Source organism: Silurus aristotelis (assembly GCF_946808225.1).
Source record: "Silurus aristotelis genome assembly, chromosome: 5".
NCBI classification, from domain to species: domain Eukaryota; kingdom Metazoa; phylum Chordata; class Actinopteri; order Siluriformes; family Siluridae; genus Silurus; species Silurus aristotelis.
In genome coordinates, this window is record NC_139578.1 from 33276899 (window position 1) to 33339543 (window position 62645).

A 62645-nucleotide genomic window follows, 5' to 3' on the forward strand; every position below is an offset into this window, starting at 1 on the left:
GTGTGATTATAAGTGTTGATTTAGAGGTGCAGTTGCACTGTAACGGAAATAGTTAACAGTAAGAGTGTTTAAGTATTTTCATTTGAGTGTATATTCATTGCTGGGTAGTTGTGTTTTACCATATTTGAACTGTTTATGTTGTGTATTCAGTAAGTGTATTGGACAGTAATTTATTTTGTTATAATTCCTATTGACTATTGTTATTCATACCTATATATTATTATACATATGTCAACTTAATTACTTAAATATAAATATCTATATATTTTATAATTCATATCTCAATATATTCTACATAGCAAAAAAAGAAATAAATACAAAACTGTTTTTTTGTATGACTGTTTCTCTGTGTATTTTAGAGTTTAGGTATCAGAGTATTCTAATTTCTATAGTTGTGAGACCCCAAGTTATTGAACCCGTCGCCCCACCCTAAAGAGCTTAGACTGGATGCAACTAAGTAGGACAGGGGGCGCTACATTATCAATACGTTACATGTGCTACCCGTGCTGATAAAGTTTTAGAAAGATGTTATGGCCCGATTCCGGGAGCGTACAAATCTCTGCCACTACCACCTCTTGGCTCATCTGATCATAATGTAATCATGTTGTCTTCGGTGTATGTTCCTATTGTTAAACAAATGAAGAAAGAAGTACGATTTGTACAGGAATGGTCACCTTCTAATATTTAAGTTTTAAAGGGTTGTTTCGAATGCACAGATTGAACTATGTTTTTGAACACATGTTCTGATCTTAATGAACAGGTGCTTACCGTTTCTAATTATATTACTTTTTGTGTTGATTCTGTCATACCTACAAAAAAGATCACTTTGTATCCCAACAATAAACCTTGGGTTACAAAGGAGTTAAAAAGCTTACTGAATATGAAGAGGAGCGTATTTCTCTCAGGAAATAATGAGGAGAAGAAGCAGATAAACAGGGAAGATAAAAGGGCAATACAAATTGCTAGAAATAATTATAAAAATAAGATTGAGGGTGTGTTTCTGCGAGGCAATCTTAAAGCTGCATGGAAAGGAATAAAGAGTATGGCTGAAGTCAGTATAAGGGTATCAAATCAACAAACTCCTACAGAGAATTATGAGGCTAATTTTCTTTTATCTAATAGTTACAATGATTTCTTCTCTCATTTTGATACATCTGTTTCTGGTGAGGAGATGGCACTTTTTATAGAAAATAGTAGTAAGATGGCACTTTTTAAAGATGATATTAGTTCTTCTAATATTTTAAATTGAATCCATCTGATATATTGAAACAGTTAAAGGCTATACCGCTTAATAAGGCCCCAGGCCCGGATGGTATTTGTGGTAGAACACTGAGTCACTGTGCGGAACAGCTTAGTGGAGTTCTCCACTTACTTTTTTAATCTTCTATAGACCTGGGGCTGGTTCCTGATTTGTGGAAAACATCAATCATTGTACCTATACCTAAAAAAGCAAAGCCGGAAGCGCTAAAAGATTATCGTCCAATCGCTTTGACTTCTTTAGTCATAAAAGCTTTTGAAAAAGAGATCAAAAAGAAGTTGTTGACAGTTGTTGGACCACTCTTAGATCCATTGCAGTTTGCATATCGCGCTGGGAGAGGTGTAGATGATGCAAAACTGTTTCTATTGAATGCTCTTAGTCAACATCTAGAAAATAGTGGAGCCTTTGCGCGCCTTTTGTTTGTGGACTTTTTGTCTGCATTAAATTTTTGCAACCTATGATTTTGGGACAGAAACTTATTAGTCAGTTTAATCTCAATTATGGTTTAGTTTTATGGATTATTAACTTTTTAACAGATAAAAAACAAAGGGTAAGAGTCAAAACAAATATTTCTATAGGTTCACCACAAGGCTGTGTACTTTCTCCTGTTCTATTCATATTGTATACAAATGACTGCCAAAGTTCATATAATAACAGTTATCTGGTCAGATATGCAGACGATACTGTGCTTTTATCTTTGTTGTCAAATGCAGATCAGGAATATGGTCCGGTTTTGGACAATTTTATGGTATGGTGTAATCGGATGAAATTGGATTTTTCAAAGTGTGTCAAAGACGAAAGAGATGATTATTAATTTTAGTAAGAAAACACTTGCACCTCAAAGAGTAATTATTAATAACACTCAGGTCGATGTAGTGGATGAATACAAGTATTTAGGAACAATTATTGATAACAGGTTGAAGTTTGAACAAAATACAAATGCAGTTAGTAAAAAGTCACATCAAAGATTATTTGTGCTGAGGAAGTTAAATTCTTTTAATGTACAGAGACGTATTCTTATGACCTTTTTATAGCTCTTTTGTGGAAAGTATCTTGTCTTTTTCTTTTATTTGTTGTTTTCTTTATTGTCTGTAAAGAATAGGAATCGCTTGCAAGGTATGGTAAATCTGTGCTCAAAAATTGTAGGTGTTCCTTTGCGAAGTCTCACATGTTATTATGAACAGCAAATGATGAGAATGGCACATAAAATTATTGGTGACTGTACACACCCTTTGAATGACTATTTTGAGTGGATGCCCCTTGGGCGACGTTTAGAATCAATTAAATGTTCCACAAACCAGTACAAATTTACTTTTGTGCCTGAAGCAATACGGTTATGTAACAAATCCAGTTGAATTAGATTTATTATTATTATTATTATTATAACTATTATTTTATTTAATTATTATTATTATTATTATTATTATTTATTTATTTATTTATTTATTTATTTATTTATTTATTATTTATTTTAAATAAAGATAAATAAAGCTTTGAACTTATTTGCTTTGAGGATGTTGATGGAGAAGTATAGAGAAGATCAGAAGGAGTTGCATTGTGTGTTTGTGGATTTAGAGAAAGCGTACGACAGGGTGGAGAGAGAGGAGTTGTGGTATTGTATGAGGAAGTCAGGTGTGTCAGAGAAGTATGTGAGGGTGGTGCAGGACATGTATGAGGACAGTGTAACAGCAGTGAAGTGTGCAGTAGGTACGACAGACTGGTTCAGGGTGAGGGTTGGACTACAAAAAGGATTGGCCCTGAGCCCTTTCCTGTTTGCAGTGGTGATGGACAGGTTGACGGACGAGGTCAGACAGGAGTCTCCCTGGACTATGATGTTTGCAGATGATATTGTGATTTGTGGTGAGAGTAGAGAGCAGGTTGAGAAGAGCCTGGAGAGGTGGAGATATGTGCTGGAGAGAAGGGGAATGAAAGTCAGTAGGAGTAAGACAGAGTACATGTGTGTGAATGAGAGGGAGGGCAGTGGAGTGGTGTGGTTGCAGGGAGAAGAGGTGGAGAAGGTGGAGGAGTTCAGGTACCTGGGGTCAACAGTGCAAAGTAATGGAGTGTGTGTTAGAGAAGTGAAGAAAAGAGTGCAGGCAGGGTGGAGTGGGTGGAGAAGAGTGACAGGAGTGATTTGTGATAGTAGGGTATCTGCAAGAATGAAAGGGAAAGTTTATAGGACTGTGGTGAGACCTTGTATGGACTAGAGACAGTGGCATTGAGTAGAAGACAGGAGCTGGAGGTAGCAGAGCTAAAGATGTTGAGGTTTTCATTGGGAGTGACGAGGATGGACAAGATTAAAAATGAGTTTATTAGAGGGACAGCGCATGTAGGATGTTCTGGTGACAAGGTGAGGCAGGCGAGATTGAGATAGTTTGGACATGTGCAGAGGAGGGACTTGGGTATATCAGTAGAAGAATGCTGAGAATGAAACCACCAGGTAAGAGGAAAAAAGGAAGGCCAAGGAGGAGGTTCATGGATGTGGTGAGGGAAGACATGCAGGTAGTTGGTGAGAAAGAGGCAGATGTAGAGGACAGGGTGGTATGGAGACGGATGATTCGCTGTGGTGACCCCTAATGGGAGCAGCCGAAAGAAGAAGAAGAAGACACACATTATTTCAAAGCATGAACACTTGGGCGCGTTCCCAAAGTGTTTTGACGCAGCGTCTCGTTCCCTCAGGGAACTAAGTTTACATACGTAACCTAGAGACGTTCTTACTGATTGCTCCTCGTCTTCCAGTGATGTTCTTCCATTTTTAAAGTGCACATGCCACTCAAAACACCTCAAACGACTCATTGCAGCATTGCGATAAACTTGCTGAATCATGTCCATGTTTTCTCTTTGTTCTTACTTGCAGTCCCTTATGAAATTGCAGATGTGGTAATGCCCATGGTTAAAATAGCACCAGGATCACAGCTCCCAATGTACATAGGACAGTGTTTTTTGACACACTGACTAGGTGTGGGGGATTATAATCCTACAGTGGAAAAGGATGAAACTAATGTTGTGCAGTGGTAAAGAATTGAGAGGTCAGTAGAGCAGCAATGAAGGATTGAAGGGATCAGTGGGGCAATGGTAGAGGATGACCAAACCACCAAACTACCAAACCATGTAGCGAATTCAAATACTCTCCAATGTACATGTAAGGATGTTTCTCAGGCAGTCTCCCCAGGAAGTAAAACTTCTTCTATGTTGTATCAGATGGTTGTTTTGTGTCATGGACAGGAAGGATCCTTGACAATATGGTCATCCTGCAATCTTCTAGCTGCTAGCTCTTTGTACCTTGCAGCTTGCAGATTTATAGCAGTGTGTGATTCATATCATTGGTGTTGCTGACGTTTAGGTTATTAGACTGTTGATGTTTTATATTAATGATGTATAATTCAAAAAATAGAATGTAGAAATGATTTACATGAGTTACACTCAGTGTTGTTTTAACACCATTAGATTCAAATTTGTCTTATTTTTTATTTGCGCATGAGATTAAAAACAGCCATCGGAAAGTTTTTTTAGATCTTTATCGGTTTTGGTGATAACCACAATCAGCTTCTAGCTGAAGAAGTGATGGTGGGGTGGGGGATGTTTGTTCTTTCTTACTCAGAGGAAATGTTTTCTTATCTTCAAAATACTCTCCTACCCCCCACCACACCACACACTCTCTCTCCTCTTCTGATTGGCTATAACCCCAGCGTGGAGATCATATCTACGTTATTATTGTATATTTAAGTGATAACACATTTTAACGATCATCATCTTCATCAGCAGCAGCCATGTTCTGCCGTTCTCTTCTGCTGGTTCTTCTGGGGCTCTCCTGCCTTCAGTCCTTCACCATGGCACTGAGTAAGATTTATTTGTGTATTTTAAATATAGTGATTAACCTTTTATCATAACTAAATTATAATTATGTGTGTTTGTGTGTTCACTGTAAACCGGGAGTCTGATTTATATTAGTGTTCATATTTATTACTTTCTGGAAAAATGAAAACTATCACATTTTAAACCCAAGCATGAATTCAGATGTTCAGTGAAAATCAGTGGGTTTCCAACAAAGTGCTGAGATGGACTATATAAACACTCTCTATTTCCTTTTTTTTTTTTTGCTGAATAATTTTTACAAAAAAAAAAATAAAAAATCTATGATAACATTTCATACAAAATTTAAATAAAAATACAGAAGTAACCATTATTACATATTATCATAGTTTGACGTTTTATTCATAGAATTTTGTATTATACAGTCATATAATAAAAAAATATATAGATCAATAATTAATATTGAAATAATTGTAATATTTTGTGTATATTGAGCCGGAGATATATATTCATATATATATATATATATATATATATATATATATATATATATATATATATATATATATATATATATATATATATAGTAGAACCTTGCATAAGGAGCATAATTTATTCCAGACTCTTACTCGTAATGTAAAACAAATTTTACCCGTATAAATTAATGTAAAATACAATAATGCGTTACATGGCAAAAAAAATAAAAATAATATAACTCATATATAACATTATATGTACATATTATATGTAACATTTATTTAAAGAAAATAACAAATAAATTGCTATGGAGCAGAAAACATCATCTTTTCTTCTATCATGGAACGAACCAACCTGGAACATCGTCGAGAATACGAAACCATTGTGTAGATATTCTTGTCACTCCCTTTCAAGCATCTATCTCCCAAATCTTGCACTTGTTCTTGAGGATAGTGCAAATCGTTGATGTAGATCGATTGTATGTGCGTGCTAGATCAGCCACGCTCACGCTCATGCCCTCATGTTCTCGCTTTTCAATGAATTAACATTTCACTTCTACGGTTATTTTTATTCTCTTATGGTTGTCTTCTTGTGGCTTTTTCTTCTTGGACATTTTTGAAAGTGTTATTAAACTTTGCACAAATAATTTGTACAAGTTTGGAAAAAAGTGTGATCACAAGCAACACTGAAATGCTAGCGGAATAAACACATAATAAACACAGACTGATGTAGCACGGGCTCGGAACGTCCCGGTGCACAAGCAAGTGACATGAAGAGGGGACGTCCCCTTTTCATTATGCGAAATGTCACTTATTAAGGGAGCCATTTTATTACGATTTATTTTGCATGACATGTGAATTACTTGTTAAGAGAGGTGCTCGTTAAACGGGGTTCCATTGTAAATATATATATATACTGCAATACAGTACACACAGTACTGTGCAAAAGTCAATTACATTGTTTTTGCAATGGATACAGGAAAACTGAATAAAGAATTACAAAAGAAAGAAATCTGGAAAAAAAAGACACGCCTGATGTAGATAATTAATAAAGGCCTCATGACTTAAATATAACTTCAGTCTTTATTCTGAAATAAATGAGTAGATAATGAAATATTTTTGACAGATCCAAAAGGAGCAGAATTGTGCTGTTTTGAGTTTCATAAAACCCCGGTGCCTCCAGCGAACATCCTCAAAGTTGAAGAAACGAGATTCGACTGCACACTTCCTGGAGTCATGTACGATTTCAACCTGCTGCTTTTTTAAAGACACTTTAAATCAGTTGATTCACAGATCACAGCTCTGATCTTTATCTTCTTTCCCCTACAGTCTTACAACAAAAAAAGGATTGCGGATTTGTGCGGACCCTGAGGTGGACTGGGTGAAGCAGTTTAAAGCAAATTGATGTCTTGCCTAACAGGAAAAGCTTTTTTATATATCAGACCTGCACCTGTAACTGCACTGATTATTCATATTTTCTATGCAAATTAAAGTACATTTATAGCTCACAGACTCCTGGTTTGTTTCTCTGAATAATGTCTTTTTAGAAAACTAATAATAGAAAGCTAAAAAGTGTTTGTTTTTTTTCTTTTTACAATGGAATGATCTAAATGTAATGATCATGGAAAAACAGGAAAATATCTAGAAAGAGTGTGGATGTGTTCAGTATCAGGAATCAGAGGAGATGGTGGTGGAATGTATATTAATACATGGATTTAGTATCACACAGAGAGAAGAAGCATCAGAGAAACAGGAACTGAAGCATTTCTAACTATTTTTCTAAACATTAGAAGAAATTTGAAAGAAATATTTTTCACATCTTTGCCCACAATCAGGTCCAGTAGATGTTGGGAAAACACCTTAAAACTGTGACATCATCTACCCACAATGTAGACATCTGTGATCTATCCAAATGATCTAATCATCTCGACATGTACTCTAAATACACTAAGTATCTGAGGTGGTTAAATGTTTACAGTCTGATAAAAGTTTAAGTAAAACTGGTTCTCTGAGTAGCTCAGTGTCGGCTACCAGGTCCTGACTGGATGTCAACTTCATATCTAACAGTTGATACGTCGCAGTCTAGGGTTGGGGCGTACAGCATGATTGAAGGCACGGGGTGGTATACACGTATATGAGGTAGATGAAAGTGTATTTGTTAAAAGTGTGATGGGGGAATGGAAACACAAACACTGTGGTGTCATAAAAGGGAAGGTATATTGTACAGTAAAACCCCGTTGGACGAGCATAATTTCTTCTTGAAAATTGCTCGTAGGTTCATTTGCTTGTACATTTGAACTGATTGTCCCTATAAGAATGAATGTAAAAGAGATTTTATCAGTTCTGAGACCTCATTCAATCGCTTATTTCTGCACTTAAAAAGTATTTGTAGTCTATTTTAACAAACAAATACACCGCAAATTACCGTAATGTAAACAAAAATGAACACTTACTCATGTGCTAGTGGTTGATTGCGAGTGTGAGCCGCGCATCACGCTCGTAACCTTCTTGGTTTCCATGGTAATTCTATTTACTTTCGTTTTTTACAGCACCATCACTGAATAAAACAACAAATATGTACATATATTTACAGATATAATACAGTGAGGTAAATATGGTCAAAAACGGGACAAGGCAAACTCAGAGTCAGAACGGGCGTAGGTCAGCAACAGGAAATCACAAAATCTTGGGACAGAATAACAATCAAAGAGAGTGTTGGCTAAGCGAGCTCCTGAATCCCAGCTTTCCTTCAACTTTATAAGTCGCCTCCTGCTGATGTAATCAGAAGGAATGCAGAACTGGAGTCTCGGGGTGGCACCTGCACACAACTACACACCGCATACACATACCTCAAATTTCTCATATAATGTTCATGTGTAAATCCTGAGTTAAGTAACACTGAAACTTTTGAATTTACATTCATTATTGACAGAAGTTTACAGAATAAAGGACAATTTGAGTAGATCTTTGATCTGAAGTAGTCAAATAAATGGCAATGAAAGAGGATGGAAGGATCAGTGGATCAGGAAGGATAGATCCATGTCTGCAGGAGAGCTCTGTAAATTTGGTCGATTTGAAGGTGCCATTGCTGAACAGCAAAACGCTGGGGGCCGCTTGGGGTACTTTTTAAACAATAAATTACTAAACTAAAAATTACTGACCCATAAACTTAATTCAAACCCTCACCATGTGTCTTTACTAATTTCTAATAAGAAAAAAATGAAAAAACAGCAAAGACAGAGCTTTTAACAGTCATGGAGATGATAGGCTCTTCCACTGTGAAGACTGTCACTTCATCTAAGGGGCATATCCGTACACCCAAATTTTTGTCACTGGTAATGATCCTCGACATGAATGACAGCTCGTCCATGCCACACTAATAGAGTTCTTGGCAAACATTATTCTGCATCTGGATCAGCAGTCTGGTGATGGACTTTCGTATGACACTGATAATAGCAGCAATGTTGTTTTCTGATGATCATCATGCAAAAGTTGTTGAATGGTTTTGACATTGTTGGGGTTTGAGCTTGTTGAAGTTCCCTTTCAGGAACTCGAGATGCGTCGAAACGATTCTGGAACACGCCCGAGTGTTGATCTTGTGTGTTGCTTGCTTGAGAGCGGAGCATGCGAAGTTGGTTCTCGAGGGGGCCGAATGTGTTCACTGTGCTCGCATGTCTTTTCGTTCGCTCCCGCTGGGCACTCGTCGAGGAGGGTGCTCTGCGATAAGAAAGCCGAGGAGCTTTCGGAGGTTGTAACGCATGCTGTTGCCAAGCTCGATATAACTTGGCCGGCTCATGAGCAGATAGTGCTTTTATCTATTAAATAAGATGACCGCTTTCTGACACTCGTGTCACAACCTCCATGTCGGGGTCTTCCCTTTTTTCCCAACCTGCACACCGAGGTGTCCAAGTCATGGGTTAAACCTTATTGCATTTTCCAACACTGCAGCAAGACACTTCAGCACCTGGTTGTGCCGCCAGGTGTAACCCCCTTGTGAGGCTAGTCTTGCATCCCACTAAGATGTGCTTCAGTGTTGCTAGACTTGGGCATAGAGGGCACGTGGGTTCCTCAGCATACCATTGGCTTAGGTTTGCGGGAGAAGGCAGGACATCATAGGCAGCCCGGATGGTAAAGCTTGCCCTGAATGTCTCCATTTCCCACAGCTCTTTCCAGGAGATCTTCCTCTTCTCCACTCCTTCCCATGCCATCCACTGCCCTTGCTTTGCCTGTGCCACTGCCTGGGCGCACCTTCTTGCTTCCTCCTCCCGCCATACCTCCTGGACCACCATCTTGCGTCTCTGAGATGGAGAGGACTTGCTCCACACTGGTGTGCTGGCCCCAAGTCCAAGACCACTCCTCCCCTCCTGCACTCTGCCCACGATGTCCTTGTGTCTGAGTGCTGCCTTTGCCTGCTCAGTTGCAGCCATCAGGGTCCACTTCCTTCCGGTGACCAAGATGGGGGCCGCTTGGGCTACAAATGGATCCCTCGAATCCAGTAGCATTATCTCCAGTCTGACTTTGGCACACTTGTACTCCTCTACCAGACTGGAAATGGGCAGGTGTAGTATCCCTTTGCCATAAAGTCCAATACTGCCGAGGCACCTGGGAAGGCCAAGCCACTTCCTTACGTATGAGCCGACCAGTCTCTCCAGCTTTTACACCTTTGAGAGTGAGACTTCGTAATGGGTTAGTGGCCATAGGAGATGTGGAAGTAGTTCATACCGCATGCACCAGAGCTTTAGCTTGCCAGGAAGCAGGGTTCTGTCGATGTTCTCCAGGCCACTGGCTACCTCCTTCCTAAGCTGCTCTACTTGCTCTTTGTCTTTAAGGGAGGCATCATACCACCGACCTAGACTCTTCACTGGCTTCTCTGAGACAGTTGGGATGGGTTCCTTGCCGATGTGGAACCGGTGGTCTGACAGCTTTCCCTTGATGATGGAAATGCTTCTGGATTTGCTCGGCTTGATCTTCATGCGAGCCCGCTCGATGTTGCCCTGGAGCTTTCTCAGTAGCCGTACAGTGCAAACCTTGGTTGTGGTGAGAGTTGTGAGGTCATCCATGTAAGCTCTGACTGGCGGCAGCCTCAGCCCAGGTCTTATTTGCTGTCCGCCAACTGTCTATCTAGAGGCCCGAATGATGACCTCCATTGCCAGGGTGAGGGCCAGTGGGGAGATCTATCTCCTAAATCTTGCACTTGTTCTTGAGGATTGTGAAAAATGGGTTGATGTAGATCGATTGTATGTGTGTGCTAGATCAGCCACGCTCACGCTCATGCCCTCGTTCTTGCTTTTTTAATGATTTTACGTTTCACTTCTATAGTTATTTTTATTCTCTTATGGCTGTCTTCCAGTGGCTTTTTCTTTGGGGAAAGCGTTATTAAATTTAGCACAAAAAAAAAGTTTGGAATAATGTGTGATGACAAGCGACACTGACATGCTAGCAGAATAAGTGCTAAACACAGACTGATGTAGCACGGCCTCGGAACGTCCAAGTGCACAAGCGAGTGATGTGAAGAGAGGGGTCAAATTAAAGTACATTTATAGCTCACAGCCTCTTGGTTTGCTTCTCTGAATAATGTATTTTTATAAAACTAATAAAAGAAGGCTACAAAGTTTTATTCTTTCTACATTGGAATGATCTAAATGTAATTTTGTGTTCTTATATTTTTACATTTTTATATTTTTTATTGATTGTGTTGTTTTTACTGGAAAGTGCCTTGTGCTCCTTTCGGTTGCTGTAAGGCGCTATACAAATAAAGCTTGATTGATTGATTGATTGATTGATAATGATTATGGATAAATAGGAAAAATATCTAGAAAGAGTTTGGATGTGATCAGTATCAGGAACCAGAGGAGATGGTGGTGAAACGTATATTAATACATGGTTTTAGTATCACACTTTCAGGAATCCCCCTGCCTTCACACTGTGATCACACTGTCAGGAATCCCCCCCCTTCAGCAGCTGTCAAGCTCGGTGTCAGGAATCCCCACAACAAGGAGCTTCTCTCCTTTGCACTAACAACACACACCTGACTTTCATCTACACGCTAATCTCACTGCCTATAAGAACACTTACTGCACACACACTCGCAGTCCTTTATTACACGTTCATGTATGTTCATATCGGGGATAGGTTGTGTGTGCTTGTATGTTCCTGCGTGTTCATGCCGGTGTGCAAGTGCTCACGTCTTACTGTATCCTTGCGTATGCCTTCCCGCTCCACACACCGTTCAACTCGGACACTCGCTCTCTCACTGCGCCTGGACCGCGCCGCTTTCCAGGCGCGCCGTGGATTTAACTTTCCCGCCTCGCGTTCCGACTCGGGCTTTGTGGACCGCGTCTCATTTCAGACCCACCGTGGATGTTACTTTTCCCGGACTCTGTTATTTGGATTATTTCGCAGACTCTGAACTGTTGTGGGCCGCGCTGTGAGCGCACCACCGGATTAAGCCCTTTTGCAGCAGGTATTTGTGTTGGCTCCACCTTATTTGTGTTTGAGTTTAAATAAAACTTTATTTTTTGCTGCTACTTCAGCTTCTGCCTTCGTTACTGCATGACACACACAGAGAGAAGAAGCATCAGATAAACAGGAACTTTTCAATCAATTTTCATGAACATTGGAAGAAATTTGAAAGAAATATTTTTTACATCTTTGCCCACAATCAGGTACAGTAGATGTTGGAAAAATACCTTAAAACTGTGACATCATCTACCCACAATGCAGACATTTGTGATTTATCCAAATTATCTAATCATCAACATGTACTCTAAATACACTAAATATACAGCAGAACATTTCTGTTGATAATTTATAGCAACTATAATAATATTAGTGAAGTATCTGAGGTGGATACATTCTGATTAAATGTTTAAGTGAAACTTAAGAGTGGTTCTCTGAGCAGCTCAATGTCAGCTACCAGGTCCTGACTAGATGTCAACTGCATGTCAACTTCATTCCCTTCACAGTGTGTAGGGAATATTACTGGATTTCAAATTCCTGATTGTCCAAAAAAAAACTGTCAGAAAACTCAGGTGACTAGGTGAGGACCTAAATGCAGGATGCATCAGAAAATGTGAATCAGGAGAGGAGAGTTTAGCACAGGCAGGAAATAGATAATGTCCAAATACATGGGGTTAATGTTGAACGTCCGGGGCGCCGGGAGCGTGAAGCAGGGTGGGGATCCGAAAAAAGAAGCAAGTCTGAAAACAGTCCGAGGTAGAGATCCAGAGAACAGTGCTATAGGGAAAATCCAAAAACCGAGGGCAGGCAAAAATCTGGAAAAAACAGGAGCTCCGAAAAAGAAAGTAAAACTTTAAACAGGGAAAAATAAGGCTGGACAGTCTCAAAATAGCGCAGAGCCGAAACCAGACAATCTGGCAGTGAGCCCATGCAGCCGTCTATTTATACTGAAACAGTCAAGTCAATTCAAGTCAAGAGGCTTTTATTGTCATTTCTACTATACACAGTGGTACACAGTACACAGTAAAAACGAGACAACGTTCCTCCGGAACCCTGGTGCTACACTAAACAACAACAAACAAAACAACATAGAGCTACAACACAAGCTACATAAAGTGCATTGAGTGCAACCTGGTGCAAACAGTGCAGACAGACAGTAAACCTACTGTATACTTGATTATACAGTACCGTACAAGAAGACTGTAGAAACTATACAAACTAAAAACTATATCCCAGAAGTGAGTATAAACAGAACAATGTAGTGCAAAAATACAGCTGCAGTCAAAGGTGCAAAGAACAGCATGTAAACAGTATAATACAGTGAAAAATGATAAATGTGCAAAAAAACAGCAGTTGAGAGTGAGGTACAGTCGAGAATAATAAAAATTGAATAAATGAATGGTGGTGGAATGGATTGAGATGAGTGATGAGTGTGTGTTAAGTGTTAAGTCCAGGAAAAAATCTTTTTTACAGTTCGGTAACACACATTTAAGTGAGTGAGTGTGTGTGTGTGTGTGTGTGTGTGTGTGTGTGTGTGTGTGTGTGTGTGTGTGTGTGTGTGAGAGTTCTGTTTCAGTTCTGTGTATTGAGAAGCCTGATGGCTTGTGGAAAGAAACTGTTGCACAGTCTTGTTGTGGCGGCCCGAATGCTTCGGAACTGTTTTCCTAATGGCAGGAGGGTAAAGAGTGTGTGTGACGGGTGTGTGTGATCGTCCACAATCCTGTGTGCTTTGCGGATGCAGCGTGTAATGTAAATGTCCATGATAGAGGGGAGAGAGACTGTGAGGACAGCTGAGAAGATCATCAGAGTCTCTCTCCCCTCTATCATGGACATTTACATTACACGCTTGGTGTAGGGTCTTGCGGTCCGAGACGGTGCAGTTCCCAAACCAGGCAGTGATGCAGCTGGTCAGGATGCTCTCAATGGTCCCTCTGAAGAACATGGTCAGGATGGGGGGAGGGAGGTGGGTTTTCCTCAGCCTTCTCAGGAAGAAGAGACCCTGCTGGGCATTCTTTGTGATGGAGCTGGTGTTGAGTGACCAGGTGAGGTTGTCTGCCAGCTGAACACCAAGGAATTTGATGCTCTAGACGATCTCCACTGAGGATCCATCAATAATCAGTGAAGATTGGTCACTCTGTGCTCTCCTGAAGTCCACAACCATCTCTTTGGTTTTGCCAATGTTTAGAGTCAGGTTGTTTGCTCCACACCAGGCTGTTAACCGTTGCACCTCCTCTCTGTATGCTGACTCATCGTTCTTGCTGATTAGACTCACCACGGTCGTGTCATCAGCAAACTTGATGATGTGGTTCGAGCTGTGCATTGCTACACAGTCGTGAGTCAGCAGAGTGAACAGCAGTGGACTGAGCACACAGCCCTGGGGGGCCCCAGTGCTCAGTGTGGTGGTGCTGGAGATGCTGTTTCCGATCCGGACTGACTGAGGTCTCCCAGTCAGGAAGTCCAGGATCCAGTTACAGAGCTGAGGAATGATGGTGTTGAATGCTGAGCTGAAGTCAATGGATGGCGAGCGTGCCGGTGCCGCCGGCTGAAAGATGCAAAATCATGATATAATCATTTGAAATATTTAAAAGTTTGATTTTAATCAAATAATTATTAGTATATAATGAGCCAAGATATCAAATATAATGTTGATATTATATATATATATATATATATATATATATATATATATATATATATATATATATATATATATATATATATATAAAACAATAACACAGTATATACAGTATTTTGCAAAAGTCTTTATATATATATAATCTATGGTGAAGACAATTAAAAAAAAAAAGTTCTCGACTTTAATATAACCAGTCTTTAGTCTGAAATAAATAACTAAACAAGCCGATAATTAAATATTTTATCACAGGTGCGAATGGAGGAGGATTGTGTTATTATATATATATATTATAGTTCCATAAAACACCGATCCCTTCAGCGAACATCGTCAGTGTCGAACAAACGAGATTGGACTGTACACTTCCTGGAGTCATGTATGATTTCAACCTGCTTCTATTTTTTCTATCATTTAAATCACAGATTAAAATTCTACCCTGACATTTATATTCTTTCCTGTACAGTTTTACTACAAAATAAGGATTTCGGATATGTGCAGATCCTGAGGATTACTGGCTGCAGCGGATCATTAAAAGCAAAAGTGGTTGGGTGCAGCAGATCATTTAAAGCAACACTTTATGTCTGATGATCATTTAAAATTGCAGCATTACTTTAATATAACTATATAACACATCACCCACAACGAGGATCATTGTGTCAGGACCTCTTCCCACTTACCAGCGAGGGGCTGAGAAGTTTAGTAGACTTTTAGCACTAAATGAATGGTTACAGTCATGGTGTCGAGAACATAAACTTCTCTTTGTTAATAACTGGAACTGTTTCTGGGAGCGTCCTAGGTTCTTCCGCCCTGATGGCCTGCACCCCAGCAGAGTTGGAGCAGCAGTGCTATCAGATAACATCTCTAGGATACTTCACACCATCTGACTGGTAAGACATCAAGAAATCTTCAACTATAAGAACACGCATACTACAGACCAAATAGTTACAAGTTCACACACAGCCCAGTTTATAGAAACCGTATCTATTCCTCGTGTAGTAAAACCAAGAATTACATACACAAGATCCAGAAATAATCTTATTGCAGTTAAAACTGAAAAATGCCAGATAAACAAACACAACAAAGTTCTAAAGTTCGGTCTTTTAAACATTAGATCACTTGCACCCAAAGCACTGATTGTAAATGAGATGATCACAGATAATAATCTCGATGCACTCTGTCTCACTGAGACCTGGATTAAACCAGGTGATTATATGGGTCTAAACGAGTCTACACCGTCAGGATATGTTTATAAGCATGAGCCCCGTCAGACTGGTCGTGGGGGGGGTGTAGGAACCATTTATTATTATATTAATGTTAGTCAGAGATTAGGATTCAGCTTTAAATCATTTGAAGTGCTCGTTCTTAAAATTGCACTTTCAGAGATGCATAGAAAACTCGCTCTGGTCACCGTGTACAGACCCCCAGGACCCTACGCTGATTTTCTTCATGAGTTTGCTTGTTTTCTCTCAGACCTCCTGATCAGCTTTGATAAAGTGCTGCTTGTAGGAGATTTTAATATTCATGTAGATGATGAAAACGATGCCCTAGGATTATCATTTGTCGATTTACTAAACTCTTTTGGAGTTAAACAAAACGTCACCAGACCAACCCACCGTTTTAACCACACACTAGACTTAATAATATCCTACGGAGCAGACGTCACTGATATAAATATTTTACCTCAGAATGATGACATCACAGACCATTATCTCCTACTGTACACACTACCGGTAGAGCAGATTAACCGTGTTTCACCACGGTATCGACTTGGTAGGACTATTATTCCAACCACTAAGGACAGATTCATAAATAACCTGCCTGATTTATCTCAGTTTCATATTAAACCCATAACTGCTGATCATCTTGATGAGATGGCAAACAACATAGACCTTATCCTCACTAGCACTTTAGACACTGTTGCCCCCATCCGGTTAAAAAAGGTTCGAGAACAAGCACCTGCACCTTGGTATAATAGTCATACGCATGCCCTAAAGAGAACAACACGTAATCTGGAGAGAAAATGGAGGAAAACTAAATTGGAGGTATTTAGAATTGCGTATAAAGACAGTATGCTTAGCTACAGACAGGCGCTAAAAGCTGCTAGAGCTAAACACCTGAGCAAACTCATAGAAAATAACAAAAACAACCCCAGGTTCCTTTTCAGTACAGTCGCTAAATTAACAACAAATCAGGGATCTGAAAAATGTGTTCCATCACAGTTTAGTAGTGAAGACTTTATGAATTTCTTCACTGAAAAAATAGATAACATTCGAAAAACAATTGTGGCAGTTCAACCTCTGACAGCATCTCCCGACACAATCGTACTTACAACCCCACAACTACACTGTTTTACATGTATAGGACAGGAAGAGCTGTATGATGCTATTATGAAAGCTAAATCAACAACATGTCAGTTAGATCCAATTCCCACTAAACTACTGAAGGAAGTGTTATATACAGCTGGTGAGCCTCTTCTCAATATTATTAACTCCTCACTATCGTTAGGTCATGTCCCTAAATCCCTCAAGTTAGCAGTTATTAAGCCCCTCATTAAAAAACCTAATCTGGATCCAAACACGCTATCGAATTACAGACCAATTTCAAATCTCCCATTTATGTCTAAGATTTTAGAAAAGATTGTCGCTGCCCAGCTATGTAACCACTTGCAGGAGAACAATATCTTTGAAGAGTTTCAGTCAGGTTTTAGGCCCCATCATAGCACAGAAACTGCTCTAGTTAAAATCACTAATGACCTGTTTTTAGCTTCAGACCAAGGCTACATCTCCCTATTAGTTTTACTAGATCTTAGTGCTGCGTTCGACACTATAGATCATGATCTTCTCCTCGATCGCTTACAGAATTACATCGGTATTCAGGGACAGGCATTAAGCTGGTTTAAATCCTACCTGTCCAATCGTTACCATTTCGTAGATTTAAATGGAGAGCTATCCAGGATAATGCTAGTAAATTATGGCGTGCCACAAGGGTCAGTTCTGGGACCCCTGCTTTTTACAATATACATGCTTTCATTAGGAAATATTATTAGAAGGCATGGAATTAGCTTCCATTGTTATGCTGATGATACCCAGCTATATATTTCATCCAAACCAGGCGATACAGCTCAATTAGCTCGCATAACTGAGTGTGTTGAAGAAATAAGAGATTGGATGACCCATAACTTTCTGCTATTAAATTCTGATAAAACGGAGATTTTGCTCATCGGCCCAAAAAATAGTACACAGAAGCTCCAGCATCTCAGCCTGCATTTAGACGGTTGTTCTGTAACTACTAGTTCAACGGTAAAAGACCTGGGAGTTATTTTAGACAGCAACTTATCTTTTAAAAATCACATCAATCAAGTTACAAAAACAGCCTTCTTTCACCTTAGAAATATTTCTAAGCTAAGAAATATGTTATCTATATCTGATGCAGAGAAGCTCGTCCATGCGTTTATGACCTCTAGAATAGACTACTGTAATGCATTACTAGGTGGATGTCCTGCATCATTAATAAACAAGCTTCAGTTAGTTCAGAATGCCGCAGCAAGAGTTCTTACTAGGTCAAGAAAATACGATCATATAACCCCAATCTTATCGTCCCTACATTGGCTTCCTATTAAGTTTCGAATAGACTACAAACTACTGCTACTCACTTATAAAGCACTAAATGGTTTGGCTCCCATGTATCTATCCAGTCTCTTAACACGCTACAATCCGTCACGCTCCCTGAGATCTCAAAACTCTGGGCTTCTAGTAGTTCCTAGAATAGCAAAGTCCACTAAAGGCGGTAGAGCATTTTCACATTTAGCTCCTAAACTCTGGAATAGTCTTCCTGACAGTGTTCGGGGTTCAGATACACTCTCCCAGTTTAAGTGTAGATTAAAAACATATCTTTTTAGCAAAGCCTACACATAACACACATCACACACATCACATCACAACCTTGTGCTCCAGAACATCTGATCACATGCACATTATCAACTTGTGCTGTTAATATCATGAACAGCAGCTACGCTAATTCCTCTCCACTGCTTCTCTTTCTCTCCCCATCCCGAGGCTTCCTGAGGTTTGGCCAGCTCCAGTCACGTCCCACCTCGTGAAGATTGTGGACCTATGGATGATCATGGAGAAGTAGATGCCGAGTGTTTAAAGGCCCTGGCATGGAGAAGCTGATGCTGGATCTATGATGATCACAAATTGTTCTGTATTGTTGAAAGATTTATGACCAAACTTTTGATGTCACCCATATGAGGATGGGTTCCCCTTTGAGTCTGGTTCCTCTCAAGGTTTGTTCCTCATATCATCTAAGGGAGTTTTTCCTTGCCACTGTCGCCACGGCTTGCTCATCAGGGACAAACGCACACCATTCACCTTCACTGTTGTTTTCTGTAAAGCTGCTTTGAGACAATGTCTGTTGTGAAAAGCGCTATACAAATAAACTTGACTTGACTTGACTTGACTATAACTTTAACCTTTGTTTTGTCACAGTTGCTTATAAAGCAGGATTCTGTGCTTTGTTAAGTTTCACAAAAGACCGATCGCCTTAGTGAACATCACTACTGGTGAAGAAACGAGATTCAACTGTACACTTCCTGGAGTCATGTACGATTTCAACCTGCTTCTATTTATTTTAGATCATTTAAATCACATGATTCACAGATCACAGTTCTGATCTTTATCTTCGTTCATCTACAGTCTTACAACATTTGTGGAGTGGGTGAAGAAGATCATAAAAAGCAAAAAATGTATGTCGACCGAGACTTAAACAACAAATTCAAAGCATCTCACCATGTACCAGTTTAACCTGCTGCTTAAAGCAAATTGATTTCATGTTTACCAGTACAAAGGTTTTTTTTTATATTTTTTTTTATAAATCAAACATACACCTGTAACAGCACTTATTTATTATTATCTTCTACACATTTATAAATCATGGCTTCTTGTTTTTGAGTCTCAGAATAATTTCTTCTTAGAATAATTTTCTATGTTTATTAGGTTCTGGGTTGGTTCTTTAAGAAACTATTGCACGTACACTAGTATAAATATTTGTGACAAAATTATTCATAATAAATCCTTTTACAATCTCTACTGATTTATCTTATCTATCTATCTATCTATCTATCTATCTATCTATCTATCTATCTATCTATCTATCTATCTATCTATCTATCTATCTATCTATGTACACAAGTATGTTAGTATATATATTTATTACTTTTAAAATAAAACAAATTAAAAAATGATAACAAAAAAATGATAACAAAAAATACATATCTATAATCTATCTATCTATCTATCTATCTATCTATCTATCTATCTATCTATCTATCTATCTATCTATCTATCTATCTATCTATCTATCTATCTATATAAACTTTATACTGTATTTATTACTTTATGGTGTAAACATTTTTCTATTACATTATGAACCGAAGCATAAATTCAGATGCTCATTATAATAATTGTGTCTCCAACATTGTGCAGAAACACTTACTACTTTTATTTTTTTATTTTTTCTTCTGAATCGTTTTCACATAAAATAAGAGAAAATAATATAATTTCATACAAATTTTCAAATCAAAAGTTTGATTTCAGTCATTTACAAGAGTATTTTGTCTTCATGCTCTATGTTGAGTTTGGTTTCACTAATAATAAACATACATTTGCAAAAAGCATCAGTATTTGTCCATGCACATGTTGAATAGAGTATTAAAAACAAGTATTAATTTAAGGTACATTTAGAACAGATAATTAAATATAATATATTATTATGAAGCTCGAAATAACTTGGCTGGCTCATTAGCAGAAAGTGCTTTCATCTAGTAAATATGATGACCGCTTTCTGACACTCGTGTCACAACCTCCATGTCTGGGTCTTCCCTTTTTTCCCAACCTGCACACCGAGGTGTCCAAATCATGGGTTAAACCTTATTCGGCCTGCACCAGTTCAGCCCCCACAGTTCTACTGTGTATTTCCACATTATGGGGCGAAAAGAATATGGTTATGAGGCGATGCCATGGGTTAAAGAGATTGCTTGCCACCTATCTCTCTCCCGGAATCCCCTCCTCCCTTAAGACCCCGACATTTCCCACGAAGCCCCTACGCAATACATCAGCACTCATGGGTAAAGCCTATGCTTCTGGTGCTGCAGGCATATCAGGCTCACCTGCTGCATGTGTTGAATGTGAAAGGTGCCTTGGACAGTCATTTTGATGAGCTTCGCCGGACGGAGGATCTTACTCTAAGAGCCTCTAAGGAGACCGCTAGGGCCATTTGGCGGTCTATGGCTTGCCTGGTGTCTACCGAAAGGCACCTTTGGCTCACACTGTCAGATATGTCTGATAGAGACAGGGCTGTACTGCTGGACACCCCGCTAAACCCTTCTGGCCTCTTTTGCGATTTCGTAAGCTCGGTGGTTGGGAGGTTTCAGGAAAATAAGAAACAGGCGGTGGTGTTCCAGTGATACCTGCCATGCCGTGGCCCCAACTGCAGCCCTCCGTCTTCCATCGGGAGGTGCAGAAACGCAGCGTGGCGACTTGCTCTCCCCCTGTGAGGGATCCTGCATCACGCTCGGCGTCTAAGCCTCGTGAGGTGACAGATATGAGGACTGTCATCTTCAACAAGAAGGCTTTGACGAAAGCTCCTTACACGGGACCTTTCTGGGGATCTGCCCATGAAGGGGGCGTGCCGCACCGCTCTATGCAGTGCCAGCCCTGTACCGGCCCACTCAGGGACTTGGTTTGTTAACCCTGCCACCTTCGGTGCTTCAGGGCATGGTCAGCTCCAGTGAGCTCTCTCCTTGGTCTTCACCCAGCAGCATTGTGGTCCCAGAAATCTCGCCACCCCTAGAGCCATCTCAGGACGCTGCCTTGGATCTGGGCTTACCGGAGGTCAGTCTGGAGAGACTGTTACCCCTAAGGCACTTTTTGGCAGCTTGGAAACCATGGTTCGCAGACCTAGAGGGAGATTATTCTGAAGAGGGATCTTCTTTACCAGCTGGGGAGTGCCATATTTTACCCTGCCCAGAGTTGTGGAGGCTGTGGATTTGGCCCCTGAGGGGGCGCAGCTCCGAGGTTCTAGTCTCTCCACTGAGGTGGTAGAGACCATTCTCCACTCCAGAGCTTTTTTTTTCTGAGGCTGAGGCCCCTGGTACGACGTAGAGTGCCTGGGTGGGAATTATTCGCCATTTTGGGGGCTCTTTCTGAGCCCCCCTATCAAACCTCTACCCGAGGCATCTCGGAGGCACCTTTCTTTTAAGACCATGTTCTTGTTGGCCATCTGCTCTATCAAAAAAATAGGGGACCTGCAGGCCCTTTCTGTGGCCCTCCCCTTCCCTTCCCAGGTATGGCTGGTGCCTTCCTGTAGCCCTGTATGGGTTACATCCCAAAGGTACCCTCGGTCATCCCACGACCCATAAGATTACAGGCATTCTATCCTCCTCTGTTCCAGGCCCCAGACCAGGAGAAACTGAATCGGATCTGTCTGGTGTGGCACTGGACACCTACGTCCACAGGACAGGTCCTTGGAGAAGGACCGATCAGCTGCATGTCTGTTATAGCCCTCCCGGGAGAGGCCTTCCTGTTTATAAGCAGATTCTGAGTAGCTGGATTGTTGACACTATCACGTCATCTTATGAGTCCTCTGGTCTCCCAGCTCCCTTTGGGGTCATTGCTCACTCCACCCAGAGTGTGGCTGCCTCAAAATCTTGGTCCTCTGAAGTTCCCCTCCAAGACATATGTGATGCTGCCTTCACTTATATGTGCTTTATACTCCTGATCGTGACGTCACCTCATCAGTGACGGCCAGCGTCCAATTTTTGACTGATTACACACATTATTTCAAAGCATGAACACTTGGCTGTGTTTTGACGCAGCGTCTCGTTCCCTCAGGGAACTAAGTTTACATACGTAATTTAGAGACATTCTTCCTAATTGCTCATCATCTTCAAGTGATGTTCTTCCACTCTTGAAGTGCAGATGCCACTTAAAACACCTCAAACGACTCATTGCCGAATCATGTCAAACATCTCCATGGCAGATTTGCCCATTTTCACACAAGATTCCATGTTTTTTTCTTTGTTCTTACTTGCAGTCCCTGATGAAATTGCAGATGTGGTAATGCCCATGGTTAAAAAAGCACCAGTAGCACAGCTCCCAATGCATATAGGACAGTGTCTTTTGACACCCTGACTAGGTGTGGGGGATTATAATGCTACAGTGGAAAAGGATAAAGCTAATGTTGTGCAGTGGTAGAGAATTGAGAGGTCAGTGGGGCAGCAATGGAGGATTGAAGGGATCAGTGGAGCAATGGTAGAGGATGACCAAACCACCAAACTACCAAACCATGTAGCGAATTCAAATACTCTTCAATGTACATGTGAGGATGTTTCTCAGGCAGTCTCCCCAGGAAGTAAAACTTCTTCTATGTTGTCTCAGATGGTTGTTTTGTGTGTTATGGACAGGATACTTAACAATATGTTCATCCTGCAATCTTCTAGCTGCTCGCTCTCTGTACCAAGCAGCTTGCAGATTTGAAGCAGTGTGTGATTCATCTCATTGGTGTTGCTGACTTTTAGGTTATTAGATTGTTGATGTTTTATATTAATGATGTATAATTAAAAAAATAGAATGTAGAAATGATTTACATGAGTTACACTCAGTGTTGTTTTAACAACATTAGATTCAAATTTCGGATCCATCTTGGATGAGATTGAATCCAAGATGGCGGCACGGAAGTAGCAGGTGGCAGGATCCAAAAATGGTGCTTTTACCATATTTAGCGCGACCTTCCACAATACATGGACACCAGAGTCAGCCGTGTTCATGCGTACGACCACCAGACACTGCTACAGTACAGACATCATGCAACCAATAATCTGCATGATGATATTATCAACAACCTTCGCGACCTCGGCTTGCTGCGACCTCGGCCACAAAGACCAGGCCCCCAGCCCTCGGTGTTACTTGATGCCGGTGGCCAGGAGAGGAGACGTCGAAAGCGCTGTTCGAGGAAGCGGAAGCGCGGCAAGCGGGCGGGTGTCCGTGCTAGGCTAAATGCTAACCCTAGCCGGCCGGCTCTCCCGTCGATTCTTCTTTCCAATGTCTGCTCCCTGGATAATAAACTGGACTACATCCGACTCCAGTGAACCACACGGCGAGAGTTTAGAGACTGTTGCGTCTTTGTCTTCACGGAGACATGGCTCAGCGACAGAGTTCCGGAAGCCGCCATCCAGCTAGACGGGCTAACCGTGTTTCGAGCTGACAGAAAAGCAGTTCTGTGCGGTAAGACTCGCAGTGGTGGCGTGTGTGTTTATATCAACACAGAATGGTGTAAGAACTCTGTGCTTGTTTCACGCTACTGTTTATCGCTAGTGGAGTTTGTGACTGTTAGATGCAGACCTTTTTATTTACCACGGGAATTCACAACTGTATTCATTGTCGGAGTGTACATTCCGTGGATGACTGCAAATGTGCGTGCGCTGTTGAAACAAAGAGACTCTGCTTTCAGATCAGGGGACAAGACGGCCTTAAAAACAGCAAGGGCCAAACTGTCTCGTGCCATCAGAGAGGCGAAGCGCGCACACGTGAAGAAAATCCACAACCACTTCCAGGACAGTGGAGACACTCGGCGCATGTGGCAGGGCATCCAGGCGATCACGAATTACAAGACCACATCACCTGCTTGTGACCGTGACGCCTCCCTCCCTCCCTCCTGTAGCGTGGCTGATCTAGCACGCACATACAATCGATCTACATCAACGATTTGCACTATCCTCAAGAACTTTAATTTAACTTTAAAACGTCAAGTGACGTGAATTTTTTTATATATCAGACCTGCACCTGTAACTGCACTGATTATTAATATTTTCTATGCAAATTAAAGTTTATTTATAGCCCACAGACTCTTGGTTTGTTTCTCTGAATAATGTATTTTTTAGAAAACTAATAAAATAAGGCTACAAAGTTTTTTTCTTTTTACAATGGAATGATCTAAATGTAATGATTATGGATAAACAGGAAAAATATTTAGAAAGAGTTTGGATGTGTTCAGTATCAGGAATCAGAGGAGATGGTGGTGGAATGTATATTAATACATGGATTTAGTATCACACAGAGAGAAGAAGCATCAGAGAAACAGGAACTGAAGCATTTCTAACAGTTTTCCTGAACATTAGAAGAAATTTGAAAGAAATATTTTTCACATCTTTGCCCACAATCAGGTCCAGTAGATGTTGGGAAAACACCTTAAAACTGGACATCATCTACCCCCAATGTAGACATCTGTGATCTATCCAAATGATCTAATCATCTCGACATGTACTCTAAATACACTAAGTATCTGAGGTGGTTAAATGTTTACAGTCTGATAAAAGTTTAAGTTAAACTGGTTCTCTGAGTAGCTCAGTGTCGGCTACCAGCAAACGCCGTAAAATGGAAGGTATATTGTAGTATGTACAATACAGCTCCTGGACAGACTTTAGGGTGGACCAAGGACAAAATAATAAACAAAAACCACTTTTAACAAACACTAATTACTTTAAAAACACCGGGAGTTATCCTATTTATCTTGTGCTGGACACATGTAGGGCAAGCGGTCACAAACTGCCAAATGTCCTTCTTAACCATGGGCCACCAAAACATTTGCTGCTGGAGGAACAAGGTGCACAGGGTTCCTAAATGGCTGAAGAGCCACGAGCTATGGTCCACTGGAGGGCCTGAGAGTGAAGTTCGTACATAAAATTGAGTGTCCCCTCAGGGCAGTTGTTGGAAACAAACACACTTGGTGCACCTTTCTCCCAATGTCACTGTGGATGTCCTGGATCATGATTGACGAGGAAAGAATGTCGGTTGGGGGGGGGTCATCCCCCTCTTTAACTGCAGACCCCTGCATGGAAAGGGCATCTGGTTTGCTGTTCTCTGAGCCTGGATGGTAGTGAGAGGGTTAAATAGAAACCCCAATAAGAACCGTCCCCTTTTTTGCCTGTCGGTGAGTAAGGCACTTTGTACTCCAGATTGTGATAAGCTGTCCAGACGACAAAAGGTTGTTCAGCGCTCTCCAGCCAGTTCTGGCCCGGGACATCGACCCGTACCTTGAGCAAAGACTTGGCTAGACTGATCAGAGAGTCCAGATCCAGTAGAAGCTCCTGGGCAGTGTGTTTGTTCTTGACCACGAGTGTGAGACCCCAGACAAAAGCGTTGTAAAGTGCCATGGAATCTCATCCGCTAAACGCAAGACATTTAAAAAAATAAATAAAAATGTTGTAAACATAAACAACAGCAATTGATTCCTCAGTCCACACAAAAAAGACAAGATAATAAAACCCAATTTATAGAACTGTGTTACAATATGGATGTGACTGATGTCTCCACTGACTGTAGGAATTGACATTTGTAGGGCATCTATGGTTACTTTTATTGGCCAACTAATCAAGAGAAATAAAAATACACACATATTGTTAAGATCACTTCACCAGGAGAGTCACCACTGCTACACTTATGAGGTATAATTAAAAAATATAAGGCAGAGGTTATTTTAGTAAGTTACATTCAGTGTTGTTTTAATATGTTTAGATTCAAGCTTCCTTTTTTTCTTTTTATAAATATTCGGATTAAACAGCTGTTGGAAAGTGAAAGTTAGATTTTTATCATTTAGATTGAGAACCACAGCTGGTTTCTAGCTTTAAAAAGTGGTGGTGGGGTGGGGGTTCTGGAGCAGGATTCTGTGCTTTGTTAAGTTTCACAAAAGACCGATCGCCTTAGCGAACATCACCGCTGGTGAAGAAACGAGATTCAACTGTACACTTCCTGGAGTCATGTATGATTTCAACCTGCTTCTATTTATTTTAGATCATTTAAATCACATGATTTACAGATCACAGTTCTGATCTTTATCTTCTTTCATCCACAGTCTTACAACAATAAAAGGATATCGAATTTGTGGAGTGGGTGAAGAAGATCATAAAAAGCAAAAAATGTATGTCGACCGAGACTTAAACAACAAATTCAAAGCATCTCACCATGTACCAGTTTAACCTGCTGCTTAAAGCAAATTGATTTCATGTTTAACAGTACAAAGGTTTTTTATAAATCAAACTTACACCTGTAACAGCACTTATTTATTATTCTCTTCTACACATTTATAAATCATGGCTTCTTGTTTTTGAGTCTTAGAATAATTTCTTCTTAGAATACTTTTCTATGTTAAGTAGGTTCTGGGTTGGTTCTTTAAGAAACTATTGCACGTATACTGGTAGAACATGATGAGATTCATTTAATTGGTAACTTCATTCAAGTAATCGTATAAACTAGTTTTACACCAACAATTGATAAATATTTGTGACAAAATCATTTAGAATAAATCCTTTTACAATCTCTACTGATTTATCTTATATAATTTATTCATGGCTCCTTTGAACATAATACTTTTACACTATTTGTCAGATTCTCTTATCCGAAGCAAACAGTTGAATTTTACTGACTTTACTCAAGGGTCCAACATTAGTACTTTTCAATCAGATGTCCAATTCAATTAATAAAAAAATCCATCTATCCATCTATCTATCCAAATTTGTCAGTATGTATATATATATTTATAGTGGTACCCCACTTGTCGACCTTAATCCGTTCCTTAAAACCGGTCGAAATGCGACAAGGTCGAAGAGCGAATGTAATTATCCCATAAGTAATAATGGAAAACCAGTTAATCCGTTCCCGACCTCCACCGATACCCATTTATTAAAAAATTTTGCCCTGTTTTTATAAGTAATAATACAGGTACATGAATAATACTGTATATAATTGTTATGCAGCGTAATGAGCGGAGGCAAAGCCGGAGCACAGTTCGCTTTGGTTTAACGAAAACACGGAGAGTTTAACACAAAAACACACACACACGGCAGTCCATAGAATCCCGATGAACAAGAGAGAGATATCCGTGGTACGCCCTGAAGGGGCGAGGTCCACGGGCAAACGCACGGGAGGAAAAAGGTAATCCGGGGTGCGCTTTGGAAAAAAAGCGCAGCCGTGGAGAGCGCGTGGAGTCCCGAAAGGAAAAAACGCATAGGAATGCGTGTGACAGGGAAACCGCAGACAAACATGCACCAAACACCTTCACATACCAACAATAACCGACAAGGAGTGTGGGTAAATGAGTGGTTTTTATAGGAGCTGGGGATGAGTGAATAATGAGCCCCAGGTGTGCATTGTTGTAGCCGTGGCAGGTGGATTCCTGACAATAATACAGTAAATACTATAATATATATATATATATATATATATATATATATATATATATATATATATATATATATATATATATATATATATATATATATACAGTGAGGAAAATAAGTATTTGAACACCCTGCTATTTTGCAAGTTCTCCCATTTAGAAATCATGGAGGGGTCTGAAATTGTCATTGTAGGTGCATGTCCACTGTGAGAGACATAATCTAAAAAAAAAAAATCCAGAAATCACAATATATGATTTTTTAACTATTTATTTGTATGATACAGCTGCAAATAAGTATTTGACACCTAGTCTATCAGCTAGAATTCTGACCCTCAAATACCTGTTAGTCTGCCTTTAAAATGTCCACCTTCACTACATTTATTATCCTAAATTAGATGCACCTGTTTGAGGTCGTTAGCTGCATAAGGACACCTGTCCACCCCCATACAATCAGTAAGAGTCCAACTACTAACCTGGCCAAGACCAAAGAGCTGTCCAAAGACACTAGAGACAAAATTGTACACCTCCACAAGGCCGGAAAGGGCTACGGGGAAATTGCCAAGCAGCTTGGTGAAAAAAGGTCCACTGTTGGAGCAATCATTTGAAAATAAAAGAAGCTAAACATGACTGTCAATCTCCCTCGGACTGGGGCTTCATGCAAGATCTCACCTCGTGGGGTCTTAATGATCCTAAGGAAGGTGAGAAATCAGCCCAAAACTACATGGGAGGAGCTGGTCAATGACCTGAAAAGAGCTGGGACCACCGTTTCCAAGGTTACTGTTGGTAATACACTAAGACTTCATGGTTTGAAATCATGCATGGCACAGAAGGTCCCCCTGCTTAAACCAGCACATGTCCAGGCATGTCATAAGTTTGCCAATTACCATTTGGATGATCCAGAGGAGTCATGGGAGAAAGTCATGTGGTCAGATGAGACCAAAATAGAACTTTTGGGTCATAATTCAATAAACGTGTTTGGAGGAAGAAGAATGATGAGTACCATCCCAAGAACACCATCCCTACTGTGAAGCATGGGGGTGGTAGCATCATGCTTTGGGGGTGTTTTTCTGCACATGGGACAGGGCGACTGCACTGTATTAAGGAAAGGATGACCGGGGCCATGTATTGCGAGATTTTGGGGAACAACCTCCTTCCCTCAGTTAGAGCATTGAAGATGGGTCGAGGCTGGGTCTTCCAACATGACAATGACCCGAAGCACACAGCCAGGATAACCAAGGAGTGGCTCTGTAAGAAGCATATCAAGGTTCTGGCGTGGCCTAGCCAGTCTTCAGACCTAAACCCAATAAAGAATCTTTGGAGGGAGCTCAAACTCTGTGTTTCTCAGCGACAGGCCAGAAACCTGACTGATCTAGAGAAGATCTGTGTGGAGGAGTGGGCCAAAATCCCTCCTGCAGTGTGTGCAAACCTGGTGAAAAACTACAGGAAACGTTTGACCTCTGTAATTGCAAACAAAGGCTACTGTACCAAATATTAACATTGACTTTCTCCGGTGTTCAAATACTTATTTGCAGCTGTATCATACAAATTAAAAGTTAAAAAATCATACATTGTGATTTCTGGATTTTTTTTTTTTAGATTATGTCTCTCACAGTGGACATGCACCTACGATGACAATTTCAGACACCTCCATTATTTCTAAGTGGGAGAACTTGCAAAAGAGCAGGGTGTTCAAATATTTATTTTCCTCACTGTATATATATATATATATATATATATATATATATATATATATATATATATATATATATATATATATATAGCCCTGTTAAATTAGGGTCTTTCACACTACAGAGTTAAAACTTGTTCATTTGAAAAAAAAAAAATTATATAACTAAGGAAAAAACTGTTATAAAAAAATTGTTGTTTAAAGAATAAGGTGTTTTCTGACTGACCTCTGAGGTCAGAGGTGAGAGGGAAGGGAGGAAGTGAAGTGTGAGAGAGAAGGACGACACGAGGAGTCCGGAAAAAAAGAAAAAGGTGCGCTAATCGTGCGGTGCAGGTGTAAAGCCTGACTACTGGGTTGTGGACTATATACAGGAACAAACAGAACAGAGAAAAGACTGCTAAGAAAAATAATTGTGGATGAACTCTATGTAGAGAGTGTGAACGTAAGAGTGACGGTACTCAGGTGCACGCGTTCATGGAAGGACAAAGATGACGCAGTTATCTCAATCCCAGGACTACGTTAGCTTCATGTGAGTTGTACAGTTTGCAAAGTCAAAGTTTGACTGTACAAACGTTGTGAAACTATTTGCAACGTGAATGGTCATCTGCAGTGAGTGAAAAACGGAGACAGTGAAGGACGCACGATTTTTCCGGAGAGACCGATTACACGTGGTGGTTTATGCTGCATTTTTCCCTCGTTTACATTTTTTAATCGATTGAACAATCGATTGGATAATCGTGTTTTTCCAAGTGTGTGTTTCGTTCACAAGTTTCACTGTTGCATTGGATTTTGCGAGTACTAGCAACTGCACACACATTCACATGAGCTCCAACGTAGCGCGCCAACCAGAGACTTAAATCCCAGCTGGGTACTATTTCTCCTGTGGGGTTTTATTTTCTTTTGTTTTCTTTACATTTGTTTCTGTTAATAAATGTTTATTGTTCATACAATATATTCTCATGTTATTTCTGATTGATAGAAGAGAATGTCTTAAAGAAACACTGAAGTCTGAAGCCCGAGGTTAATAACAGTATTTTGGGGTTACAAATTACACCAAGTAAATTTAGATGTGCCCCTCACGTGTAAAATTACCCTAGACATAGTTTGAGCCAGTGAATCAGTGAGAGGGCTACATTTGTGGGGGCTCGTCCGGGATTTCAGATCACTGTGTTTTTTTTTTTTCTTTCTTGGTATATTATTTCCAGGGCAAAACCTGTAAAGTCATTGTTTGTTTGATGCATGTCATTTTCTTTTGTTGAATAAGTGGGCAAGACAGTGAAGGTTGAGCAGTTATTATTCATTTAAGTTTACCCAAAGATACAGATGAGCAATATGGATGTAAATAAGGTCATCGCGTGGTGTAGTGAAAAAATTTTTCAGCTTAAAACACCCTCATTTTGAGTAATGTACCATTGGATTGTGAAGATATGATGGTGTACAATGTGCTTGATACAGTCGAAGGTATGGGTAAATGTAAAGTGCGCGGGCGTCGTCCTGATCCAACTGAGCAGCAGCATTTTGTTTTGATAGAAACTGCTAGGAAGGTGTCTTAGGGGTCCTGCAGCCGATATAGTGAGATTTGTAAAGATTATTGCTGCACAGTGTTTTATGCAAAAGAGGCATTTAACTCTCTGAAATGAATCAGCTTCGTATGCAGCAGATAATCAGAGGAGCACTTCCAACTGACATGGTAGCTTTACGGTTCAGGATGACACACAAGCTATGTGACCCACTTTCTTTCACGGATCTTTTGAAAGAGGTCAGAGAAGAAGAGAATATGATGCACAGCAGGAACTCAGTTCAGGTCAACTTGGCTTTGTCTGCTGCCTCCTCTGTCAAGAGTGAGACCTCTGTTGAAGCAAATCCTACTGAGTCTGAGATTTAAAGACTAAAGAAGGAAGTTAGGGGGTTAAAGAGTGAGATGTCTCAGTTATTGACTGCAACAACTAAAACTGTAACTCATGGTTCTTCTGAAAACCATAGCTCAGCAACTGTTGAGAGACGATCAAGAAACAGAGCAGGGGGTAGCACAAGCTATTTCTGCTATAGGTGTGGCAAAGACGGGCACTTAAAACGGAATTGCATGAATGAGGAAAATTTGAGAAAAGTGAATGAACGACTCATCAAACTCAAACGCCAGACGGGAAACTTCCCCGGGGGTCGGTAGAGGAACGGACTGATGCTCCAGGTAAGAAACGTTCCAACAAGTGCAAGCAAGTAAAAATAGGAAAGGCTGTTCTCCCAGCATGGCTAGTTAGTCCTAGCTCTTTCCTTCCCATTCAGATAGAAGGAATTTTTGCCAAAGCCTTGCTTGACAGTGGGTCGCAAGTCACTCTGCTATACAGATCCTTTTATAACAAGTATCTTAAGCACCTGCCCTTAACGCCAATTGAGAATTTGGAAATATGGGGTCTTAGTTCCCAGCAGTATCCATATGACGGCTGTGTGTCGCTAAGGCTTGAATTTCCAGGGTCTGTAGCTGGAGTGGTTGAGACCATTGATGCGCTCGTGTTGGTTTGTCCTGATCCCGCTGTGAGAGGTGAAGTGAATATTTTGGTGGGAACAAACACCTCTGTGGTGAAAAGACTCGTTGAGGCATGTAAAAAGAAGATGGGGAATGATTTTCTTTATACCTTGACAGTGCATCCTGAAATCAAAGATGCATACAAACGGGTCGTTGCTGGTGCTGATGTTAAAGTTGACAACAGTCAAGGTACTGTGTGGTTTCCGGGGTTTAAGCCTGTGAAAATCTGTCCAGGTGAAAGTAGGCGAATTAGAGGAATCTTAAGATACCCAGGAGCTTTCTGCTAAAACATTTTTGGTGGATCAGCCCGAAGAGTTCTGTTTTCCAGAAGAGCTCCTGGTAAGAGCAGAAGTGCAACCTGCTACAGCTGCACACTCTAAAAGACTTGGGGTCACAGTCGGAAACGTCTCCAGTCGCCCTGTCACTTTGAAACGTTATGCGCATTGCCCATGTGTTTCCAGTTGATGTTGTACACTCTGCTTCTTTATCTAAAGGAAGTAGCGCTGAAAAAGAATTGATTTTGGACTCCTTTGAATTTGGTGATTCTCCAGTAACTGAGGAGTGGAAAAGAAAGCTGGCTAAAGAGATGCTAAAAAGGAAAGATGTTTTCTCCTGTAGTGAGTTCGATGTAGGTTGTTTGAAAAGCACCCAACACAACATTAGGGTTAACGATGATAGACCGTTTCGTGAAAGATCAAGACGACTTGCTCCAGCTGACATTGAAGATGTCAGACAACACTTGGAGAAGTTAAAGGAAGCTGGTATTATCTCTGAGTCCCGCAGTCCTTACGCCTCGCCGATTGTGGTAGTGAGGAAAAAGAACGGGCAGATAAGGATGTGCGTGGACTACAGAACCCTAAATCGTCGCACCATCCCAGACCAATACACAGTCCCCAGAATTGAAGATGCTCTAGCCTGTCTGAATGAAAGTCAGTGGTTCAGTGTATTAGATCTCATAAGTGGATACTATCAGATTCCACTGTGTGAAGCTGACAAAGAAAAGACAGCTTTTATCTGTCCAGTGGGGTTCTACCAATTTCAAAGGATGCCTCAGTGCATTTCTGGAGCTCCTGCGACCTTTCAAAGAGTCATGGAAAAGACGGTGGGTGATATGAACCTGTTGGAAGTGTTGGTATATTTGGATGACATCATTATTTTTGAAAGGACTCTGGAGGAACATGAGCAACGGCTCCTCAAAGTGCTTGACCGTTTGCAAGGTGAAGGACTCAAATTGTCGTTAGACAAGTGCATCTTCTGTCAGCCTTCTGTTACTTTCGTTGACCACATTGTCTCTCAGGAAGGTGTGTCAACTGATCCCTCTAAGATAAAAGCAGTAAAGTCCTGGCCCAGACCGCAGAATGTTTCTGAACTTCGCTCTTTCTTAGGGTTCAGCAGTTATTACAGAAGGTTTGTAAAGGACTATTCTACAGTATCTCACCCCTTGAACCAGTTGCTGCAGGGTTGTTTGCCGAACAAAAACCTGAAAAAGACCAGAATGGAAAATCCTGAAAAGGTATTTTACAAAGCATCAGACCCCTTTGGAACTAGGTGGAATGAAAGTTGTGAAACTGCGTTCAAGGAGTTGAAGGAAAGGCTTACCCAGGCTCCTGTGTTGGCGTTCGCAGATCCCAACCTACCATATGTGTTACATGTAGAGGCATGTTGCGAAGGTTTGGGAGGGGTGTTATATCAAGATCAGGGTCAGGGACTGCGTCCTGTAGCATTTATCAGCAGAAGCCTTACACCTTCAGAAAATAACTATCCTGTGCACAAACTTAAATTTTTGGCTCTAAAATGGGCTGTGGTAGACAAACTACATGACTATCTCTATGGGGCAAAGTTTGAGGTACAGACTGATAATAACCCGTTAACATATGTGTTGACCACTGCTAAACTAGACGCTGCAGGGCATAGGTGGTTGGCAGCTTTGTCATCATATGATTTCAGACTGAAATATAGGCCTGGGAACCAAAACATAGATGCTGAAGCGTTATCCCGTCGTCTTCACCCCAGAATGGAAGAAGAGGAAAGATGGGCAAACCTATCATCTTCTGGTGTTAAAGCCTTGTGCAACTTTGAAATGTTGGGTAATTCTGGTAAATTTGGGAACTGTAGCCCCCTTACTCCCTTGGGTGTGTCTCCAAAATCTGTCCCTGTAGCTTACTGTAATCTAGCTACCTTAGACCTTGCTCTTACTCCTAAGATGAGTTTCTCTGATCTGTCATGTGCTCAGCAGGATGATCCTTGTTTTGGTGAAGTGTGGAGGGCTTTTAAGGAAGGAGATCCAAGCAGGATTAATAAGAGCATCCATAAGGACCTTCTCCTTGTCATGAGAGAGTGGGAAAGGTTAGAGATGGAGGATGGGGTGATGTTTCGTTGCACACAAGTTCCAAATAAACCCAGACGAAAACAGTTGCTACTGCCGCAGAAATTTCAATTGACCGTTCTCAAGTCATTGCATGATGACTCTGGGCACTTGAGGTTTAATAAAACCTATGGGTTCATTAGAGAGAGGTTTTATTGGCCTCGGATGAAGACCGACGTGGAGCGGTATTGTCAGACATGTGCTCGGTGTGTCCAGAGGAAGACACTGCCTAAAACAGTTGCACTATTATCACACATGACTAGCAGTGGCCCAATGGACTTAGTGTGTATGGATTTATCGAACGCTGTTGGACATGTTGGGGACCCTAGATCCAAAACAAAAGCAACATTGGAGCCGACACATTGCCCATCTTGTGCACGTTTATAACTGCAGCCAGAATCAAGCCACAGGGTTCTCTCCATACTTCCTAATGTTCGGAAGGGAAGCCAGATTGCCCATTGATCTAAATTTTGGTGTTTCTAGCAATGGTACCTCTACTAAGTCTTACCTGCGGTATGTAAAGAACATGCAGAGAGAATTAAAAGCTGCCTTTCAACTGGCTGAGGCTGCTGCTAAAAAAAAGAATGATGGTAATAAGAGGAGGTATGACCAGAGAATTCACTACTCACATCTCACTGCAGGTGATCGAGTTCTAATAAGGAATTTGGGCCTGCAAGGGAAGCATAAATTGGCAGATAGATGGGGTTCTGTGCCATACATTGTCCAAAGTCAGATGCCAAACTTACCTGTGTTTCGATTGAAGCCTGAATTCAGTGATGGGCCGGTCAAGATTCTCCATCGTAATCAGTCAAAAACTGAGACAGCAGCCTACGGCTGATGATGTTCTGGAGCCCAAGAGAAGGGTTTTGAGAAACCGAAGGCAAACAGAGCAAAATACGAACTTGAGACCTGAGGCTGGTAGTGCAATTAGGATACAGGAAGAGCAAACCACAGATATTCAGAGTTCTGATCCAGATAGCGATGACTATGTTTATGAAACTCTGATTTATATGCCTGAAGAACCTTCTCTGTTTCCTGAGAAAGAACTTTTTCAGACAGATGTTGATGTTCATGATAGTGTTGAGTTTTCTGATGAGATGGTTGAAGTTGCTGATGCATCTAGAGAGTCTGATCTAGGTCCTTTACCTGAGAAACCTACTGATGATTTGCAGAATGTAGTTAAAGTTCCAGATATCTGTAATGATGTTGATGTACAAGAGCTCTCAGAGGAACAAGTGAGTGTAACAAATCCAGAGGTTACTATTGAAGTAGATGAAAAGAATAGAAGGCCACAGAGAATAAGAACAGTTCCTAAGCATTTTACTTATGATACTTTTGGGGAGCCAAAGTTTGAACCTAACCTTGCTCAAGTAAAAGCTTCAAGTCCTGTTAGATACTGTTCTACTGTATTTTTGTGGATGAATATGCCTTCATGTAGAAATACCTGTCCGGTTAGACAAACTGTACTTTCTTAAATGTGGTCATTACCTGTGCAGATAGTTCTCTAGTGACAGTATCTTATTTTATGTATGTGTTTCTTTTTGAAAATGTTACGATGAATGTATACTGATGTCACAGTGTGTTATTTCAGTAATGTGACGTAACTTTTGTTTCGCTTTTCCTTTCCCTCGTTATGAGGACATAACGAATTGTGGTGGGGGGAGAGTGTAGAGCCCTGTTAAATTAGGGTCTAATAATTATTTGGTTTTTATTTTCTTTCACACTACAAAGTTAAAACTTGTTCATTAAAAAAAAAAATGATATAACTAAGGAAAAAACTGTTATAAAAAAATTGTTGTTTAAAGAATAAGGTGTTTTCTGACTGACCTCTGAGGTCAGAGGTGAAAGGGGAGGGAGGAAGTGAAGTGTGAGAGAGAAGGACAACACGAGGAGTCCGGAAAAAAAGAAAAAGGTCGTGCGGTGCAGGTGTAAAGCCTGACTACTGGGTTGCGGACTATATACAGGAACAAACAGAACAGAGAAAAGACTGCTAAGAAAAATAATTGTGGATGAACTCTATGTAGAGAGTGTGAGTGTAAGAGTGACGGTACTCAGGTGCACGCGTTCATGGAAGGACAAAGATGAAGCAGTTATCTCAATCCCAGGACTACGTTAGCTTCATGTGAGTTGTACAGTTTGCAAAGTCATAAAGTTTGACTGTACAAACGTTGTGGAACTATTTGCAACGTGAATGGTCATCTGCAGTGAGTGAACAACGGAGACAGTGAAGGCCGTGCGATTTTTCCGGAGAGACCGATTACACGTCAAGTCAAGTCAAGTCAAGTCAAGTCAAGTCAAAAAGCTTTTATTGTCATTTCAACCATATATAGCTGATGCAGTACACAGTGAAATGAAACAACGTTCCTCCTGAACCCAGGTGCTACATAGAACAACATAAAACAAACAGTACAGAACAGAAAAACACAGGGCCGAGAACTAAGATCCTCGCCACATAAAGTGCATGTGTGCAGCTGGTACAAACAGTGCAAAAGACAACACAAGACAGTGCAAGACAACACAGGACAGTGCAGGACAATACACAATACACAAAATATAAAAATAAAAATGGAAATAGCTCCGCCAGTAAAACCTGTCGTAACAGAATAAGGTGCAGTGTAAACAGAAAAATGTAAACAGAATTTGTGCAATTCAGCAGTAGCAGCAATCAAAAATAAATTGAACAGTAACCAAAGGATTTGGACAGAATATTGTGCAAAATAACAAGTCCCGGAATCAGCAACAGACGGCATGTAAACATTTTGCGATAGTGAAAAATGTGATTGGTATTGAAACCTGGGTGAGCGAAGTGTATGAGGGGTGTTGAGTCCGGTTTGTGCAGATCAGTCACACAGTTGTGTGTAAGTGTGTGTGTGTGTGTGTGTGTGTGTGTGTGTGTGTGTGTGTGTGTGTGTGGGTGTGTGTGAGAGAGAGTTCAGTTCAGTTCTTTGTTGAGGAGCCTGATGGCTTGCGGGAAAAAACTGTTGCACAGTCTGGATGTGTTCCGAATGCTTCAGAACCGTTTCCCTGATGGTAGGAGTGCGAAAAGTGTGTGTGACGGGTGTGTGTGGTCATCCACAATGCTGTGTGCTTTGCGGATGCAGCGTGTAGTGTAGATGTCCATGATAGAGGGGAGAGAGATTCCGATGATCTTCTCAGCTGTCCTCACTATCCTCTGTAGGGTCTTGCGATCCGAGACGGTGCAGTTCCCAAACCAGGCAGTGATGCAGCTGCTCAAGATGCTCTCGATGGTCCCTCTGTAGAACATGGTCAGGATGGGGGGAGGGAGATGAGTTTTCCTCAGCCTTCTCAGGAAGTAGAGACGCTGCTGGGCTTTCTTGGTGATGGAGCTGGTGTTAAGTGACCAGGTGAGCTTGTCCGTCAGATAAACACCAAGGAATTTGGTGCTCTTGATGATCTCCACTGAGGATCCAGCGATGATCAGTGGAGAATGGTCACTCTGTGTTCTCCTGAAGTCAACAACCATCTCTTTAGTTTTGTCGACGTTTAGAGACAGGTTGTTGGCTCCACACCAGGCTGTTAACCGTTGCACCTCCTCTCTGTATGCTGACTCGTCGTTCTTGCTGATTAGACCCACCACGGTCGTGTCATCGGCAAACTTGATGATGCGATTCGAGCTGTGCATTGGTGCACAGTCGTGAGTCAGCAGAGTGAACAGCAGTGGACTGAGCACACAGCCCTGGGGGGCCCCAGTGCTCAGTGTGGTGGTGCTGGAGATGCTGTTTCCGATCCGGACTGACTGAGGTCTTCCAGTCAGGAAGTCCAGGATCCAGTTGCAGAGGGTGGTGTTCAGGCCCAGTAGGCTCAGCTTGTCGATCAGGTGCTGAGGAATGATTGTGTTGAATGCTGAACTGAAGTCTATGAACAGCATCCTTACATAAGAGTCCTTGTTATCCAGATGGGTGAGGGCCAGATGAAGGGTTGTGGAGATAGCATCGTCCGTGGAGCGGTTTGGACAATATGCGAACTGCATGGGGTCCAGTGCGGGTGGAAGCTGGGTCTTTATGTGCCTCATGACGAGCCTCTCGAAGAACTTCATCATGATGGGTGTGAGTGCAACGGGACGATAGTCATTGAGGCAGGAGACAGAAGACTTTTTCTGCACAGGAATGATGGTCGTCGTCTTGATGCACGTAGGAACAGTGGCGCTGCTCAGGGAGATGTTGAAGATGTTAGTGAGGACATCTGCTAGCTGTTGTGCACATTCCCTGAGCACTCTGTCAGGAATGTTGTCTGGTCCAGCAGACTTCCGTGGGTTAACTCTGCATAGAGTTTTCCTCACTTCAGCTGTGGTTAGACAGAGCACCTGGTCACTGGGAGGAGGGATGGTCTTCCTCGCCACTATGTTGTTCTGCACCTCGACCCGGGCGTAGAAGTCGTTCAGCGCATCTGGGAGGGAGGCGTCACGGTCACAAGCAGGTGATGTTGTCTTGTAATTCGTGATCACCTGGATGCCCTGCCACATGCGCCGGGTGTCTCCGCTGTCCTGGAAGTGGCCGTGAATTCTCTTGGCGTGTGCGCACTTCGCCTCTCTGATGGCACGGGACAGTTTGGCCCTTGCTGTTTTCAAGGCCGCCCTGTCCCCTGCTCTGAAGGCAGAGTCTCTTGTTTTTAGCAGCGCACGCACCTTGGCGGTCATCCACGGCTTCTGGTTGGAGCGTGTGTAGTGATGGTCTTGGAGATGGTCACGTCATCAATGCACTTGCCGATGTAGCTGGTCACTGTTGACGTGTATTTCTCCAAGCTGATGAAATCGCCGTTGGTTGCAGCTTTTCTGAACATGTCCCAGTCAGTGCATTCAAAACAGTCCTGGAGAGCAGACATGGATCCTGCTGGCCAGGTTCTCACTTGCATCCAAACTGGTCTTGAACACCTGCTGAGTGGTCTGTATGCTGGGATCAACATAACAGAGATGTGGTCTGAGTACCCGAGGTGGGGGTGGGGCTTCGCCCGGTATGCGCCCCAGATGTTTGTGTAAACAACATCCAGCGGGTTTTCTCCTCTGGTTGCAAAGTCCATATTCTGATAAAATTTAGGGAGCACAGTCCTGAGATTTGCGTGATTAAAATCTCTGTCAACTATAAACAATCCGTCAGGGTGTGAGTTTTGAAGTCCGCTAATGGTCCCGTAGAGCACACTGAGCGCTTCCTTAGCATTAGCGCTAGGTGGTATGTACACTCCGAGCACAATAGCGGTGGTGAATTCCCGGGGTAAATAAAAAGGTCTACATCTCACAACAATTAACTCCAGCAGCGATGAGCAGTAGGTAGAAACAAGCACAGAGTTCTTACACCATTCCGTGTTGATGTAAACACACAGACCGCCGCCGCGAGTCTTACCGCACAGACCTGCATTCCTGTCGGCACGAAACGCGGCTAGCCCGTCCAGCTGGATGGCGGCGTCCGGAACTCTGTCGCTCAGCCACGTCTCCGTAAACACAAAAACGCAGCAGTGTCTGTACTCACGCCGAGTAGCTTGTTGGAGTCTGATGTAGTCTAGTTTATTGTCCAGGGAGCAGACATTTGCCAGCAGTAGTGATGGTAGAGCGGGCCGGCTAGGGTTAGCTTTTAGCCTAGCATTAGCACCCGCTCGCTTCCCGCGCTTCTGTTTTCCCGCGCAGCGCTTCCGATTCCCCCTCCTCCGCCCGTCCGCCGCAGGCGATGCCGAGGACTGGAGGCCTGGTTCTCGGAGCACGCCGAGGTCGCGTAGCTTCTGCCGCAGGTCATCATTAATGGTGTTGTTTGGGTTGTTTCTAAGTTCTTTCAGGGTTTTTTGGTTGTACACAGGCACACCAGTTGCTCTGATGTCCATGTGTTGTGTAAGGCGGGCTACAAAGTGAGAGTAGCACAATTTTGGGTCCAGAGCTACTGCCGCGCCGCCATCTTGGAACCAAACTTGGTGGTGGTTTATGCTGCATTTTTCCCTCGTTTACGTCATCGGATGGATGACTCGCACAGTGTGTGTTCGTGGATGAACACCATGGAAAATCTAATCGATTGAACGGATAATCGTGTTTTTCCAAGTGTGTGTTTCGTTCACAAGTTTCACTGTTCCATTGGATTTCGTGAGTACCAGCAACTGCACACACATTCACATGAGCTCCAACGTAGCGCGCCAACCAGAGACTTAAATCCCAGCTGGGTACTATTTCTTCTGTGGGGTTTTATTTTCTTTTGTTTTCTTTACATTTGTTTCTGTTAATAAATGTTTATTGTTCATACAATATATTCTCATGTTATTTTTGAATGATAGAAGAGAATGTCTTAAAGAAACACTGAAGTCTGAAGCCCGAGGTTAATAACAGTATTTTGGGGTTACAAATTACACCAAGTAAATTTAGATGTGCCCCTCACGTGTAAAATTACCCTAGACATAGTTTGAGCCAGTGAATCAGTGAGAGGGCTACATATATATATATATATATATATATATATATATATATATATATATATATATATATATATAACCCAGCCATTATGGATACACAAGCCAGTGCACTCTTAGTGCCGGTCCCAAGCCCGGGTAAATGGAAGTGTTGCGTTAGGAAGGGCATCCAGCGTAAAACATGTGCCAAATCAAATATGCGAATCACAAATGAGAATTTCATACCGGATCGGTTGAGGCCCGGGTTAACAACGACCGCCACAGGTATCGTTAGCGGACAGGGTGCAGGTGGAAATTGGGCTACTGTTGGCCGAAGGAGCGGAGGAAGACGTCTACAGAGACGGCAGGAAAAGGAGCAGTGTAGGAGAGTAGAGGTTCGGGTTGGTACTTTAAATGTTGGTACTATGACGGGTAAAGGGAGAGAGGTAGCTGATATGATAGAGAGGAGAAAGGTAGATATGTTGTGTGTTCAGGAGACCAAGTGGAAAGGGAGTAAGGCCAGGAACATTGTAGGTGAGTTTAAACTGTTTTATCATGGTGTGGATGGAAAGAGAAATGGTGTAGAGGGTGATTCTGAAGGAAGAGTACAGTAAGAGTATAGTGGAGGTGAAGAGTTTCTGAAAGGGTGATGATCGTGAAGGTGGAAGTTGAAGGGATAATGATGATAAATGTCATCAGTGCCTATGCTCCACAAGTTGGCTGTGAGATGGAGGAGAAGAAAAGATTCTGGAGTGGACTTTGATGGGCATGTAGGTGAAGGGAACAGAGGTGATGAGGAGGTGATGGGTAGGTATGTTTTAAGGAGAGGAATGTGGAAGGGCAGATGGTGGTAGATTTTGCTAAAAGGAAGGAAATGGCAGTGGTGAACACGTATTTTAAAAAGAAGGAGGATCATAGGGTGACGTATAAGAGTGGAGGAAGGTGCACACAGGTGGACTATGTGCTATGCAGGAGATGCAACCTGAAGGAAATTGTAGACTGTAAGGTGTTGGCAGGGGACAGTGTAGCTAAACAGCATTGGATGGTGGTCTGTAGGATGGTTTTGGAGGCGAAGAAGAAAAGGAGGAGAGTAAGGATTAAAAGAAAAATAAGATGGTGGAAACTGAAGGAGGAAGAGTGTAGTGTGAGGTTCAGGGAAGAGGTCAGACAGGGGCTTGGTGGTGGTGAAGAGGTGCTGGATGATTGGGCAACTACTGCAGGAGTGATGAGGGAGGCAGCTAGAAAAGCAATTGGTGTGACATCTGGAAATAGAAAGCAAGACAAGGAGACGTGGTGGTGAAATGAGGAAGTGCAGGAGAGCATTCGGAGAAAGAGGTTGGCAAAACAGAAGTGGGATCGACAGAGTGATGAGAAAAGTAGGCAGGAGTACAAGGAGATGCGGCAGCAGGTAAAAAGGGATGTGGCAAAAGTCAAGGAAAAGGCATATGAGGAGCTATATGAGAGGTTGGGCACTAAGGAAGGAGAAAAGGATTTATACTGATTGGCCAGGCAAAGGGACCGAGCTGGGAAGGATGTGCTGCAAGTTAGAGCAATAAAGGACGGAGAGGGAAATGTGTTGACTAGTGAGGAGAGTGTGTTGAGAAGGTGGAGGGAGTATTTTGAGCAGCTGATGAATTAGGAAAATCAGAGAGAGAGAAGGTTGGACGATGTGGAGTTGGTGAAGCAGGATGTAGATAGGATTAGTAAGGAGGAAGTATGAGCAGCGATTAAGAGGATGAAGAATGGAAAGTCGGTTAGACCAGATGACATAACGGTAGAAGCGTGGAGATGTTTAGGAGAGATGGCAGTGGAGTTTTTAACCAGATTGTTTAACAGGATTCTGGAAGGGGAGAGGATGCCTGAGGAATGGAGAAGGACTGTGCTGGTACCAATCTTTAAGCATAAGGGAGATGTGCAGACCTGCAGTAACTACAGGGGAATTAAGTTGATTAGTCACACCATGAAGTTATGGGAAAGAGTAGTGGAAGCCAGGCTGAGAGAAGAGGTGACCATCTGTGAGCAACAGTATGGTTTCATGCCGAGGAAGAGCACCACATGCCTTATTTGCTTTGAGGATGTTGATGGAGAAGTATAAAGAAGGACAGAAGAAATTGCATTGTGTATTTGTGGATTTGGAGAAAGTATACGACAGAGTGCCAAGAGAGAAGTTGTGGTGTTGTATGAGGAAGTCAGGTGTGTCAGAAAAGTATGTGAGGGTGGTGCAGGACATGTATGAGGACAGTGTGCTGGCAGTGAAGTGTAGATACGACAGACTGGTTCAGGGTGAAGGTTGGACTGCATCAAGGATCGGCCCTGAGCCCTTTCCTGTTTGCAGTGGTGATGGACAGGTTGACGGACGAGGTCAGACAGGAGTCTCCCTGGACTAGGATGTTTGCAGATGATATTGGGATTTGTGGTGAGAGTAGGGAGCAGGTTGAGAAGAGCCTGGAGAGGTGGAGATATGCGCTGGAGAGAAGGGGAAAGATAGTCAGTAGGAGTAAAACAGAGTACATGTGTGTGAATGAGAGGGAGGGCAGTGGAGTGATGCGGTTGCAGGGAGAAGAGGTGGAGAAGGTGGAGGAGTTCAGGTACCTGGGGTCAAGAGTGCAAAGAGAGTGTGTTGGAGAAGTAAAGAAAAGAGTGCAGGCAGGGTGGAGTGGGTGTAGAAGAGTGACAGAAGTGATTTGTGATAGTAGGGTATCTGCAAGAATGGAAGGAAAAGTTTATAGGACTGTGGTGAGACCTGCAATGTTGTATGGATTAGAGACAGTGGCATTGAGTAAAAGACAGGTGGTGGACCTGAAGGTAGCAGAGCTGAAGATGTTAAGGTTTTCTTTGGGAGTGACGAGGATGGACAAGATTAGAAATGAGTTTATTAGAGGGACAGCGCATGTAGGATGTTTTGGTGACAAGGTGAGGGAGGCGAGATTGAGATGGTTTGGACATGTGCAGAGGAGGGACATGAATTATATTGGTAGAAGAATGCTGAGGATTGAGCCACCAGGTAGGAGAAAAAGAGGAAGGCCAAGAAGGAGGTTCATGGATGTGGTGAGGGAAGACAGGTAGTTGGTGTGAAAGAGGCAGATGTAGAGGCAGATGTAGAGGACAGGGTGGTATGGAGACGGATGATCCGCTGTGGCGACCCCTAATGGGAGCAGCCGAAAGAAGAAGAAGAAGATTATATATATATATATATATATATATATATATATATATATATATATATATATATATATACTGTATAGATTAAATATATTTATTTTCATATATATATATATATATATATATATATATATATATATATATATATTTATTTATTTATTTATATATATGAAAATAAATCTATCCATATACAGCAATTTATATGAGTGTATATACTGTATTTATTGTTTTATGGGGGTAAGAAATTTTTCTATAACATTATGAACCGAAGCATAAATTCAGATGCTCATTATAATAATTGGATCTCCATCATTGTGCAGAAATGGAGTCTATAAACACTCACTATTTTAATTAGTATTTTTTATTTATTTCTGCTAAATAATTTTCACATAAAATGCAAGAAAATAATATAATTTCATTAAAATGTTTAAAAAATAAGGATTTAATCCTTTAAAATATTCTGTAGTTTGATTTCAGTCATTTACAAGAGTATTTTGTCTTCATGCTCTATGTTGAGTTTGGTTTCACTAATAATAAACATACATTTGCAAAAAGCATCAATATTTGTTCATGCACATGTTGATAGGAGTATTAAAACTTGTATTATTTTAAGGTACATTTAGAACAGATAATTTAAAATTATATATTTTTATGATTTCATATTTTATATTGACAGCAATATAATAATATAATATACATATACAGCATTGTGCAAAAGTCACTATTAGATTGTTTCAGCAGTAGTATATTGATGAAAATTTATAATTATGAATTAATCTCTTTAGTAAAATTAAACCAAAAAAAAAAAGTTAATATTTGCACACTATTTAGAGCAAAAAAAAAAATTGTTTCAGGCTAAAGTGGCTAGTATTTAGTGTGACCTTAAACAATAGCAGGAACGGGGCTCTCATGAACCTAAATGAAATGCAGAGGTGGCCAAAGTACACACATTCTTCACTCAGTAGAAGTACAGATTCTGATGTTTTAAAAGACTCTAGTGAAACGTGAAAGTTCCCCTTTGAAACGCTATGCATGACCGCGCTCTTAACACGTGTGTAATGTGACCAATAGGCGTTGGGACATGGCGTCATCGGCAGGCGATGTCGCGTAAACAGGAAGCTACAAATGGCTGCGAGATGGACGATGCTAGCTTCTGCTTGTTCAGGTACGCGCTGTTTTGCTGTGTTTTTCTGATCGAGTGATGGCAGGCAGACAGAATTACCGTAAGTGTGTTTATCCGTGTCCGCGTTTTGTTACCAGAAAGGATTCGCATGATCGGTGTGTTGTTTGCTTAGGAGTTGAGCATGCACAATCGGCTCTCGAGGGAGTCGATTGCTCGCATTGTATCAGCCTGGCTATGCGCACGCTTCGGTCCCGGAGAGCGCTCTTTGAGAAGAGCGCCCCCCAGTAAGCTGGATGAGTGTTTTCTGTGTCCTGTGTCACTTCCTCAGCGCTGGGGCCTTCCGTTTTTTCCTGATCTGCACACCGAGGTGTCCAGATTCTGGGAAACCCCTTACTCCGCACGTACTTCTTCCCACCACTCCTCGCTCTACGCTATGTGGTTGGGGCTAAGGCGTGCGGCTACGGGGTGATGCCACGTGGGGAAGAGATGCTAGTCAGCTATCTCTCCCCTAGCGTAGCATCGTCGCTGAAGGCTCCGGTGTTCACTACTAAGGTGCTATGTGCTACATCGGCTTATGCAGCAGCGTGCCAGGCTGCGGGTTGTCTCCACACAATGGGTGTGTTGCAGGCATACCAGACTGACCTGCTGCGTGATTTGGATGAGGGACTTAGCTCTGGGGTCGCTGATATTAAGGAGTTGCGTTGCGCTGCCGACTTAACCCTTCGGGCCTCGAAAGCACACGGCGCAGGCCGTTGGTCCATCCATTGCGGCCCTGGTAGCCACAGAGAGGCATCTGTGAGAGGACGGTTACACGATTCAGTTCGCGTCTTCCTCTCCCCGTTTCAACGGGATGTGTCCCACCCTAAAGGGGCCCGAGCAGACTCTTGTCTTTAAACAAAAACAAAAACACACTCCTGGGGAAAGGAGCCATCGAGGTGGTTCCCCCCTTGGTCCCAGAGTCAGGCTTCTACAGCCCGTAATTTATCGTTTCCGAAGAAGGATGGCAGGTAGCGTCCCATTCTAGATCTTCACTCCTGAGTCCGGGGAGGCTGAGGCCCAGGACTCGACCCAGAGTGCCTGTTTGGGATCTGGCAGTTGCGATGGCAGCTCTATCAGAGCCCCCCTTCGAGCAATTGGTCGAGGTGGCCCTTAGGTTTCTGTCTATTAAGACCAACTTCCTCTTGGCAATTTCCTCCCTGAAGAGGATCGGGGATCTGCAAGCTCTGTTCGTGGCCCCGTCTCACCTGGAGTTTGCCCCTGGCATGGCCAAAGTGTTTCTCTATCTAAAACCTGGGTACTAAGGTGCCTTCAGCTCCCTCACAACCCGTCATGTTACAGGCATTTTGCCCTCCTCCATTCACAGCCCCCGAACAGGAGCGACAGAACTTACTGAACACTTACCTCCGCAGGACGAGATGGGTAGTGGATGCGATTGTGTCGGCTCACGAGTCCTCTGGCCTCCCCGCACCGCTCGGGGTCCTAGCTCATTCCACCCGGAGTATGGCGGCCTCTACAGCCTGGTCTGCTGGAGTGTCACTCCAAGACATCTGTGACGCTGAGGGTTGGCCTTTGTCAGGTTCTATGACCTTGACCTCAGAGCCACCCCGGGCTCCTCTGTCCTACGTGCAGGTGCCGAGGCCCTCACTCTCTAGGCAGGGTCTAGTTAGTGTGGCTTGATTGGACACTTGTTCCCATAACGTTTCGACACAGCTTAAGTTCCCAAAGGGGAACATTTCTAGGTTACGACCGTAACCCTAGTTCCCAGAGGGAACGAGACGCTGCGTCTCCGTGCCACACTCCCTGCATCCCTGTGGCGCTTACCTTCTCCCGCAGGAGCTAGCGTCTTGTCTATCTCGCTGCCATTTGTAGCTTCCATTTTACGTGACTTCGCCCGCCAATGATGTCATGTCCCAACACCTATTGGTCAGATTACACACGTGGTTCAGAGCGCGGTCACGCAGGGGCGTTCCCATAGCGTTTCGACACAGCTTCTTGTTACCTTGGGGAACTAGGGTTACTGACTGTACTTTTTCACTCAAGTTAAAGGAAAGAAGTTTGGGCTCTGACATGTATTTAAGTAAAAAGTAGTGATTATTACTACCTGTTTTAGTGTCACGCTGGTAACTGAACCTTACATCATATTAATATCTTCATATTAAAACCATAATTAACATTATTATTATTAATAACACAAGCAGATAAAAGATGATGATGATCAGATGATCAGGAATGTCTCTGTTCTCAGTCATGTTTACATCACATCACTGACTCCCTCTATCTCATCCACGTTACCCCCACACTTCTTACTGCCTTCTGCCTGCTCATTGTGAGCTTCAGAAACTAGTCTGTGGTGTGTAAGAGAAAATGAGAAGAAGTGAGTCACGAGTCTGGTTTGAAAATGTAAGAAAAAGAAAGTACAGATATTTGTGTAAAAATCGTATCAGGTGAAAGTAAAAAAAAAATCTAAATAGTAAAGTAAAACTGATACCAAAAAAATCTACAGTATGAGTATTTGTTACTCCTCATCTGTTATAAAATGAAACCCTAAATAATTTAATTGCTATAACTAAATATATTATAGTATTATAGTTATAACTATAACTATAATTTGTTTTAATATTTCATTTCAAAATAATTCCTGTGAAAAAGGTCTATTGCATTAGTTTAGAACCAATGATTTTAATATAATTTTAGTCTATTGTCTAAAATAAATGAGAAGATAAAGAAATGTTTTGTCACCAATGCAAAAAGGAGATTGCATAAAAGACCAATAGAGGCAGCAAACATCATCGCTTTCAAAAGAAACAAGATTTGACTGTTCACTTCCTGGAGTCATGTACACTTTCAACCTGCTTCTTTTTTTTTTGATTGGTTATATCATTTACAGATTTAGATCATTTACACCCAACACCGCAAGAAAGAAGGTTCTATAGAACTCAGCTGGGACCCACCTGGGAAACATTTTTCCTCCCTACATTTACTTTTATATAGTTTATTATAGAACCGTACATCCCGTTTGTCTAATTTTGAACTAGGCAACTCTGGCCATTATTTGTTCCCAGACAATGAACAACATAAAATGGGCATCCACGTGTGCAGGAGAGCTCGGTAAACTTGGTCGGTTTGAAGGCGCCTTTGCTGACAAGGAAAATGCTGGGGGCGGCTGGGGGTCCTTTTTAAACACTAAATCACTGACCCATAAACTTTACTCTAACCCTCACCATGTGTCTTTACTAATTTAAAAGATAAAAGAGCTCACACACTGTAGGACTTTCACTTTACTGGTTGAGCTGTAAACCTGTCTCGCCTTTACCAGTCATGGAGATGATAGGCTCTTCTGCTGTGAAGACTGTAACTTCATCTAAGGGGCATATCCGTACACCTGAATTTTTGTCACTGCTAGTAATCCTCGACATGAATTACAGCTTGTCCATGCCACACTAAAGTTCTTGGCAAACATTCTTCTGCTTCTGGGTCAGCAGTGTGGGGATGGACTTGGCAGTATCGCCTGGACTGTTTCATATAACACACTGATATTAGCAGCACTGTTGTTTTCTGATGATCATCATGCAAAAGATGTTGAATGGTTTTGACATTGGGGTTTGAGCTTGTTGAAGTTCCCTTTCAGAAAGTCGAAATGATTTGGGAAAGCGCCCGAGTGTTCATGCTCTGAAATAATGTTTGTAATCAGTCAAAAATTGGATGCTGGCCATCACAGATGAGGTGACATCACGACCAGGAGTATAAAGCACATATCAATAAAGGCAGAGGCAGCTTCTGTTTTTTTAAAAGTGCTCTGTGTGTTTGTGTTGTCTGTGATATTGTTTGTCATATTGTTTGTCAAAAAAAAGAAAAAAAAAAAGAAAAGGAAAATAAAAGCAAGCAAAAAAATTAAGCACACTTTCCAGCTGTGCGTTTCCTTCCTGCCCCCGCTATACCATGGGAGAGGGGGGATACACACATCTTGTGTGTTGCTTGTTTGGGAGCGGAGCATGCTTAGTCGGTTCTCGAGGAAACTGCCTGTGTTCACTGTGCTCGCATGTCTTTTCGTTCGCTTCGCACCTGCTGGACACTCTTCAAGGAGGGTGCCCTAGCTCCTTCGGGGTCTGGTCCCGCTCTCGGCGAGGCAGAGTGCCGTGCCAGCTCCTGAGGTTCGCAGATGGACCTCGCAGAGGGTTTCGAGGTCGATATAATTTGGCTGGCTCATGAGCAGAAAGTGCTTTCATCTAGTAAATTGTATGAGCGCTTTCTGACACCCATTTCACAACCTCCGCATCGGGGTCTTCCCTTTTTTCCCGAACTGCACACCGAAGTGTCCAGGTCATGGGTTAAACCTTATTCGGCCTGCCCCAGTTTGGCCCCCACAGTTCTACTGTGTATTCCCACATTATGGGGCGAAAAGAACATGGTTATGAGTGTCAAAGAGACGCTTGCCACCTATCTCTCTCCCGGAATCGCCTCCTCTCTTAAAACCCTGACATTACCCACAAAGCCCCTAAGCAATACATCAGTGCTCCTGGGTAAAGCCTATGCTTCAGCAGGTCAAGCCGCTGCTTCCCTGCACACCATCGTGGTTTTGCAGGCATATCACGCTGACTTGCTGCATGAGTTGGCTGTGGAAGGTGCCTTGGACGGCCGTTTTGATGAGCTTCGCCCGACGGAGGATCTAACTCTCAGAGCCACTAAGGAGACCGCTATCATCAAAATGTGGACTTTGCAACCAGAGGAGAAAACACGCTGGATGTTGTTTACACAAACATCCGGGGGACATACCGGGCGAAGCCCCACCCCCACCTCGGGTACTCAGACCACATCTCTGTAATGTTGATCCCAGCCTAGACAACAAAGAATTTTATGTATGGATGCTGTTCATTGACTTCAGTTCAGCATTCAACACAATCATTCCCCAGCACCTGATCAAGAAGTTGAGCCTGGTGGGCCTGAACAGATCCCTCTGTAACTGGATCCTGGACTTCCTGACTGGGAGACCTTAGTCAGTCCAAATCGGAAACAGCATCTCCAGCACCACCACACTGAACACTGGAGCCCCTCAGGGCTGTGTGCTCAGTCCACTGCGGTTCACTCTGCTGACTCACGACTGTGTAGCAATGCACAGCTCAAATCATATCATCAAGTACGTCGATGACACGACCGTGGTGGGTCTCATCAGTAAGAACGCAGAGTCAGCATACAGAAAGGAGGTGCAATGGTTAACAGCCTGGTGTGAAGCAAACAACCTGTAACAAGATAACATCCGCTGACAGCAAAACAGCATTGTGGACGACCCCACACACCACTTACATAAACTCTTCACTCTCCTACCATCAGGGAAGCGGTTCCGAAGCATTCAGGCTGCCACATCCAGACTGTGCTATATTTTTTTTTCTCAAGCCATCAGGCTCCTCAACAAAGAACTAAACTGAACTCTCACACACACTCACACACACTTACACACAACTGTGTGACTGATCTGCACAATTTTACCGGACTCAACACACACTCATACTCACTTCGTGTGACTGATCTGCACAAACCGGACTCAACACACATCATACACTGCGCACACCCACCATTCAGTACCAAATCAAATCAAATCAAATCAAATTTTATTCATCACATACACATACATACAGGGTACGACATGTAGTGAAATGTTTTATACAATGGTCCAGCATGAGGGAATAGGATGGGGGAAAAGAAAAGGAGGCAGATAAATAAGTATAAGGTATAAGAAAACTATATAAAATAAAATAAAAATTAATAAAATAAAATAAAAGAATATAAGGTATAAAGATATATAAAAAAGATAATGTATGAAACAAATATACATATAAACAGTAAACAATGTGTAGTAAAAAATGTAAACAATAGGCAATTTGTGGTGGGTTGTCCATAAAGTGTCCGTGTGCGGTATGGTGTGGTGTAAGGGTCCGTAAAGTGTCCATGTGCAATATGGTGTGGTATGAATAAAAAAAAAAAGCGCACTGTGCTGTGCAAGTCCAGAGTTTAAAGTGTCGTGGTGCGAACGGTGAGATATGTTTAAAGTGACGTGGTGGGAAGGTGAATATATGTACAGAGAAGTGTGATGATGATGGAGAGAGTGGGCCAGTTCTAGATCCTGGGTGTTTCCTGGTTTAAACACCGGATGGCCTGCGGGAAGAAGCTCCTCCTCATTCTCTCTGTGTTCGCTTTCAGGGAGCGGAAGCGTTTTCCTGAACGCAACAGAGAAAAGAGTCCATTGTTGGGATGGCTGAGGTCCTTCATAATCTTCCTAGCACTTGTCCAGCACCGTGTGCTATAGATGTCCTGCAGGTTAGGGAGCTCAGTGTGGATGGTACGTTCAGCTGAACGCACTACCCTCTGGAGGGCTCGTCTGTCCTGCATGGTGCTGTTCCCGAACCAGGAAGTGATGCTACCCGTCAGGACGCTCTCAATGGTGCAAGTGTAGAAGGTCTTAAGCACCTGAGAGGGTAGTTTAAAGTCCCTTAAGCGTCTCAGATGGTACAGACGCTGCCGGGCCTTCTTCACCAGGGTGTTGGTGTGACAGGACCAAGACAGATCCTGTGTGATGTTAACACCAAGGTACCGGAAACTGTCCACTCTCTCCACTGGGGTCCCGCTGATGTTTATAGGTTGGTATGACCGCTGCCGCTTTGTGCTGAAGTCCACGATCAACTCCTTAGTCTTGCTGACGTTCAGGAGAAGGTTGTTCTCCTGGCACCATCTCTTCAGGTTTTTAACCTCCTGTAGGTAGGCCGTCTCATCGTTGTTGGAGATCAGACCCACCACAACAGTGTCGTCAGCAAACTTGATGAATGTGGCCCCACAGTCATGTGTGTACATTGAGTAAAGCAGGGGGCTCAGAACACAACCCTGGGGGGCGCCAGTGCTGAGGGTGAGGGTGGATGAGGTGTGTTTTCCCACCCGTACGGCTTGTGGTCTGTCTGTCAGGAAGTTAGAGATCCATTGACACAGCGGCTGGCTGAGTCCCAGGACCTCCAACTTAGAGGTGATTGTGGAGGAAATTATGGTGTTAAACGCTGAACTGTAGTCCACGAACAACATCTTTGCATAATTTCCATTTCTTTGGTCCAGGTGGCTCATCGTGGTGTGGAGAAGATGAGCAATGGCGTCCTCAGTAGAGCGGTTCTGACAGTACGCAAACTGTAGTGGGTCCAGTGTGTCTGGTAGTGATGCAGCGATGAAGTTTTTGACCAGTCTCTCGAAGCACTTCATCACTACTGAGGTCAAGGCTACAGGGCGGTAGTCGTTAAGGCAGGTGAGCCGGGGTTTCTTCGGGACAGGAACAATGGTGGACTGTTTGAAACATGAGGGGACAACAGACTGTTCCAGTGAGAGGTTGAATATCTCCGTGAACACCGGTGCTAGCTGGTCAGCGCAGGCTTTTAGAACGCGGCCTGTGATGCCATCTGGTCCTGCTGCCTTCCTGGTATTCACTCTCTTGAAAGCCCTCCTCACGTCATGCTCCGAGATGGTGAACGTGTTTACCTCTCTGGCTCTCTCGGCGTGCACGCTGGTTGTGCCGCTAGCGTGGTTAGCTGCAGCCTCGAAACGAGCGTAAAAGGTGTTTAGCTCGTCTGCCAGAGAAGCATCCGCATTCACCATTCTAGAAGATGGTGTTTTATAGTCTGTTATTGTTCTTAGTTCCTGCCACAGGTTCCTAAAGCCACCATGTTGAACCTGTGACTCTAGTTTCCTCCCGTAGCGCCGCTTTGCTTCCTTCACCTCTCTGCGAACACTGTGAGACGCAGCCTTGTATCTGCCATGTCCCCGGTGGCGAGCCCCGTGTTGTAGGCAGCGGAGCGGGATCTCAGAGCGTCGCGGATGGTTTTATCCACCCACGGCTTCTGGTTGGGAAACGTTCTGATCGTGGTTTTCTGCACTGTATCATCAACTAGTTTCCCGATGAATCCCATAACCGCTTCCGTAAACATGTTGACGTCATCAGAACTGCGCCGGAACATGTCCCAGTCTGCGTCATCCAAAGCGTCCTGCAGAGCGGCTAATCCACTCACACTAATCATTACCACAAAAATGTTAACAGGCCGTTTTTGCAAATCTGTTCACTTTATCTCTGTTGCTGCTGTATGTATAATTGCACAATATTGTCTCAGCGATAACCTTGCCTGTCAGAACACTTGAGCACTGCAGGCATTACCGCCTCAATCACCAAGGAAATGCCCCCTCCCAACCAGCTGCTCGGAAATAGCGTCTAATTTTCTGGCACTTACAAGGACGCCTGAATCCTCCAGACAGTGCCAGATTGTCTTTAGGCTTGCCCTGATCACTCTCCAGCGTATTCTCTGTTTTGTTTCTTCTTTCGTTTGTAACCTGACCATTCTGTCCTCCGGTTTCCGGCTTGGCTCGGCTCGTGCTGAGCGCGCTCCGGTTTCCAGCTCGGCTCTGCTCGCGCTGAACGCGCTCCGGTTTCCTGCTCGGCTGGCTCTGCTCGCGCTGAACGCGCGTTTCGGTTTCTTGCTCGCGCCAAACGCGCGTTTCGGTTTCCGGCTCGCACTGAACGCGCCCCAACTTCCGGCTTGGCATCCTCACCCTCCGCGCACATCGGCTCCCTGAATCAACTCCCTGAATCGGCTTCCCGATTTAGCTCTGCACAGCTTTTCTCCCCTGCTCTTTTTGCATCTGCCTTTGATCCTATAACCTGAACTATCTGACACTTGCCACCTTCAGTGCTTCAGGGCACGGCCAGCTCCCTCCTTGGTCTCCACCCAGCATTAGCTTAACCGCTCTCTCATGAGATTTAGGTTCAAGTTGCTGACCATCAAGCAGGTCGTGCTTTAAATCAGATCCGAGCACTGGTTGGTCATGGTAGATCTAAAGGATGCGTGCTGTCATGTATATATCCAACTTTCTCACAGGAGGTTCCTGAAGTTCGCTTTTAGGGCAGAAGCTTACCAATATCGGGTTCTTTTGTTTGGCCTTGCTCTTTCACCCCTTACATTTACAAAATGTTGCTTGGGTTCCCCTGAGGTCTCAGGGCATTCGCATCCTCAACTACATCAGTTATTTTTTGATCCTAGCTCAGTCGGAGCAGTTGGCGGTCCGGCATCGAGATGTCGTTCTCGCCCACATAAGGGCATTGGGGTTTTGGCTGAATGCTGGGAAGAGTGTGTTTTCTCCATTACAAAGAACCACCTATCTCAGTGTCATATGGGATTCGACTACTTTGTGTTCTCAGCTTTTCCTTGCCTGCATTGTGGCCATCCTTACAGCCGTCAGCCTCTGTCAAGCAGTTACAGAAACTGTTGGGGCTTATGGCAGCTGCGTCCAGTGTGATTCCACTTGGCCTGCTGTACATGAGACCCCTTCATTGGTGGCTCAGGACCCATGGGTTCTCATGGAGGCGCAACCCCCTCTGAACTATCAAGGTCACGCGGCGATGCCTACGTGGTTTAAATGTTTGGGGAGATCCCTGGTTTCTATCTCTGGGCCCTGTGCTGGGAGTCCCTGTTTGTCGCTTAATGCTAATGATGGATACGGTCGCTCCGCCAGAGGTCTGTGGAAGGGGCCCTATCTACGCTGGCACATCAATTGCCTAGAGATGCTGGCCGAAGCATTTCCTCTCGGACCTCGGAGATCACCATGTGTCCGTACTGACAACAGTGTGGTGGTCTCCTACATCAACCATCAAGGAGGTCTACGTGGCAACCCACGTGGCAACCCACTGTGCAGGCTGGTGCACCAGATCCTATTTTGGGCCCAGGGGAAACTCCTCTTTTTGAGGGCGGTTTACATCCCGGGCCGGTTGAATGAGACAGCAGACACCCTGTTGAGGCAGGGGTTGAGACCCGGGGAATAGCGGCTCCACCCCGATGTTGCACTGTCCCCTCTGGGTATCCGTTACTCCTACAGCCCCGCTGGCTCAGGCATGGCTGAAGCTGCGTCTGTATGCTTTGGGTGGGGGTAAAATATGGCACCCCCGAACTGGGAAAGGAGATCCCTCTTTAGAAGAATCTCCCCTAGAGGGTGCTCAAGGTGAGCTATCAGGTCCACGAACCATGGTTTGCTCGGCCACCTTGAAGCTACCAGAAGGAGACTGACTTCGTCCCAGCAAACTCTCTCCAGAACTCCTGGAAGCAGCGCGACAGGGAAAAAAGTGTACAGACGCAGCATCACAGACGTCCCGGAGTGACACTCCAGCGGACTCAGCCGTAGAGGGTGCGACACTCCGGCGGAGCGAGCCCTGACCCCGATCGGAGCGGGGACCAGGACTCGCAGCCGAACAGCTGCACCGACCGCCTCCAAGGACTCGTCCTGTGAAAAAACACAGCCGGGCCTCGTAACCACTGGTCGGAAGCCATTAACAGAGGAGGGCAGAATGCCTGTAACACAACACATCGTGTGGGAGCACCCAGCCTTGTGTAAAGAAACACTCTGGGCATGCCAGGGGGTAACTCCAGGCGGGACGAGGCAACTGGACAGGCCAAGACAGGTACTCTAAATCGCGTCCCGGGCCACAGCCTCCAGGCGCCGCGGAGGAAACGTGTCACCAATGGGACCTACCCAGCGAACACGGAAACCCTCAGGGTCGAAGATGTTAACTCTGCGGCAAACTGTACCTGCAAAAACGCCAGAACTGAACCGACCGGGCAGTTAATTGGGTCCAAGTCATGGTGCTCACACGACCGAACAGTCGCCTTCGTGCGGCGTACGAACTCCTCGTGGAGGGAGCTCTGGCGTGGAGAAGGGCCTCTAGTACCTCAGTAGAGAGAACAGCCGCTATGAACCGTGCCCCCTCAGGGGCCACAGCCACAGCTTCCTCAACTCCGGGCGGGGGTGAACCAGGGTCCCGCCCGCCATCAAGGTGCTACCAGGAGGAGACAGACTCCGTCCCGGCGAACTCTGACCAGAACTCCCGAGAGCAGTGCGATCGGGGGAAAGGCGTAGAGGCGTAGCCTCGGCCAAGACCGTCCCACGGCAGCCACTGTCTCGACAGGGCGTCTGCTCAGACATCCAACAAGAGGACCTCTCGCGCCAGTTGTTTGCAAGGGGCGAGACCGGAGGCCCCCCCCTGGTGGTCGATGTACGAGACCACCGCAGTATTGTCCATGCGGACCAACACATTGCGATGTGTCCATGCGGACCAACACATGGCGATGTGTACGCTGCTCCCGGCAGGAGCAGCGTACTGCGGCCGTTGAAGCCTCCTGAGAGGCGGCGGATAATCCCCATCCGCAATGAACTTCGGGTGGAATAAGGGAGTTAACCGCTGGAGTGGTGCCGTGGAGGGACATGCACCGTAGCATGAGGTGCACACCGCCTACCAAGACGCAAGCCATCAAGCCTAATCACCACAGCCCGTTCACTAGAGGTGAGGACGATCCTTAGGTCGTCCAGCCCCTCCTCGGGTTTAGAGTGTCGCCAGGGGCCCCTAGGACCACCCCGCGGTAATCGGGAGGCAACGCACTCTTACCGAGCTACTACGTACCGGACGTACCAGGGCGAGGCTGCCTCCGAGCAGCCCCATTATAGCGGCGAGGAACTACCACCGAAACGCCACCGCGGTTCCCTAAACCCGCCAGAAACCCCCCTTACCTACAGCGCTACCAGGTCAGGCCAGGAGGGGTCACCTTGGCGCTCAAAAGGAAGCTCGCAACATCCCCCATAGCAGGCCAGCCTGGTATGGCAGCAACACACTCATCGTGTGGAAGCAAGCTGCAGCCTGACCTGCCGCGTAGCCCTACCTACCAGAGCCAAGCGGCTCTCTGTAGGCAAACCGATAGCCATCACAGACGCATCACTTGGGGAGAGATAGCTAGCGTCTCTACCTCAAGCGGCATCGTCCCGTAGCAGACGTTCCTTAGCTCCAATAACATTCGCGCACAAGGAGAAACATCGGAAAAGCACGTGCACACACGGGTAGAGAATGAAGCTAAGTTTGTGCAGTGGTAGAGAATTGAGAGGTCAGTGGAGGATTGAAGGGATCAGTGGAGCAATGGTAGAGGATGACAAAACCACCAAACTACCAAACCATGTAGCGAATTCAAAATACTCTCTAATGTACATGTAAGGATGTTTCTCAGGCAGTCTCTCCAGGAAGTAAAACTTCTTTTATGTTGTATCAGATGGTTGTTTTGTGTCATGGACAGGAAGGATCCTTGACAATATGGTCATCCTGCAATCTTCTAGCTGCTAGCTCTCTGTACCTTGCAGCTTGCAGATTTGAAGCAGTGTGTGATTCATATTATTGGTGTTGCTGACGTTTAGGTTATTAGACTGTTGATGTTTTATACTAATGATGTATAATTAATGATTTAGAAATTACATGAGTTACAGTCAGTGTTGTTTTAACAACATTAGATTCAAATTTGTCTTTATTTTTTTTTTATTTTGCATGAGATTAAACACAGCCATCCAAATTTTTTTTTACATCTTTATCGTTTTTGCGGATAACCACAGTCAGCTTCTAGCTGAAGAAGTGGTGGTGGGGTGGAGGATGTTTGTCCTTTCTTACTCAAAGAGGAAATGTTTTCTTATTTTCAAACTACCATCCTACCCTCCCACCACACCACACACTCTCTCTCCTCTTCTGATTGGCTATAACCCCATTGTGGAGATCATATCTACGTTATTATTGTATATTTAAATGATAACACATTTTAACGATCATCATCTTCATCAGCAGCAGCCATGTTCTGCCGTTCTCTTCTGCTGGTTCTTTTGGGGCTCTCCTGCCTTCAGTCCTTCACCATGCCAGAGAGTAAGATTTATTTGTGTATTTTAAATATAGCAATTAACCTTTTATCTTAACTAAATTCTAATTATGTGTGTTTGTGTGTTCACTGTAAACCGGGAGTCTGATTTATATTAGTGTACATATTAATTATTTTCTGGGTTTTAAAAAAATTAAAACTATCACATTTTGAACCCAAGCAAGAATTCAGATGTTCAGAGAAAATCTGCGTTTTTTTCAACATAGTGCTGAGATGGACTATATAAACACCCTCAATTTCCTGGTTTTTTTTTTTTTTTTGCTGAATAATTGTTTGTAAAAAAATTAAAAAATTAGAACATTTCATAAAAAATTTAGATAAAAAATACTGATGTAATCATTATTACATATTATTATAGTTTAATTTATAGAATTTGGATTTATACAGTCATTTAATTAAAATTATACAGATCAATAATTAATATTTAAATAATTGTAAACATTAGTGTATATTGAGCCAGAGATATATATTCAGATAAATAGTGGAACCTTGCATAAAGAGCATAATTCTTTCCAGAATCTAACTCGTAATGTGAAACAATTTTTCCCATATAAGTTCATATAAAATACGTTAATGCGTTCCATGGCAAAAAAAATACTAAAAGCTTTTTATATGTAACATTTATTAAAAGACAATAACTTATAAATTGTTAAGGAGCAGAAAACATAATCTTTTCTTCTATCGTGGAACCAACCAACCTGGAACATTGTCGAGAATACAAAACCGTTGTGTAGATATTCTAGTCACTCCCTTTGAAGCATCTATCTCATAAATCTTGCATTTGTTCTTGAGGATAGTGTAAATCATTGATGTAGCTGATGCTAGATCAGCCACACTCGCCCCTTATGCCCTCGTTCTCGCTTTTCAATGATTTTAAGTTTCATTTCTACGGTTATTTTTATCCTCTTATGGCTGTCTTCTTGTGGATTTTTTTTCAGGGACATTTTTGAAAGGGTTATTAAACTTCAAATAAAAAAAGAAAATCACAAATAACGTCTAAACACAAGTTTGGAAAAATGTATGATCACAAGCGACACTAACATGTTAGCGGAACGAGTGCTAAACACAGACTGATGTACACGGGCTTGGAAAGTCCCGGTGCACAAGCGAGTGACATGAAGAGGGGACGTCCCCTTTCCACGTCACTCGCATTGCGAAATGTCACTCGTTAAGAAAGTGATTTTTTTTTTACAATTTATTTTGCTCGACATGCGAATTACTCGTTAAGAGAGGTGCTCGTTAAGCGGGGTTCCACTGTGAATATATATTGCAATACAGTACACACAGTACTGTACAAAAGTCAATTAGATTGTTTTTGCAATAGATACAGGAAATGTTTTTAAAAGAATAAAAAAAGAAAGAAATCTGGAAAAAAGATCACGCCTGATGTAGATAATTATAAAAAGGCCTCATGATTTTAATATAACTTCAGTCTTTATTCTGAAATAAATGAGTAGATAATTTAATATTTTGTTACAGATGCAAATGGACCAGATCAGTGCTGTTTTGAGTTTCATAAAACCCCGGTGCCTCCAGCGATCATCGTCAACGTTAAAGAAACGAGATTCGACTGCACACTTCCTGGATTCATGTACGATTTCAACCTGCTGCTTTTTTTAGATGATTTAAATCAGTTGATTCACAGATCACAGCTCTGATCTTTATCTTCTTTCCCCTTCAGTCTTACAACAAAAAAAGGGTTCCAGATTTGTGCGGACCCTGAGGTGGACTGGGTGAAGCAGATCATCAAAATTATAACAGCAGCTTGGTCTCAAGCATGAGATTCTAATTAGATTAAAATGCTGTTTAAAGCAAATTGATGTCTTGCCTAACAGGAAAAGATTTTTTTATATATCAGACCTGCACCTGTAACTGCACTGATTATTAATATTTTCTATGCAAATTAAAGGACATTTATAGCTCACAGACTCCTGGTTTGCTTCTCTGAAAAATTTATTTTTTAGAAAACTAATAAAAGAAGGCTATAAAGTTTTTTTTTTCTACAATGGAATGATCTAAATGTAATGATTATGGATAAAAAGGAAAAAATATCTAGAAAGAGTTTGGATGTGATCAGTATCAGGAATCAGAGGAGATGCTGGTGGAATGTATAATAAAACATGGATTTAGTATCACACAGAGAGAAGAAGCATCAGAGAAACAGGAACTGAAGCATTTCTAACAGTTTTCATGAACATTAGAAGAAATTTGAAAGAAATATTTTTCAAATCTTTGCCCACAATCATGTTAAAACTGTGACATCATCTACCAACAATGTAGACATCTGTGATCTATCCAAATGATCTAATCATCTCAACATGTACTCTAAATACACTCAATAAAAATCAGAACATTTCTGTTGATCATTTATTGCAACAATAATAATATTAGTGAAGAATCTGAGGTGGATAAATGTTTACATTCTGATGAAAGTTTAAGTGGAACTGGTTCTCTGAGTAGCTCAATGTCGGCTACAGAGGTGGGTAGAGTAGCCAAAAATTGTACTCAAGTAAAAGTACTGTTACTTCAGAATAATATGACTCAAGTAAAAGTAAAAAGTAGACATCCAAATAATTACTTGAATAAGAGTAAAAAAGTACTTGGTGAAAAAACTACTCAAGTACTGAGTAACTGTTTAGTAACGTCTGATTTATTTTTTAACACAAGACAACAATCAGACAGACAAAAATACAAAATAATCTTAAGGCAAATTATGGCTCATCCACTCAATTAAATAAATTTGAATTAATTAATTACAAAATAGCTTAAATTAAAATAATTCAGGTAAATTTAAGTACTTAATAAATAAAATAATAATAAATACAAAATAAATACGCACAAGTTACACAAATTTCCAAACCTTTATACTTTTTTACCGGGCAGAACTAGAACGAAGCAGCCCATAAATTCTCATAAACTGTGTGTGTGTGTGTGTGTTTATGTGTGTCTCCAGTGACAAAACAACAGAAGGAAACACACACATTTCCTACCAGGCATGCTGAACACCTCATAATGTAGCTGCTCTCTAGCACTTTCACTAAGGTGAAAATGCTTTCAATATGAGGCCAGGGGTGCGGGTTTTCCTCCTCATTTGTGTCTGCATTGCCGACGGTTGATTCTGACATGTTTCTGTTGCTAACTAACCCGTGCCGCCGCTGAAATCGAGTATGGTAACGTGACGAAACTGCACAACTACTTTTGATTGGTGAATCACAGTCACGTGGTAGAGCCTTAGCGGAAGTTTCTCTCTCTGTCAAAATAAAACATTAAAATTATTGCGTAGAATACCAAAGAGGTAAAAAGAAAAGTAATGAGCTTGTTGTAGCCTAATGTAGCGGAGTAAGAGTACAGTTTCTTCTTCAAAAATTTACCCAAGTAAAAGTAAAAAGTATAGTGATTTAAAAATACTCCTAGAAGTATATTTTTTTCAAAAACTTACTCAAGTAAATGTAACGGAGTAAATGTAACTCGTTACTACCCACCTCTGGTCAGCTACCAGATCCTGACTGGATGTCAACTTCATATCTAACAGTGTGTAGGGAATATTACTGGATTTTAAGGTTCACATTCCTCCGATAATGTTCATGTGTAAATCCCGAGGTAAGTAACACTGAAAAAGGTTGAATTTAAAGTCATTTTAACACAAGTTTACAGAACAGAGGACAATATGAGTTGATCTGTGATCTGAAGTAGTCAAATAAATGGCAATGAAAAAGGATGGAAGGATCAGTGGAGCAGGAAGGATTGATCAATATAGCTGATATTCCATGCTTAGAGAGCAGAGGGTTGTTCAGGGAGTTCAATTGATCGTGTTGAATGCTCATGAATCGACTCTGAAAATCAACACACAAAAAAATTTAAATGAGAACTCAGAAATTTAGAATGCTGTGTTGACTGTTGAGCATGCCGGCATGTTATAGGCGAATTCCACCCAGACCACCCATTTGGCAGTGGACTACCAAAACTATTGCTGCAGAAGGGACAAAGGGTGCTCGGCGCCATCCAGCCAGTGACGCCATTCTTCTAACACCAGCTTTACTGCCAGCAATTCTTAAACCCCAATGGCAGAGTTCTGTTCAGCACGGCTGAGCCGACGGGAGAATAGGGTGCACAGGGGTAGCTGGTTTGTCATTCAGTTCCCTCTGGGACAGAACAGTTCACACACTCTTGTTCGAGGCGTCTACCTCCACAATAAACTGGCAAGTTGGGGCTGGCAAGGTAATGATGAAAGCAGACATAAACTCAATCTCTTGTCTCTGGAATGCCTGTTTGGACTCTGAGGCCCAGGAGAATGACCGGCAGGTAGATGTAAGTCTAAGCAGTCTAGTGCTGGCCCCTCTTTTAATGCCAAGCTCTGCTTTTTGCTGGACATGTGGCTCCCATATGTCCTGCCTCAACACAATAGAGACAAAGTCCCATAGAGCACCTCTGTTGGCAGGGACTGGCTGGCTGAAGAAGGGAATCGAAACAAGGTGGACCAAGGACAGTCCTGCTAGGATCGTTAGTAGTTTCTGTCAGAACGACACTCTCATGTGCCAATCAGTTCAGGTAGCTAGACTGATCAGAGAGTCCAGATCCAGAAGAAGCTCCTGGGCAGTGTGTTCGTTCTTGACCAAGAGTGTGAGAACTGAGACAAAAGCGTTGTGAAGTGCCATGGAATCTCATCCGCTATCCGCAAGACGTCTCAAAAAATCCAAACAAAAAAACATATGTTGTAAACCATTGACACTGTAAATAACATCAATGGATTCGTCAGTCCACACAATAAAGACATAAGATAATA

At 42.7% G+C, this 62645-nt stretch overlaps 1 long non-coding RNA gene across 1 annotated transcript; it reads left to right on the top strand.

Moving 5' to 3' along the window:
• Nucleotides 1-5077: 5077 nt before the first annotated feature.
• Nucleotides 5078-59788, top strand: LOC310725936. The gene is made up of 4 exons (XR_014533572.1): nucleotides 5078-5098; nucleotides 6674-6785; nucleotides 6877-6936; nucleotides 59645-59788. It is a non-coding gene; the product is annotated as an uncharacterized lncRNA (long non-coding RNA).
• The last annotated feature ends 2857 nt before the right edge of the window (nucleotides 59789-62645 follow it).